The following is a 60,948-nucleotide window of genomic DNA, read 5'->3' as shown; positions in this document are numbered from 1 at the left end:
TACAGATGTGAATTACATCACAATGAAAATCTGATAGGTTAAAATTAAGAACTCTGAACTATCATTCAGGCAGACAATATGAATTATGCAAAATTTTTAATTTATCTAATACACAAATACTAATAGAGGATTTTTTAAATTTTAGATAAAAATCAAAACAGCAGATGGAAAAACACCTCTCTGGTTGAAAGCGCTAGTCACTGTAAATTTTTTTTTTAGATTTTATTTCTTTATTTTTAGAGATGGGGAAAGGAGAAAGAGAGGAAGAGAGACATCCATGCCACAGAGAAACATTGACCAGCTGCCTCTCACATGTGCCCAGACCAGGACTGAACCTGCAACCCAGGCATGTGCCCCATCCGGGAGTAGAACCAGCGATCCCTTACTTTGTGGGATGACGCCCAACCCATTTAGCCACACCAGTCAGGGCTGTAGATGTCTTAAATTAGCAAGGTCTTTATCAAAGTCAGTCTGCCTCAACTTATGAAGCAGGTAAATGTCAACACTGTTAGAAAAAGTCTTTTAAAAAAAGGTAAAAGTCTTTTTCCATCCATCAAAAAATTATCATGATACATTTCTGCTAGATAAGGCATTTTATTGTTATCTGTCAGAAAATTATTGTAGTAAGAATATATCAATAATTCACCTACCTTTGGAGTTAACAGTTATATAAAAATGTGGAAAAATTAAAAATGATGACAAAGTCTACGATATGGGCAGTTCCCTTCGCTGACATGTCCTTGAGCAGGAAATGACCCAAACAACTGTCCTTGGCTGCTCTAAACATTTGTGTGGCCACTATAGTTAAAAAGTGCTCCCAAGTACACAGACACAGTCTGTGTAGGAAATGGAAGAAGCGTAAGGGATGGTGAGACCTGTATTTGGATAATCCTCACTCTATATGCGGTGCCCTTGGGCAGTTGACTCCCCACTCCCCTCAGTCACCACATCTACAAATGGGGAGAAGTACACCTAATCCACAGGAGATGGCCCCAGTTCTGAGCAGTGAAGGAAATTAGGAGATATGTACGCATGAGGTTTTATTAGGCACATGATAAAATGTGCTTCCTTAAAACATTGTATTATGTTTTCCAAATTGAATGAAGTATAATATATGCACAGGGCAGTAATTCTAACGACTTTGGGATCAGTTCCTGTTCAGTGCCCTGTGGACAGTTGTCAGTTCCACATGTTCACTGGTGACTGTTTCTGTAGGAGCCCGAGAGGCTGATGCACTGACTTTCTTACAAAACCAAATGTGAAGCAGTTGTATGGGGCTTGCAAAGAAGCCACTGCGAAATCTGAAAACATAAGGTGATTTTTGAAGCAACCCACAACCAGTAAATGACTCCGTCATAAACCTCAACAGGTTTATAAACATGGTGTTTCTATTTTGAGAAATGAAATTTTGCAAAAACAACCAGAAAAGCATTTAAAGTCCCAGAAATGGTGAGAATATTTACTTCAGAGGAAGCCAAGAGGAAGCTGGCTTGAACACTTTCCTCCCCTCCGTTCCTGATGGCCCTGCTTGATTACCGCAGTGCGTGTGTGGCCAGCCTAGAAATCAAGAAGTGTGTCCGATTTTTCTTTGTGCATCAAGCATTTATTCTGGACCTCCTATGTCCCAGGCCCCGGCCTCCATGCTGGGGAGATAAATCATATCAGCTGTGATCTCCTTGGTCCACACAGGGCTCTCAAAGTCTCGTTTGTGAACTTTTGTTTTTACTGAACATATTTCTTTTTTTTATTTGTTTCCACTTTCACCGCACCATGCTCCCTCACCCCATCCATGCCCCCCTCACCCCCTCGAGCCCACCCCCTTTGGCTTTGTCCATGTGCTGTTCATACATGTTCCTTGATGCCTCCCCCCCATTATTCCCTGTTATCCCTGTCCCTCCTCCTCTCTGATTACTGTCAGATTGTTCTTTATTTCAATGTCTCTGGCTGTATTTTGCTTGCTTGTTTGTTTTGTTGATTAGGTTCCACTTACAGGTGAGGTCACATGGTATTTGTCTCTCACCTCCTGGCTTATGTCACTTAGCATAATGCTCTCCAGGTCCATCCATGTTGTCACAAAGGGTAGCAGCTCCTTTTTTCTTTCTGCTGCATAGAATTCCATTGTGTAAATGTACCACAGTTTTTTGATCCACTCATTTGCTGATGGGCACTTAGGTTGCTTCCAGTACTTGGCTATTGTAAATTGTGCTGCTATAAACATTGGGGTGCATACGTTCTTCTGAATTGGTATTTCAGGATCCTTTGGGTATAATCCCAAGAGTGGTATTGCTGGGTCAAAAGACAGTTCCATTTTTAGTTTTCTGAGGAAATTCCACACTGTTTTCCATAGTGGCTGCACCAGTCTGCATTCCCAACAACAGCGCACTAGGGTTCTATTTTCTCCACAACCTCTCCAGCACTTGTTGTTTGTTGCTTTGTTTATGATGGCCATTCTCACTGTGTGAAGTGGTATCTCATTGTGGTTTTAATTTGCATGTCTCTGATGGCTAGTGATGCTGAGCATCTTTTCATATCTGTATGTCCTCCTTGGAGAAGTGTCTGTTCAGGGCCTTTGCCCATTTTTTAATTGGATTGTTTGTTTTCCTGGAGTGGAATTGTATGAGTTCTTTATATATTTTGGAGATCAGACCCTTGTCTGAGGTATCATCTACACATATGTTTTCCAATACAGTTGGTTCCCTTTTGATTTTAATGCTATTTTCTTTAGCTGTGCAGAAGCTTTTTATTTTCAATTAGCAATAATCGCGCCTCGGATAAACCTCATTGGCTACGATACTGCCACTGCACAAAGCTAGAAGAAGCTTTTTATTTTGATGAAGTTTCATTTGTTTATTCTTTCCTTTATGTCTCTTACTCTAGGGGACATATTGCTGAAAATATTGCTGCATGGCATATCTGAGATTTTCCTGCCGTTGTTCTCCTCTAGGACTTTTATTTAAGACACAACTTATATTTAAGTCTTTTATCCATCTTGAATTTATTTCTGTGTACGGTGTAAGTTGGTAGTCGAATTTCATTTTTTTGCGTGTAGCTGTCCAGATCTCCCAACACCATTTGTTCATATCAATAGATGCAGAAAAAGCATTTGATAAAGTACAGTAGCCATTTATGATAAAACACTCAGCTAAGTGGGAATAGAGGGAGCATTCATCAACATGATAAAGGCCATATATGAAAAACATACAGCCAACATCATACTCAACAGGCAAAAACTAAAAGCTTTCCCACTAAGATCAGGGACAAGACAAGGGTGTCCACTTTCACCACTTCTATTCAATATAGTATTGGATAGCCACAGAGATCAGACAAGAGAAATAAAAGGCATCCAAGTCGGAAAGGAGGAAGTAAAACTGTCACTGTTTGCAAATGATATGATAGTGTACAAAGAAAACCCTATAGATTCCACCCAAAAACTGCTTGACCTAATAAATGAATTTGGCAAAAAGCAGGGTTCAAAGTCAATATTCAGAAATAAAAGGCATTTTTATGCACAAACAATGAAATATCAGAATCAGAAATCAAGAAAAAAAATCCCATTTGCCATAGCAACAAGAAAAATAAAGTACCTAGGAATAAACCTAACCAAGGAGGTGAAAGGCCTGTACTCAGAGAACTACACAACAGTGAAGAAAGAAATTAAGGAAGACACAAACAAATGGAAGCATGTACCGTGCTCAGGGATTGCAAGTATCAACATCATCAAGATGTCCATACTAGCAAAGCAATCTATAGATGCAATGCAATCCCTATTAAAGGACCAATCACATATTTCACAGATATATAACAAACATTTCAAAAATTTATATGGAACCATAAATGACCCTGAATAGCCACAGCAATTTTGAGGAAGAAGAACAAAGTAGGAGGGATCACAATACCTGATATCAAACTATATTACAAGGCCACTGTAATCAAAACAGTATGGTACTGGCATAAGAACAGACACACTGACCAATGGAACAGAATAGAGAGCCCAGAAATAATCCCAAGTCTTTATGGTCAATTAACATTTGACAAAGGGAGCAGAAGCACAAAATGGAGTAACAATAGCCTCTTGAACTTTTAAAAAAATTTATTTAATCTTTATTGTATTTTTTTTTTGACATTACCATTCAGTCCCCTTATACTCCCTACCCCGGGCAATCACACACTGTTGTCCATATCCATGAGTCCTTTTCCTTTTTGCTCAATCTTTCTTGCACCCTGTGTTCCCAAGGTTCTGTCCTTCCTTCTTGCTGCCATCCAAAGTGACAGCTTTCCTTCATTTTCAGGTGCCCAGTGCTTCTTTTATCAATGATCTCAGATGTTCATCGGGGTGGGAGATGACTGCATGTTGCAACTGCTGCGCCTTGTCTCACTCACCCCGAGCACCTGGTATGCCCATAGTCCCAGCGCTGCCCGTAGAAATCCTTGTCCAGGACCAGCACAAATGCCACCTCCTCCATGCCGCCTTCCCTTATCACCCACGTTGGGAATGACTTGTCCTTCCTTTCTGATCCAATAGTTCTTTGTACCTCATTTTAGCACTGATCTAATACCTGCCTTTGTTATGACTGTTGGGGTCAGTGGGGTCCCCGATAGACTGGGGCGACAGGGTGAGGTTGGACAGCACTCTGTGAGCCCAGGGCCTGTGGCCAGTTCCTCTCTAGCCCTGCAGCCTAACCCTGTGGCATATATACCAAATACAAAAAATAAAAATAAAAAATAAAAAATAAAGCTGGATTGGATTTTCTTTTCCCTCAATTTTAGCTGTCCAGAATTAGCTTGATCAAACTCCTCTGTGGATGGCACTGCCATCCTGGGCCCATGCATTGCTCTTACGTTGTATTTATTTCTATTTTTGGGTCTCCTTTCCTTCCCATGCCCATTCCCTCCCACCCACCCATCCCTCCTCTGCCATAGACACACCTCTTGTTTATTAAAGTGCAACCTCCTAATCTACCCAAACAACTGTAAGGTCATTTACACACTGGTGTGAGCTCAAATGGGACTTGGTCTTGTTTTGGATTGAATTTGCCTTGGACTAAGAGAATGGAGCACTTCATTGGCATTTCAGGCACCAGCAGGCAGCCAGGAAGTGCTTTGGGTGGAGCAGGTGACCCCAGGAATCACAATGGGGAACAGTCAGCGTCTGGGTCTGGACCCGGGGCTTGAGGCTTCCACTCCCTTTCCAGAGTCCCTCAGCCTCAGAGCCTCGCTCCCTCAACCGCTGGGCTCTGTACCCTCTGGTAGACCAGGAGGCCCTAGAAAGTTCTCTCTTCTATCTGTGCTCCTTGACATATGTCCACTGCTGTTTGCCAACACTCATTTCCGTTTCTCCCGCGTCTTCGGGTTTGCAGCCCTGAGGGACCACAGCGTTGGTGAAACGCCCGGCTCCTGGCCTTGGGCGAGGAAACTGCGTGAATGCTGAGACCAGCGGTTCTCAGACGTTTTCGTCTCAAGGCCCCTTCATTCTCTTAAAAACCATCATGGCCCTCAAAGAGCTATTATTTATGTAGGTAGTATCAAAGAGCTATTATTTAAATTTACCATATTAGAAATGAAAACTAAGAACATTGATAAATATTTAATTAATTTAAAAATAGTACTAAAACCTCTACATATTAGCATACCATTAAAAAAACTAACCTCACCAGCTCTCAGAAAGGACCGCTGGAGCCCCCGAGGGTCCTCAGACACCGCTTTGAGAACTGCCTGCCGTCTTAGATCATCCATTTCTCTGTGGCAAAGCCGTTCCCAGTTCTTCCTTAGGGTCGGGGTGTTAAGCAGACTCAGGTTTGAAAAACTTGGGAATCTTTGTGTTGTCGAGGGCCATCCCACCTGTCATCCGGGGAAACACCCCCACGCATTCTAGTGATGCTGCTTATGCTGAAGGCATTGAGGGCTTCCGGGCGCTGGCCATGGTTTGGGGTGGGGGGGGGCGGGGACGGTGCGCGCGGGGGCCGAGGCAGCCTGGAGAAGTGCTGGCGGTTCAGTTGAATACCAGTGGTGGTCTCGGGTCTTTGACCTTGGAGGAAACAACCCAAGGCCATTTAGAGTGGTATCTGGTTAATAACATGGATGGTCAGTTGGGTAACACTACAGTTTGGATTTTTAAAAAGTAACACTGCTTCAAATTTAAGTTGCAGAACTAGTAACTATTCCCCTAATCCTGCGCATATAGTCACGTATGTGCAAAATGACGTTGGTACACGTTGAACAATCAAAGCACCATTTGAACAGCAAAAATTAGAAACAATCTAAATGTCTACTACCGCGGGCGTCCATAGAATAAAATAGTCACAGCTGAAAAAAGAATGAGAAAGTTCTGTGTGTATTAACAATACATTAACTCCGGGGTTTAAAAACTAAGTATTGTAAAGAGCAAGAGGCAGAACAGTATATACAGCCTGCTGTCATCTGTGGGAAAAACACCGTATTGTGTATGCGTCTGCTCATGTATGCATAAGGCAGACGATGAACTGGAAATTGTTGCCCCCAGGGTGGGAACTAGCTGGCTGGGGTAAAGGGCAGAAGAGCATCTTTTCAAGATTATTCTTCTGTACCTTTTAAATTCTGAATTATATGAATGTTACCTAATAAAACAAATACTTTTAGGAGCCTCAAACTACAAACAATTATATCCTCTTCTCCTTCCAAAGTGAAAAATAAAAACAATTCCTAACTCTTATAGTTCCCAAAAGTGTTCTTAGTATTCCTGGAGCAGTAGTGCGATTATTAGAAGAAATGTACAGTGTGTGAGCGGACGTGTGCGAAGGGGACACTAGAAGGACACAATAAGATGTACTTGTGGAAAGCACCAGTTATTTTTGTAATTGTGCCTTTTCTTCTGCTCACTCTTGCCTCACTGCGCAAATAGGGAAACTGAGTCCAGGCAGGCTAAGTGAGTCATCCATGCCATCTGGGCTCTCGTTAGGCAGGGGATTTCCCGACTGCTCCTGCAGATCCCTTTGGGAGGATGTGGCGGTGGGTGGGGGTTTCGGGGAACAGGGGGTGACAGATCCTCTTTTGTTTGGTCTCAAACACACCTCTCTCCTTGCCTCCCACCTGAAGTATGGGCTGAAGGCCGCGGAAGGGTAAAAGGCTTGGGTCTGTACCTTCCTCGCTCTCTGTCCCGGGCCACCCACACACCCAGGCAAGGAACCTCCTCCAGGGTCCTCCAGAACACTGTGGATCTGGTAGACACAACTCCTTTCTCCAAAATTGGCATTACCCAGTTCAACTTTCTCACATTGTGACACAATTTGGTTGGTTCAGAGTGACTGGGCTGATTCAAGTCAACTTCTTTAGAGGTTAAAGATTTGCCAACAATTAGGGATTTGGAAAGTCTGTGGCGAAGGCTCGCTATGATCCGACAGAGGTTGAGAGGGCCCGGTCAGGGTGCTCTAAAGGAGTCTTTGGCATTCATTCATTCACTGACTCACTCGTTCATCAACACACATATTTCAAACCTATTCATGGCACGAGGCACTGTTCTAGGCACTGGGGACGGAGTGATGACCAGGTCAGATAGGCACTGTTCTTGTGGAGCTTGCGTTCTTGTGAAGAGAGCCTGACACGAATCAAGTAAACCGCCCAATGACCGAGGTAAGTTCATATGCTAATAGATCAGAGAGTGATGTGGCCGAGGGGCTGGGGAGCTGACTCTGGATCATGTGCTTGGGGAAGGCCTCTTTGAAGATGCCTTTTTAAAGAGAGGAATGCTATCTCAATGCCTTTTGAGGCTCTCCCCTCCAGTGGTGAGATTCTAACATTCTCCCCATCCAATAGGTTTCGGTGAAGGACTAAAGAGATGGAGGAAAATAGGGGTTCCAGTTTCCTGGGGTCCTGTGTTTGCCAACTGCTGCAAAAACACATCTGAGAAGCTCTGTTTCCAGCTAAAGGGGACCACCTGTCCCAGGAACCTCAGTATCTGGGACAAGAACCTCCTGAGTGGACCTCTAGTCAGAATGAATTGGACCATCTGCAGGTTGCAGGACTCCAGAGCCAGCAATGCCTCCCTGAACAACACCACACTATTGCACTGCTTGGGTAAGACCCCTGAAGGTAGGTAAAGTGGCTATTTTATTAAATCATAGTTTGAGCATTTAGGTCTTAAACAACCCTGTGATGTAGGGATCTGTGCTGTGTCCATCTTATGGATGAAGGAAACAAGGCTCAGAATGATTACCTGATTGTCCTAAGATCACACAGTTAGGAAGAGCCTGAGATTCATGTCACCGGACTCTGAATCTCGGGCTCTTTCAGGATGTCATCCTCCTTGCTTATTCCCCTCACCCAGTAGCCTTCCTCTGCCTTCCCAGGATATGCCCTTGCCTTTCTGCCCCTGGATAGACACCCTCATGCTGTCTGCCCTTCTGGCTGTAAACAGGAGTGCTCTACCCTAGCCAGCATCCCCTAGCTGGTGGCCCAGGGTCCCCTCTCATTGCTCCAGACTTATGCGTGGCACCTCACTCCATGCCACCCTGCTCTCCCAAACATTAAGCCCTGTGTCTTGGTACCTCACCTTGGGTGTCAGTGCTGTGGGCACTGGGATGATCTGGTTTCCAAGTTCCCTTCCTACCCCTTGCCCGGAAGGTGGGCTGGAGCTGTCAAAGAGAAACTTGGTGAGGTCAGCAGACTTACTAAGAAGGGGGACAGGGAAAGAGGCAGGGAGGAAGTGAGCTGTTAGGTGCCTGACACAATTCCATCTGGCCTTAGTGCCCCAGGAGGCTGTAATTCGTGCTGCTCTCACTCCTGAATGCTATTTAACATCAGATTGCCCCAATAATCCCGGATGTATGACATCTGTCCAGAAGGTGTCCAGCCATGTAATATGAAAAATAGAGACATTTGTTGAAGAAGATACAAGAGACAAGAAACATTGTACGTAAGACAATGACACCTCAGTCCCCTTCAAAGTAGGCACCTTGGGACCTCACACAGTTCTCCCAATTGCCATCAGCTGCCCTGTCGTATTTTCCTGAATCTCATTGACAGTCTGAAATCTCTTCCCTTTCAAAGGTGATTTTAGTTTTGGGAAAAGCTACAAGTTGCAGGGCTCCAAATCTGGGTTGTAGAGGGAGGGGCTTAGTCACCTGGGTGATTTGATGTTTCACCAAAAAAACTCTGCGTGAGATGCGATGCATTAGTGGGCGTATTGTCGTGATGGAGCAGCTGACCACCAGTTGCCCATAGCCGCAACCTTCCTAATCATCTGAATAGTTTCCGCAGAGGAATGGCCAAGCTTAACGCAAAATTTGATGCAGATTCATTGCTCTACTCACTGAGTCATTTCGAATGTGACAGGCCACCCAGTACACACGCTCACTCAACAGTGTCTACCACCCCCATTGACTAGCACAGTGACGTCACCACTGTTCACACAGGAGCATTCCAATCCACTCTCCTTGGCTGCCAGGTTACATCGATGTTAAGCAAACCATTCTCATTATATTAGCAATGGTTGGACTTTTTTCAGACAGACCTTGTATCCTTCGACCTCACCTTGGCGGCAATCTTTGCTTTTGGGTGTCTGAGTAGCCAGCTCCCCGAGACATGTGTTTGGAGAGGCGCTGCCTGCAAGTGGGGGTTGAATCATGCAGCTCGACTTCATGGGGGAGGAAATAGGAAGAGACCTGATTGCAAGGAAAGGGAGCTTTGGGGGTGTAGTTGAAAACATAGACTCAAGTCCTGGATCCAGCATTTACCTGGGACACCTGTGTTACCCTGAGTTTCCTCATCTGTACAGCAGGAGAGTTTGGCTAGATATGTTTTAAGATTCCTTCTAACTCTAAAAATCCAGGGATAGGCATGGCTGGAGAGGGGTCGGGCTAGGGGTCTCCACTCCTTGAAGCAGGAGAAGTTTTTTCAGAGTGTGAATAATAGACGTCCCACCTCCTCCCCAGAGCACGGACAGGCTCTCACACCTGCCACTTCCTTCTAGTTCCAGCCCAACTAACTGATGTCCTGACCCCTTCCCCGCTCCTCACATGCCCTTCCCAGGGTACCAAACAGCAGCAGCATCCTGGTTTTCCTTTTTCTGGACATCCTGTTATAGAAGGTAACCTTTAACCCTTTGTGAGAATGGTAGAACTCGAGAGCAAAATGATCACACAAAAACAGCCCAGTGTCACGCGCATAAACGTACAATTTTAAGTCAGAGAGAGGTGGTTTCAAGCCTGAACTCTGTCACTTTCTACCTCCACCATCCTGAGCTGGTTTCTTTGCTGTAAGATGGGAATAATAATTGTTCTTATCTCACTGCCTATTTGTGAAGATTAAATGAGATAATAAATGTGCCTGGCATATATTAAATCAGCAATGAAGACCCATGGAGGTCCTGGAGAGCTCATTTGCGTGTGTGTTGGCTTAGTCAGTCTGGGCTGCTGTAACAAATCGCTGTAAAGTGGGCGGCTTATAAACGACAGAAATTTACTTCTCACAGTTCTGGATGCTGGTAAGTTCAAGGTTAAGGCACTGGTGCATTCAGCGTCTGGTGAGAGCCCACTTCCTGGTTCGTAGACCACAGCCGTCTTCTGTTTCCTTACGGGTGGCAGGCAGGGAGGGGGCTCTCCGGGGTCTCTTTTGTAAGGATGCTAATCTGTTCATGAGGGCTCCACTCTCATGACTTAATCAGCTCCCAAAGGCCCCACCTCCTAAAGCCATCACATTGGGGGTTAGGTTTTAACATACGGATTTTGGCAGGGCACAAACATTCATATATAGCCTGTGTGTAAAAATTACCCTCAAATCTCCTTTGCTTTTCTCCTTTCTACAGGGAACATCACCACCCTGACGCCGGGGACTACACCTGAAGAACTTAACAGGTGGATGAGGGAAAGGCTAGAACTATAGAGGAATAGTGAGGATTTTGGAGAGGGGGTCTTCTTGGGCCAAATGTGGAGATTGGTGTGAATGGGACCATGGCCATGGAGACTGAGGCAGAGAAGTGAGGCTCAAGATGGAGGCAGGAGATGGAAGCCCAGAGCTGGGAGAATTTCTACAGCAGCGGGGGCCACGGGGTGATTTTGTGGGTGGTCACCACCAAGGCTAGGCACGGCAGCTGGGTGGGAGTCCTCAGTTCTCTTATTTGCTCTCCTCAGCTTCAGCACAGCAGCCACAGCTATTTCTGGCTCCATTGGTGTCGTGGCCATCATCTTGCTCCTAGTGGGTCTCTTGTCCATGACCCTGAAGAAATGGAGGCACGAGAGTGAGTTAAACAAGTTGGCCCTGGAACTGAAAATGTAGAAAGGGGAGAAACTGGGGGTGGCAATGGGGGTGTCTTTTCTTGGGGGAAGCTTTGGGAAAGGGGAAGTGTGGGTAAGCTACGGGGTCTGTTCCCTGGGGTTGCCATGGATTCTGGATGGAGCAATAAGATTTATTTATGACACAAGTTCCTTATGGTGGAAGCCATATATAAGTACTCTGCATATACACTTGTTTATAGTATGCATCAGCTAAAAGAAATATTGATGTCAAATAATCTCATCTAAATAACAACCAAAATTACGAAGTGTACTAATACTCTCCCTGTCTCTTCCTGGGCATTTAGCTCAGCCTCAGAGATACGATGGATTGAACATGGTGGATTTTGAATTTCAAAGTTTAGCCCTAAGTTCAGCAATCAATCAAGTAAAGATGGTTGCTGCCCCAGCTCAGGCTGACTCTGAGTTTATTAACTTTTCTAGGACTTTTTAAGAAACAACTGAGGCATCGGACCAACTTTCTCCACAAATCCTCGGTAAGGAAAGAGTTGAGTTATGCCTGGAGGGGCTCCCAGTCACCTCCACCATGACTTCATGCTCTTTCCTAGACAGACCCCATACAGGTGTGGTGGGCTGAGGCAGAGAACAACTCCAAAAGGAATGTTTTTGAAAATCGGGGAGGATCTGGGGCTTGTTCAGCAAGAACCCAATAGTCCGCTTGCTGTCGGTAGAGAGCCCAGTAGAGGGCATTGTCTCTGGTCTTTGGCGCCCGGCCTTCTGACTCTAATGGAGGTCCTGTCTCTACAGGAGCCTTCCTGCCATGTTGATGCCATATATTCCAACGTGATCAACCTGGCCCCCTGGAAAGAGGATGACTTTGCTGTCTACGCCAACATGCCCCCTTTTGATCACCCCAGGAGGACATCACCACACCAAGTGGAATACGCCTCCATTGTATTCTACTGAGGGCCAGCTGATGAGATGCTCCAGTGTGGAGAGTCAGACCTGTGCCCGGCTGGATCCTGATACAGCTTTGGCTTTAGATGTGTATGTGTGTGTGTGTATGTTTTAAAAAGTATATAAAGCATATTCTGATAAAGGTAAATGTGTATTTCTTTTTATTTATTGGAAGCAAAGTACAATCTAAGGGAAAGGAGTGACAAGGGACATGCACCGCCCAACTCCCCATCGCCCCAGATTCCGGAGACAGACTGGCCCGCAAAGGAGCCCTTTCTAGCTCTCGCCTCCCCGAGGCTGGGGCTGAGGAAGGAGTTCATATTTAGGGCACAGCTGCTGGATTTTGCCTCTCCTGTTCTGTCCTGTCAGGAATTAATACCCTGCAAGGGTTAATGATGAGTCGCGTTCATGTCTGTGGAGATGTGAATGGCTGACTACCTTGGATGTCTGGACAATATACCAAGGGTGGAGCGGGGTGCTGCTTACTGAGGGAGTGAGACTTGATGAGCTCCCACAAAAGATGAGCTCCCACCTGGGAAAGGAGCTGGGGAAGGAGCACCTAGTGGGAAGTGGGCTGCATATCACCACTGACTGGGGACAGCTCCCGTGGGGACCTTGGAAGACGTCTTATTCCTTCTTCCCTTCATTTAAAAACATTTATTAAACACCACATGATCTAGACTCTGGGACTATAACGGTGAACCCAACAGGCAAATCCTTGTCCTCAGGGGAGGGGCAGACAGGAAATAAACAAACAAACAGGCACATAATCAGACAGCCATATGGTGGCATGTGCCATAGAGAAAATAAAACGAGTTCTAGAAGGTAGGGCCCACCAGGTGGGAGCAAGTTGCTATGAGATGGTCAGGGAAGGCCTCACTGACATTTGACCTATAGGAAATGAGAAAGTGAGACCTGAGGATAAATGAGGAAGAGTGTTCAGGAAAAAGGAACAGCAAGTGCAAAGGCCCAGAGGTGGAGTGAGCCTTACATGGTCCAAGAACAGCGAGGAGATGAGTGTGTCTGGAGTGGAGGGGCAGCATAGAGAAATGAGATCTAGGCAGCAAGTCAGCTCCAGAGCTTGGGAATCAGTGACCCAGGGCAGCATTTCCCACAGCATCGTCCATGGAACGCTAGTGCCGAGCGCCCAGTCCTTTGGGGATTCTGCCTCTGCCTGAGGCACCCTCCACACACTCCCGCTGTTCTTACCTGTTGACCCGCAGATTCCCTCTCACTCACTGAAGCCAGATTCCTGGTCTCCACCCTAATCCTGTCATCATCCAGGCGATTTCAGTGGCAACGTAGACTGACAGTCCTCCCTCCCTCGGGACTCATGTTCCCAAAGTGTATTCTTCTAGTTATGGGAGATATTAATGGGGATTGGGGTGAAGAGTAGATGATATCTATGACCAGATGAGTTTGGGAAATAAAGAACAAGCAAAGAGTAATGGAAAAAAAAAAAAAAAGAACCTTTCACTTAAAACCAAAGCTGACAGAAGCCACTACCAATAAGAAAACATACCCTATAGCTCCCTCCACTTACAGGAGCTGGTGAGGGGAGGGAAATGTGCGAAGGGCACACGACCGTTTCCCAGCCTCTGCCACCTTTTCCATGGTGCTGAACAGCACATCCCAACACAGAGAGCCCTTTGTGTTAGCGGAAATGCGTGGCGACCGTGTGCCTTGGTCTGCTGGGGACTTTCCTGGCGCGCATCTGTTATGCCAGCAAAATTACTACTAGGTCCCCTTTCACTCTTGCAAGCCTCATAGTTTGAATCATAAGTTATGTGGTCACCTGTTAACAAGGCTTTGAAAGTGCAAAAGTAGGTCCAAGAGATCAAGTAAGGATGGGAAAGTGAAGCTGTTTTGTACAATAATAGCGGGGGAGGAAGTTGGGTGGGGGAGGAGGAGGCTGGAAGAATCCGAGTTAGGAAGTCACCAGAGGAAAGGGGTTTAAATTCACACAGGAGACTTCCACTGCTCCAAACCTCAGTAATGCCGGGGCAGGTATTTAGGGAAAGGGGAAATCCTGCAAAGGGGACTGAAATCCGCATCTCGGTCAGCAGACAGCAGAAGAAGGGGGAAGTGGTAAGAGGTGCGCTATGAGTGAGCTGGACAATCCAGGGCGAGGCTGAACTCAGAACCAGAAGTGACTACAAGAGCACAGGCCCTCTGGAAATTCTCGGAAACTCCAGGGAGGGCGCCAGAGTTTCCAAATAACCTATAATCGGGAGATTGAGCCAATTGCGTTTCAATCTTTGGAGTGTGTGTGTGTGTGTGTGTGTGTGTTTCAGTCTTAACGGACAGGTTGACTTTAGCATAAATCTGGGTTGTAAAATTTAAACACGTTCCTTTACTGCAAGAGTTCTCAGAGCCTTGAATATGTAATGCACTTTGGGGAAAGACATGTGTTCTTCAAACTCTCTCTTCTCCACAGAACATCTCATAGGACAGGGAGCATTCCTTGTAACACCCAATGGGAGCAGCTTGTTTAAGGGGCACCTGCCCAGGCAGCACTGCCCCAGGGGGCCTCAGCCGCCAGGCTAACTCTGCTTCTCCCCACGGAGGGTACAGAGTGGCCATTAGACTTCCACGTGGTCAAATGGGGTGGCTGGGATCAGCCTAAAGCCAGGACACCCCCACTACTGGCCTTGATATGTGAGTTGAAAAGCAGCCCCGAATTCTTAGGGAGGCAGCAAAAGACATCTCTGTAGGGCAGCAGCTCTCAACTGGGAGCAATTTTACTCCCCCTCTCGGGGGACAGTTGCAAATATCTGGAGACACCTTTGATTGCCACAGCAGGGCAGAGCTACTGGCCTCTAGTGGGTGGAGGCCAGAGATGCAGTTACATATCCTGCAGTGCACCGAACAACGGCCCGCCCCCCATTAGAAACCCCGCATACAATGTCAAAGTGTTGCTGTTGAGAAACCGCGCCCCAGGGCCTTCCTGGAGCTCCTGGGAGCCTGTCCTGGTGCTGGCTCCTATAGGTATCTCAAAGATGTTGCCCAGGCTCTCTGTGCCCAAGCTTGGGACCCATGGTGACTCCAACAACAGGAAAATGAGCACTACCTAATTATTAAGAAATCTCAGCCACTAGAAGAATGGATGACCAACCATCCTGATTTGCCTGAGACTGTCCCGGTCACCACTGAGAGTTCCAGGTTCCAGGAAACCCCTCGGGTCCGGGCTACTGGCCTCTGGGACTCTCCAATACTGAATTAGCTTTTGTGGTTTTGGAGCAAGGAACTGCCTTCTCAGTGAAGATGGGAGAATTCTGGACATTTCCAGCTAAAGCCTAGCGGAAGGTGAGTTGTAGGCTGCAGAGAGGCCCATGTCCTGGGCACTAGGACAGATTCCTGCAGCTCATCCTCAAAAGAAGCTGTTCACACCCCTAGCAGGGGCGGTGGGGGGAGCGGGTAGCTGTCTTCCTCTCCTTGCCAGCCACCTGCCCCCACGGCTCCACTTGCATCATACCCGGTGCATTTTGCTGAAGGAGGGAATGGGTGCTACTCTTTTGGAAGATTCTTGGGAAATTCTGTTCGTTGGGCTGGGGAGTTTCTCAACGTTTGGCCATATGGCAGTTATTTCTCCTGGGAAAACATAATTCTGCAAGGCTCTGAACATCCCCAAAGAAAACGTATGTGTTTCAACAAAGGCAGGAATTTGGAACATGCAACGTTTTGCAAAGTCCTGAGAGAAATCTCTGTGTAACTGGAAATGAGGTTCACTTCCTGTCTTACTGTCTCTATCGGAAGGTAGAAAAAGCTAGCTGCTCCGTGCCCAGCAGGAAGGAGTGCTTTTTCGCTGACATTATTTAGCATTACTGGCCCACGGTGATACTAAAAAGCAGAGGGTCTTTATCTGGGTCTATTATTTTAAATCCTCTGCAGACAATGCACCCCTGCGAGGCCTGCTTCCAGGATGCATGGCTCCCACTGCCGCCTGCCCTCCCCCTTCTCCGCGCTCCAGTCAGTTGTCAGTCTTGGCCCTTGACTTACAGCGTAAAACCTCTGTCAAATTAACGAATGCCCCTGAGGCCAGGTTTTCTCACCAGTGAAATGAAAATATGATCACAACCTCGCAGGTAGGTGTTGTCCAATGAAGTTATACCAAAGTATTCTGCACACTACACTATAGAAAATGTAAAGAATCCTTATCACTGATGGCGTCAGTGATAAGGAACTATTTCTCCCTGATTAATTGGAGGGACTGGATCGGCAGGACTATTTTGCCCTCGTTAGAAGAAAATGGCCATTATCAGTTACCACCATTTTTTGAGGACCTGCTTCAAGTATCATTTGGCAACAGTGTTGGCCCCTAGTTTTTCACTTCCTTAGGAACCGATGATCCAGGTGGGGCGTGGAAACAGAAGCAGAACAGTGGAGGGAAATTTGTGTGCCACGTAGGCTGGCCCCCATGGAGGAGAGGACACACTCAGTGTGCTAAGGTCCCAACTTACAGAAATGATGAGTTTGGAGGGGTGGACCTTGTCCCCAAAGGATTCTCGTTTTTATAGGAGGTTGCATTCCGGCCTTTGTAAAAGTAGTTTACTCCCTTAATATACTCTGCAAATGTGTTTCTGGGCATGGATGTTAAAAACTCGGTTTACTGTATTCACTGATGTCTCCTGGATACACTCCAGCTAGGGCAATCTCGACTAGGCAAGCAAAGTGTAGAAACAGCCAGAAGGGCCAACGAGTTACACGGATGTTCCTTGAGGCTTAATATCTGCCTCTTTGTCATGTCCCTGGGGTCCCCTTGGCAGGCTCTACCTGTCGCTCTGATCCTGGAGCACCTCGGGGCTCTTGCCTGGCTCTTTCCCTCCGACTTCACTCCCAAAGGCTTCAGCAGCATCTGCTTGCTGCTGCCTTTGAGGTCCACACCCTCCCACTGCTGACAGACACGTGCATCTACCTGCTTCCTGGGCTGTGCCTTTTGTGTGTATAATAATGACACTAACGATGATAATGACACACTGTGCCATCTTTACAACGTGTAAACACTTATATAGTCTTTACACGCATATTGTGAGCAGCTCACATATGTTAACTCATATAATCCTCACAAAAGCCCTTGAGAAAGCCATTATTAACTTCATCTCCAAGAAGCTCAGTCATAAAGAGGTTAGGTAACAGCGACAAGACGGCAGAACCCGTCTGGCTTCACTGTCTCGGTCCTTAACCACTGGGTGCCCTGGCCCCTGTGCTCTCTCACTCACACATTGGGAACAGAAGGCGCCCTGCTGCCCCTTCAGGACTCCCCATCTCACTCGGTCACCCACTTGCCCAGCTACAAATCTATGAGTCACCTTGGAGTTCTCTGCCACTCCAAGCAGCAGTTCAATCACCAAATCCTATTACTTCTACCTCCTACACATTTTAAAAATCTGTTTAATTGCCTCTTTCTCTTCTCCAACCTATTCTCCACATTACAAACTCTGGTCTTGTCTCCTTTTAATCGATCGATGCACCATCGATGGGTTCTTGTTGTCCATTGGATAAATTCAAATTTCTTAACAAGCCTACAAGACCTTCTTTGATCCTGCCCACACCTACCTCTCCAGCCTGTCACTCCCTGCCTCCCCCTCCCCCTTCCCCTTTCCCTTGGCTGGTTCTCAGTGTTTCAAAGGCACAGGGCTCTTTCTACCCACACTGAGCCTCCACTCGTGCCCTTTCCGCTGCCTGTTGCCTCCCTAGGTCAGGGACGAGGCCTTCTCCGGCCAAAGACTGTGACCAGCCCCTGTGCCGCATGTTCCCTGGCTGCCTTTCTCTTTCCACAATGGAGCATTTATCACACCTTTGTGTCATTTCCCATCTGAAGTCCATGATCCCAACTGTGTGAGGATAGCGGCCGTGTCTGTCTCTTCACCTCTGTATCCCAAGTGCTCAGCAAGGTGCATCGCAGACCATCAAGAAATAACTGTAGAATGAATGAATGAATGAATGAATGAATGAGTGGCAGAACCATTTGGAGGGAATAGCATAGTGGCCATAGTGGCAAAACCCTCAATATCTTATGAATACTTTTTAAATATCAATTTAATTGAGATAGAATTCACATAACATACAATTCACTCATTCAGTATAAAATTCCATGTTTTTTAGTATATTCACACAGGTGTGCCGCTGTCACCACATTCGATTTTAGAACATTTCCATTTCCCCAGAAGAAACCCTGCAGTCATTCTTCATTTCTCCCTCTGTTATTTTGTAAAGATAACAAACCTAACAACGGTGGACTGTTTCATAGTTAACAGAGTACTTCCTGTGTGCTCACTGATTCATAAACAATTCTGTGGGGTGGGCATCTTAATGCGCCTGTCACTGAGCTTAAACTTCAGTGTGTAGAGTGAAGTCTTTAATCAATAAAGAATTTAATCTGCCCTGACTGGTGTGACTCAGTGGGTTGGGCATCATCCACAAAGCGAAGGGTGGCTGGTTTCATTCCCGGTCAGGGCACCTGCCTGCGTTATGGGCCCCGTCCCAGGTTGGGGGAGCCCAAGAGGCAACCGACTGAAGTTTCTCTTGCACATCAAAGTTTCTCTCCCTCGCTTCCTCTCTCTCTAAAAATAAATAAACAAAATCTTAAAAATAAAGAAATAAAAATAAAGAATTTAATCTGAAAGGAAGGGGAGGGTTGGTGGAAGCTGCCGGGGGGTGAGAATCTCCTATCTATAGACTGGCAACTCTGGAAGGGCATGAGGCCGGGTGCTCCTGTGTGTCTCCGTGTGAACTCAGGGCGCAGCACTGTACCTGAAGGCATGGCATGTCGGCTGCCTACAGAACTCATAACTGGCGCAGAAGTCAATTAGGGGATAGAGAGGTAGAAAAACCATTGCATCAAAGCAACTGGCTTTTAAGTAAAATGATAGACACACTTCTTTTACATAGGTGGGTACAGGAGAGTTGTCAGCCAACAATTAACACAGTAAGGATGAAGGGATTTGTGGTCTCTCCTACGGTGGTTGCACCGGAGGGGTTTGGAAAAGAGAAGTTACCTTGATGTTCTAAAGGTGTGGTATTGTAGATGCAAGAGACAGGCTCAATCAAGGTGAAGACTGACTTTTGTCAGGAAAGATTGTAGCCTAGGATATGACTGCCCACCATAAAATGCTTTTAATTAAAAAGCTTTTAATTTCAAAAAAAAAAAGCAAATGGCTTTTGAATTTGAACCCTGATTCTGCTACTTACCACAGCTCTATGAATGTGAGCAAGTTAGCCTTCTCGATGATCAGTTTCTTTCTTATAAAACCTTATCCGCAATATCCTCCCTGTAAGGTGTGAGAATGAAATGAATTAGTATATGTGAACCAACTGGTTCCCTTTCTGGTGCTCGATAAATAGTAAAATATTTTGGTACTAATAATAAGCAGACTTGAAAATGTAAATTAATACAGTGGTGGGAATAAAAACGTGTAATTACTGGAAAGTGGTAACTCGTGGCTGTCCAGCTTGTAGTGAAATGGACGGGCTCGAGTGCCGCTCACGGGGCACGTTCTGAGGGCAGAAGGTCCGTGGGATGCAGAAGCTGTGCAGACACACAGCTTTGACGTAGACACCTACTCCCCGAACTTAGTCCCAAGGAAACGGTCTGAAGTAAGCCCCCCCAAACCAGGGTGCTCGTTCTCATCCATCAGGGTGCTGTCTCCAACAGTAAACACATGGGAAACAACTGAATGATGTAAGGGCTGTTTGGAAATTTAGGGTCATATCAGCAAAACAGGAACTTAGGCAGCCATTAGAGATACCGCGAAACCTGTTTGGGCACAGAGGGACCCACACTTGCAGAGGCCCTAAGCTGGGAGGGGCCTGGAAGGGTGTGAAGAGCGAAAAGCTAGCTGGGTGCCTGAGATGCAGCTAGAAGGGTAGCTGGCTGCCAGGTGGTGGGAGCTTTATAGATTATTTGTTCAGGATCTTGGATTTCATCCTAAGTGCAATGGGAAGCTACTGGAGAGTTTTAAGCAGAGAGTGAGATAACCAGAATTGTGGGTTTTAAAAGCTTGTTTGGAAATCTTTTTTTTTTTAAACTCCAAGTATGCAGGTAAAGCATTATGCAAAAATGTATTGGGGTGATTGGATAGTGAGCAGGGTTTTTTCTGCCCTTTTCAAAAATTCCTAATCCTGTTGACACACCATTTTCCGATGTGATTCTCCGGCAGAGAGGAGCTGTGTCCTTTGGGAGACATTGTGTCCTGCAGATGTTGGAGACCTTGTGCAAGGGGAAAAGGGCTTGGGGGGGATGTGGTCTTAGGGACACGTGTGGGGGGTGGGAGGTGAAACTGTGTCATCCATCTCGATCAGCTGCTCTTTCTCCATCAGGTGATAAACTATCAAAAATAGCTTCCTGCTGATGTTACAGCCACGATAAATTTGTTTATCACTGTTTTGATCTCCCCTTGAACCCTGTCTTTGAGGCTGGAGTCTGTCAGCTGGAAGCAGAGAGAGGAGGGCAGTGTCACCCAGGGCTTGGCAGAGGAGCCTTGGGAGGGAGGGTGTTAGACGAGCACCAGCGCAAATCCCTTCCCAGCGGCCTGCGGGCAGGAGCAGGCTACGTACATGCCTTTGTGAGCAAATCGCTCATCTTCAGCAAGTGCTTGTAATTAGTCAGAGTGTGAGATGCGGGCCTACCCCTCCGCTGTTAGAGAGCACTTCAACTTACTTACTCACGTACTCATGCCGCAGAACGTTTGCTGAGCACCTATTAGGTACAGATGGAGTTCTGGCAGCCAGGGACACAGCGAAGAAAACACAGACCGTCAATAATTCTTACTTCACCTTTTAGAGCAGAGTCATAGATGATCTAATCAGAACCTCTTACAATTCTGTGTGACAAAAGTGTAGTCCAGAGAGGTTGAACGCCTCTGATCTTCAGGTCCCTGAGGTCCAAGTCTGCTTGGCTTTCCATGGTTGCAACCCCCTCCTGATGAGAGTACACATTGATGACCCAAAACATGTCATGTTCAAAGATTCTTAACAACTACCTGATGTCGTTGAGCACCGGAGTGGCATCATGGAAGCTTCTGGTCCCAGAGTGGTCCATGCAGATGAGCAGAGCAGCGTAAATGTTATACAACATCTACACAGGACTCGTCTATGAGAATAACCAGAGCCGCGAGTGAAGAACATTGGCTCCGTTCCCATAGGTTAACTGCGGCTGGAGTTAATTCCGCAGGGGCTGTGGCAGAGCTAGGAGCAGAGAGAAGCATGTACTGATGCTGGCAGGGCGAACCTGGAGGGTGCAGACAGCCCGGGGAGGAAGTCTCTCTGTATAGCTGCAACAGCCATTCCAGGGCGGCCTAGTTCAATGTTTAAGGCAAAGAAGTTGTCCTTGAAGAATTATCCTCATCTGTTGCCACATGTCCCATACACACTGTCACAGTCTATGGCCACATCACACACAGATTGAGAGATGAGCCAAGTTGGAAGGGACTTTTGCTGATATCTAGAAACCTACTTCTTCATTTTATGGAGGAAGGACACGAATGCCCTGATGAGAAAGTGATTTGTCTGAGCTCACGCAGCAAACTTGTGCCAGAGCTGGGCCTTGAACCCAGGCATCTTGACTCCCCCTCCAGGGCTCTCCCACTGTACCAGGTGGTGTTCACGGTGTTGAAATGTGAGCTCACATGGAGAGAAAGAGACTACTAATCTCTTCCATCTAGTAAACTGTCTGCATGGAGGAACAGGGTAGGAACTTACTAAAAGAGGGGCGTTATCTGTGGCTTCACCCTGCTCTACTCAGCTAAGCTGGATCATTATCTTCTGAGCAGCAGCCCCCACCCTGCTGGAAATGATGAAACATTTGTGACTGACCTCCAGTGACGGAGAAGCTTCTGGGTGGGGCTGGGGGTTGGTGAGGAGATGTGTCCCTCAGGACACAGCTGAAAAACAGGCTGGAATCAGACCTTGCTCGTGGTCCGGGAAGTGAGTATTGTCTGGGTAGGTAGGATTTTAAATGATTTTGAGCAATGCGTGTCTGTTTGTGAACGTACATCTGTGGAGTTTTCAGAGGGGATTCTCCAGGTATGTGTTGACATTGCGGGATGTAGAATTCAATTGCAGGTTGCTCTTTCTGACATTAATTTCTTGCTCCTGGGGCAGAGATCGGTCTGCAGTCGCAGCAGCAGCCGTCAGGGCTCTGGCTAGGAGATGCATGGACTTTGGATGCAGGCAGAACTGGATCCAGAGAACTCTGCTGAACTGTCGCAAGCCTCAGTTTCCTCATCTGGAGAATGGGCATAAACCACCCACCTCGCAGTGTAGCTGTGAGGATGACAGACAATGCCCACGTAGTGCCCAGTACAGTGCTCCAATAGTAGCTATTAACTGATTACTTTTTTTTTTTTAAACTGGAAACCAGATCCCTGAGAATATCTCCCTGCAGGTGTTTTTCCTTAAGATTCATTCTGAGCTGTAAAGGGCTGGTATATGTGGAGGGAAGGGGACCAGCCTGCCGATTAAAAAATGTCACGAATGGGAGGCAGAAAATGCATGCTGTCCCCCGAAAAAGCCATGGAACGGGGCCTTGACACCCAGCAAGGGAGGAACAATGCCACCAGGTTCCCAGGCCTCACTTGGCCCTCTTGACAAATTCTGGGAGGAAGACATTTAACTTCCCTACTAACAGAGGAGGAAACAGAGACGCAGGGACATTAAGTGGCTCCTCCAAGATTAAACAGCATTTGTTATATGATTTAATTGCAGTGTGTACAGAATGTTAGGAAAGGCTTATGGAGTGTAAAACATGGGCAAGACCCGGTTCCAGCCACCAAAGCGCTCACAGACGGCATAATCTGTAGAAGGTGCTTAGCTTCTCTGAAATATCACTGGGCAGTCAGTGAAACGGAGAACAATTTGGGCCTTCTGGTTCAACTGGGGCTCTGTGGGACCCGGCAAAAGGAATCCATGCATACTGCTTAAGCCGCCGGCAATTCTTTGTATACTTGCTGATTTCATCTTGGAACTAAGGTACATTCAAGTTTCATTCATTGCAAGTAATGGCTTGTAAAAATGCCCCCAAATGCCAGGGTTCATTGATCTCTGGTACTTTCCTCCTAAAAAACTATCATTGCCTGCACTTAGAAATATATGTTACTAGAGATGAAGCCTGTCTGGTTGAAACTCAAAGCTGCTATTTGTGGTTAATTTGAGTATCATCCTTTATATCCATTTTAGGAGGATGGAATTCTAGAATGACAAAATGTCAGAAATTAGGTTTATTTAGACCCCCTGCCTTGGTTTTTAGACGGGGAAACAGGCTCAGAAAAAGGAAGTGACATGCACGAAGTGGCTGAGTTTTCTAAGTTGCTAAGCTGGAATGTGGATCTAGGTTCCCATTTCAAATTCTCCCAGATGTGCCCCAGCCACCTGTGGGGAGCTCCCTGCCATGGTGAGCAGCAGTGAAGGGAAGCCAGAGAGGATTTCTCTGGTACCAGGACAAAGGTGACACCCTGACCCTCTGTCACCCCTGTCCCCGTGGTATTTGGCAGACCGTACTCCTCCTTTCTCGTGGCTGGATATTTTGATATTTTCTGTCCCCTAGTGGGTGGGCACTGTTTGGTACTAGCGAGTTCCCAGGACCGTATGGTTTTGCACACTGGAAATGAAAATCCTGAATGAGCCCAGTTTTCACACAGGGCCCTGTGGAAATGGATGTGTATGTATAGCTAAGCCATTGTGGGTTGGACTCTGTGTCCTGGTCTGAGGGTCACCACCTGCTGAGCACCTGTACAGTTGGTCCTTGAACAACACAGGGTGTAGGGATGCCGACCACCATGCCCCAGCAGTCCAAAATCCAAGTGTAACTTTTGAGTCCCCCCAGATTTAACAACTAACAGCCTACTGTTGACTGGACGCCTTACTGATAACACAAACAGTTGATTAACACAGCGATTTTCAAATTTTCATCTCATGGCACATATAAACTAATTACTAAAATTCTGCAGCATCCCAAAAGTATACATGTTTTGATGATCTGAAAAAAAAAATACAAAATTTTTCAATTCATTCACACTGGACAGCTATTATTGTGGTGGCTGTTGTCATTTTTTATTTGAAAAATGGAAAAAGAGGTCCATGCCCCTGACTAAATAAATAGTCAGGTATTGCATGTTTCAAAAATTCCTGCAGCACACTAGTTGAAAACTCACTTGACTGACACGTATTTTGTATGTTGTATGTTGTATGTATAATATTCTGTGTTCTTACAGTAAAGTGAGGGAAAAGAAAATGTTGAGAAAATCATGAGAAAGAGAAAATACGTTTACAATATTTATGTAAAAAGTCCATCTATAAGTGGACCCACACAGTTCGAACCTGTGTTTTTCAAGAGTCCAGTCTATGTGCCAGGCTCTCCACTAAGCTTCTCAGTCAGGAGTGCGGAGTGCGGTGTGGCAAAGGCCCTGGCCCAGACAGCCTGGGTTTGACTCCTGTCTCCTCCACGGGGATTAGAGCCCAGCTTTCCCATGTGTCAAATGAGGGCAACAATAGTATCTACCTCATACGGTTGTTGTCCCAAGGATTAAATGAGATACTTTATGCACAATGTTTTGCGTGATATTGGCACATAGTAAGCATTCAACATGTCTGAGTTAAAAAAAAAATGAAACAAGTGCCATCCTCACTTTTCAGATAAAACATTGAGGCCCTAAGAGAGAAAGCAAATCGCAGGTAGCAAGGCCACCAGTCTGTCTGGTCACGGAGTCCCTGCCGCTCACCATTTTCCTGCACATACATACTTGTGAGGTTGCCTTGCGTGTACTCAGCTTTCTCCCATTGGGTCTTACTCACAGGGGTGTGGAATCTGTATCGAGCTTTGTGGAAGGCTATCAGTCCCGTTAACGCCGTCCCCACTGTCAGGGGTAGGAGACACTGCGAGCTGGACGCCGTTCCCCTCCTCACCATCCATCCATTACCTATCTATTCTTCAAATGAAATCCCTCTTGGTGGCCCCTCTCTGAGTATTCTCCTGGGTGGAATCTCTTTTTCCTCTGGAATATCACATATTCTGACAATTCATCATGCTTTGTCGTGGCATCTCTTCTGCTTTCTTATTTTTTTCACACATTAATGTCTTGGTTTTCTAAGTAAAATACAAGCTCTTGAAAGTTGGTGTGCAGACGGTGTTCTCTCCTTCTTCAGGTCTATCAGAGTATTTCACACCGGATCGTGTATATAGGCCCCTCAATAAATATCTGATTGATTGAAATGCAGACATTTGTCTGATTATCCCAATGTTCCATTGACATGGTGAGATACAATTTAGATGAAAATAAATTTTTGTATAGATAAATTTGGTATTGTGCTCATTGAAGCCATACGGAATTTCTGAGCTTGGTTTAATACTCTTAAAATATTATTTTCTCCCTGATTGGAAAAAAGATACATGTTAATTGCACAAAACTTTGACAATAACAGATAGTATAAAGAATTAAATAAGACATCATCCACAATCTCAATACCCAGTTTTGTTAACATTTAGGCATATTTCCTTCCATTCTTCCCTTCTGAACAAAGTACATTTAAATAAAACCCCCAATTTCCATAAGTTTATATTCATGAATAAATCTATATTTTATATGCAAAATTATTGTCAATGAACTATCCTAGGATTTGGTGAGTTGAATCAGGTTATTACTAAAATAACATACTAGACAAAATGTTTAATGATGCGGAGTTTTAGTTCTCTACAAATTTTATTCTTTTTATGTTTACTTTTTACAGAGTTTTGATCATACTGTTTGTAGCGAAATATAACTATGTTGTATGTTTTCACAGAAAAGACTCTTCCCCAGATTAATTCTTCCCAAACATAATTTTAAATGCCTGTATAATGTTTCATTCTCTACCTTCACCCAAATTTATTTAATTGTTGGCGTTCCATTAGATCGTTGCCCGTTTTCCACTTTTGCGGCCAACAGCCGGTATGGCTGCCTTGCGGGGACAGCTTTGCTCCCTTTCCAGGTTGTTTGTGATTTGTCTGTTCCATGCCATTTATCATTTTTTTTTGTTAAAAAGTATAAAGTCCTTGCACATAATTTTTCTAGTTTTTCTTTCTGTTTGCCTTTAAATCCTATTTTAACGTATCAAGTTTTAATGTTTTAGAGCCCAGTCCACTTCGCCTGTGTTACTTTGTGATTTCTTCCATTGCACAGAAGCCGAGAAAGTTCTCTCCCACCTGGGAATTTAATTCCTAATATTATTGAATGTGCGAATATCCAATCCTATTTCCTTCTAATTTTAATATCTCAATTTAAAAATATTTACTTCCTTAACTGCTTTGAAATGTATTTCATTATATTGTATCTAGAACTAAGTTATTTTCTCTTTCCTTATAGGTAGTTAATTCGTTATCTTATGTGCAAGATTTTTTAAATTTAATTTTTTATTATTTTATTGTTGTTCAAGTACAATTGTCTCCATTTTCACTCCACCACCCCCCGCCTCCATCCCACCCATCTCTGCCTCCCACCCTTGAACCCACTCACTCCCCACTTTGGCTTTGTCCATGTGTTCTTGATACATGTTCCTTGATGGCATCACCCTATTATCCCCTATTATCCCTCTCCCCCCTCCTCTCTGGTCACTGTCAGTTTGTTCTTTATTTCAGTGACTCTGGTTATATTTTGCTTCCTTATTTGTTTTGTTGATTATGTTCACCTTATAGGTGAGATCATATGGTAGTTGTCCCTCACCACCTGGCTTATTTCACTTAGCATAATGCTCTCCAGTTCCATCCATGCTGTTGCAAAGGGTAGGAGCTCCTTCTTTCTTTCTGCCATGTAGAACTCCATTGTGTAAATGCACCATAGTTTTTTGATCCACTCATTTACTGATGGGCACTTAGGCTGTTTCCAGCACTTGGCTGTTGTGGATTGTGCTGCTGTGAACATTGGGGTGCACGTGCACCAGATTTCTTAAGTAACCCTTCCTCCCTCCCCCTGCTGTGGGCCACTTTCCCGGTATGCTGGTCGTGCACACAGCACGCGGCTTTCAAACCTACGCCACTCTTAGAGCGGTAGTCAGGGGTCCGGCTCACAACAATGCCTTTCGAATGTGTTTTAACTCTTCTTGACTGTTATTATTTTTCCCCAGATAAATTTTAGAAAAATTTTAAGTTATCACAAATTCTCACTGTAATGTTGATTGGAATTAAATGAAACCAAGAGATTAACTTCAATTTGATTTTTTTTTTTAGTTTTCTAGTTTCCCACTCTGAAACATGTCTTTCTATTAGTTTACGTCTTTTAGATTTTTCAGTAAATTCTTCTTATTTTCTTCAAAATAACTTTCTTATGCTTAGAATTATTCCTAGATGTATCTATTGTGATGGCTGCTAAGGCTCACAGTTCCCCTTCAACTCTGCTTTTAGCCGGCTATTGCTACAACAGCAGAGGGAACAGCTGGGGATTTTAGAACATTTATCCTGCTCTCAGGGCCTTCCTGAGCAGTCTCATTAGCTTCACTAGTTCTTCAACGGATTCTTTTGGGGTTTCTAGCTATAAAATCACATATTTTCCAAATAAGGACGCGTTTGACTTCTCCTTGCCCAAAACCACACTTTCATTTCTTTCATGCGTCCGTTATGAGCTCAGGCTGCACGGCTGGCCCACCCGGGGGCAAAGCCCCACTAACTCCTCTCATTATCTTGAGCAAGTTACTTAAGTTCTCTGTGTCTTAGTTTTGTCTTCTGTAGAATAGAAATAATAATGCATCTACCTTCTAGGGTGGTTGTGAGGACTGGATGCATTAGTTTATAGATAAATGCCTACCACACAAAACATGCTCGATAAATAGTCAATATCCTCGTTATTATAGGTTGAAGGTTGGTTGGAGGAACTTCAAGCTTTCAGGAAATTAGAATTTCTAGGACTAATTTTGCAAAATGATTACAGGAGAGATCCTTGTTCTCAAATAACTGCTAAAATATTTTACCACTTGCTGAGATGTCAATTATTCATATAGAAGAGATATTCTTTATTAGAGTAAGAAATGATCCTCATATTTTTATTTTATTAACTTAAAATTAAGAAATGATTATTCAATTTTATCAAATGTTTTTTGGCATCTACTGAGATCATTATTTTTAAATTTTAATTTATTGGTGCTGTATTTATATTATTTCTTAAAAGGCAGTTCCTTATAATGACTGAGTGTTAGGCTTTTAAGTCAGATGGGCTTGAGTTTGAAACCTGACTCTTTCAGAGCGCGGGCCAAGACCGAGGTGCTTAACCTCTCTAAGCCTTGGTGTCCTCGCGTAAGAAAAGGTGATGTCTGTTCTTGTAGAACAAGAGGACAAAAGCACAGGGTAAACACTCACCATTCATTTTCCTCATTGTGGCAATTGAATCCTGGGCGTCTCTGGAGCAACTTCTTGGTGTTATTATGTATTTAGCTCTGCATTCATAAGTGAGAGGAGGCTGGAGAGTTTTCGACCTTTTCCTGTGCCCTGGATTCTTATACAGCATAAGAATCACATGTTCCTTGGAAGTTTCAAATAACTCATCTGTAAACCTAGTTGTACCAACACAGATTTTCAGCAGATAATTCTGATAATGCTTTCAATTTCTAAATAATAATGGCTGTCATTTATTGGAGGCTTATCAGTATGTGACAAAGGCTATAATGATTAGTTCACTCACCTCATCTTATTTCCTCCTCAGAGGTAGGTGTCATTTATATTCTCCTGAGAATCTGTTGTTATTGGTTCCACCGTACAGATAAGAAAATTGGGGCTTTGAGAGGATAAATAGTTAGATCGAGCTCTTGCAGAAAACGAGCTGGGATGTGAACCTAAGCTGTCTGACTCCAAGTTACCTGCCTTAGCAGCAAGATATCACGCTGCTTCCCAAGCTTCTTTCTTGTTATTTTGATCTGCTTTTAAGTTTTTTGTGCTTTATGGAATCCATTTTGCTAATTTATAGTTTTCTAGGAAATCATTAACTTTACAGAGGTTTCATTTTTAAAAACCCTTAGTAGTCTCACAATTTTTGAGCTCTGTTTCTATGGTTATATTTACTCATTATAAGTTTGGTTTACTTATGGTTCCTCCTCTTCTTGATTGTTCAAAACTGCATGTTAAATTAGGAGAGAAAAGTCTAGTAATGTGGAGGAAGCTGTGTAAAAGTATACATTGGAAACAAAGTGTTTTTTTCATTTAAAATATTTTGTTCCCATCCACATTTGTTTCCCTTTTCCCCTCCTCTATCCAAGTCTTTAAAGAACAGAATGCTTAGAGCTAGAAAGAGCATGAGGGGTACTTGGCCGGCCCCTAATTCAGCGGGGCCTGGAAAGGACCCCTACCTGTCCCAGGTCACACAGTTAGCAAGTAAGAGAGCTAGGAGAAGCCAGGCTCTCGTCTCCTTGCCTCATTCTCTTCTGCCATATCATACACCATGTTATAGCTCAAATTATTAATTTTTAAAACAAGAACTTAATGAAGATTGCAAAGTAATCTTCATAAAAGCTTTACAAAATTTTAAAGCTACTTAATTTTAAAAGAGTGATAAAGTCAGCTTAACAATATTGATTGCGATTACTTCAATCCAAGCGATTTTTAAAGAAATCATCCTCTATTGTGCTCTTGTTTGGAATCACTCTTTCGAGAATGAATCTGTCCAAAGAGAGCATGGCATCAGGCAGGAAAAGGCGTGTCTCCAGTGTTTCACCTCTGACGTTACGCTGCATTACTGGGAAGGCCGTGAGAGAGCTCCCGTATCAGTAGAAAGGGAAACAATGAAATGGAATCCCGCCATAACTGGGGGTCTCCGGATTTCCACCCAGGTCCAACGAGAACAGAAGGAATGCTCTTAGCACTCTGCTGAAGTGTGGATTTGTCTGGCCGGGTGTGCATTAGTTTGGGTCTGGGCGTCAAAACCCAGCAACATGAAGGAGGGCAGGACAGCCCCATATTGGTGATGAAACAAAGCATACCAACCTCTCACATGGTCCAGGGGAGTTTTCGCAACTTAATTCCCTTCAATGGCTCATTTCAGAGGTATTCGGTACATGTGTGTGCAAACGAGCAGATGTTTCTGCCGACTGTCTGATCAGCTATCTGTAATTAGACCCCAAGGAACAAACTGCTCGTTGTGGTTAGGGGCCATTAGCCACTGAAATTATGCCATCTGTCATAATTTTCTTACCTCATCCTGCCTGGATCTTATCTTCAGACTATACTCAAAACAAATGCCTGAGTTTCCTAGAATAGAAAGAACAACCCAGTTTTAATAGCTCTCCTCTAGTCGCCATTTTGGTGAAGTGTTTTGAGGTTGAATGACACTTAATAATTATTGAGTGTTGCACCCATGCTTGGCATTGGATAAAGGTCTTTACAAACGGCATAACTTGCCAAACCCACACGAGAACGCTGTGAGGTAGACACTATCCTTCTCCTCATATTCCAGCACAGAAAGTGAGGCACTGAGAAGTTCAACAACTCACATCCAGAGGGGAAGAGAATTTGGATCCCTGTTCCACCCTGTTAACTCTTATGCTACCTAGTGACGCAGGGACTGTGCATCGTTTGGCTACCCAGATGCTCATAATATATTTTTAAGGGAAAATGTAACATTTATTCAATGTCTGCTGCATAGCGAGGACTTCCCCAAAACTCTTAATTTCCAGTCAAGAATTTTATAAGTGAAAACCACACACAGAGCTTACGTAATTTGCTCACGTTCATAGCGTTAGTGAGTAGTGGGGTAGAAATCGACCTGGTGGTTGCTAGGGTCTGGGAGGGGCTCATAGTAGAGTAAAATGATAGAATGGAGTCTAGGCGGTCTACTTTTGTACAAGGAGCCAAAACACGATATTGGCTTTAAAATAACAAAACATTTATTTAAGGCAGTGACTCTCAATTGGGGGCAACAGCACATGCCTCGGCGGGGGCATTTAGAAATATGTGGGGTCATATTTGGTCATGTCGGTTGCTACTCTGATTTGTTACATCGGTGGTCTCGTAAGATGCCAAGTGTCCAGCGGCCGGCCAAACAACTCCAGGCAACAAGGAACCGTCGGGCTCCAAATATCAGAGACTGTTAAGAAAAACCAGCAAAGAGGAATAGTAGGAATTTAAAACAATTATATAAAAGTCAAGGATGGCAAATTCAAATGCCCTCAGGGGTGAGCCAGGGGCTGAAGAATTCATGTCCCCAGGTCTTTAAAACGCATCACCAAACAAAACCACCCAGGCACCAGACTCCAGAGGGCTGTGGGCCCCCAGATTGCTTTTTTTAATGGAGGTTTTTCTGATCTCAAACCATGTTTATGATACATTAAGTGAAGAGAAGAAGCTGTTAATTGGTATGGTCCCATGTTTTAAAATAATTGTGTATGTTATTCACATTTATACACACATTCACAAATTATATTTATGAATATATACAGCAACTTCACAGAATAAAATTTGAGGGGATTTTATAAAATGCTTTATTTGTATTCTTGATTCTTCTGCAAATATCTAGTCACTGTTTAATTTTTAATAAATAAAAGCTAAGAGGAGCCTTAAAAAGTTACAGCTGTGAGTGTGGTATCAGAACACAGCTGTGGTAGCTTTCTGGCCATCCCCTTTGATGGGAGAGAGAGAGAAATTTCTGTAAATAAGGGCAAATGAGACATTCAACATGAAATAAATCGATACTAAGGCATTAGAGTAGAATGTCTTAAAAACGGAACATTGTTGATTTTGCACACACTGGCCTATCTTCCGGCTGTTTTCCATGATTTTTGTCTTTTGCGATGCAGAAAGCTCTCCCTGTCAAGTCATCTTCCTTTTGCAGCTGCCCCAGAAATGAGTCCAGTACTGAAATTTGCTTGGGAAGTTAGTAGGTGTACTAAGACATATCTTTGCTCTTTTTTCAATCAAGTAACCAAACCCTTCAAGACCATTCATCTCTGTGTTCCCTTCCCAGCATCTTAGCTCTGCAGTTTGGATTCCGTGCACAGTCACTGAGCTTTCTTTCTCGAGTTCACTGATCGTTGGGGAAGGTTGGATTTTCTATTTATTTGTCTATAGAATTCGGGCAGGTAGGAGATGGGTAACTCCCTGAAGCCGTTTGTAGCTGCGTGTGAGGACAGTGTCCGGCTTCCCTGTGGCCCCTTCCCACCAGTACCACAGTGAGCTAATGGCCGTCCTCCTGCAGACGGAACACAGAAGCCGTGGTGCTCACCTTCGGGTGCTTCTCGCCAGCACAGTGGTGGGTGCTGGGACAAAGCAGAGGGACGGCTTGGACTCAGACACAATGTGGCATTCTCCCACCTAGAACATTCTTACTCCCCCTCCCACACTCCACACCCACCTCACATGTGATATCTAAAAATAAACCAGTCATGTCTGCATTCTGAGCCCATCCTTATAAATCAAACTAAACAGAACTCTTTGGGAGTGATAACACTGGGTGTGCTTGGCTCACCTGACTTTCAAAGCAAAGGCTAGATAGAGTTAGGTTCCTTTGGGGGAAGTGTCTAGAATGTATTATGTGTAATAATAAATTATTATTTATTAATGGATAAATTGGCCAGTTTGCTCCCAACTTTTGACCTCCCACAGAAAAGTCATTCTGAAAGCTAGCCTGTTGGTCTGTGAAGGGTGTGGGGGAGATGGTGGTATTTCTCTCTGGAAACTTCCAGCTGGCCACCACCCACAGCCCCGGCGAACCGGTGGTGGCAAACCCACACACTCTCTCCCCATCACTGCCTTCCTGCCCTCAGAACTCGTAGTACCAATTTCAATGTTAGAAAGCCCCAGTGTGACAACTACAAATGAAAAATGTCAGGACTTAACAAACAGCCCTTAGCACTTGGCAACCCCGGCTGGGAAAAGAAACCTTGATGGCAGAATTTTAAGGTTCACAGTCTACAGTTAGGGTTCCGGCCAAGATGGAGGCTAGGTAGTAACCCTTCACCTCCTTGCACAACCAAAAGGAGGATAACAACCAGTCTAAAAACAATAAACAACCAGAAGTGCCAGAAAATCAAACTCTGACAACCAAGGAATCAGAGAAAAAGTCAACCAGAACAATCAGACCGGTAAGAACCTGAGACGAGGTGGCGGACCGCTCGGGCGGGGCGGGCTGAACGGAAAACTGAGACTCTGAGCTGACTGTGGACCACTGCGGTTGCTGCAGTGGGAGAAACTCCCAGTCTCACATGAGAGTTCATTGGAAAGTGGGGCTAGAGATGAGCAGGGGAGCCGCACTGTTCACTCTCCGGCCCCTCCCCGACAGGCAGCTGCAGTGCAGCAAGGAGGGTTGCCTTGCCAGGTAAATACCTAAGGCCCAGCCTCCTTACAACTTAACAGGTGAGCCAAGACAGAGAAATACGGCCTAAATGAAAGAACAGAGCAAAACCTCAGAAAGAGAACTAAGCGATGAGGAGATAGCCAACCTATCTGATGGAGAATTTAAAGCCTTGGTAATCAAAATGCTCACAGAACAGATTGAGCTTGGCCAAAAAATGAAAAAACAAATGAAAGGTACCCAAAATGAAATAAAGCAAAATATTCAGGGGATCAATAGTAACAGGAAGGAAACCAGGACTCAAAGCAATGATTTGGAACAAAAGGGAAACATAAACATCCAACCAGAACAGAATGAAGAAACAAGAATTCAAAAAAGTGAAGAGAGACTTACAAACCTCCTGGACAGCCTGAAACCTTCCAATATCCGAATTACAGGGGTGCCAGAAGGAGAAGAGGAAGAACAAGAAATTGAAAACTTATTTGAACAAATAATGAAGGAGAACTTCCCCAGTCTGACAAAGGAAATATAAACTTCCAGGAAGTCCAGGAAGCCCAGAGAGTCCCAAAGAAGTTGGACCCAAAGAGGAACACACCCAGGCACATCATCATTAAATTACTCAATATTAAAGATAAAGAGAGAATCTTAAAAGCAGCAAGAGAAAAAGACACAGTTACCTACAAAGGAGTTCCCATAAGACTATCAGCTGATTTCTCAAAACAAACCTTGCAGGCAAGAAGGGGCTGGAAAGAAGTATTTGAAGTCATGAACGGCAAGGACCTACATCCAAGATGACTCTATCCAGCAAAGGTTTCATTTAGATTGGAAGGGCAGATAAGTGCTTCCCAGATAAGGTCAAGTTAAAGGAGTTCATCATCACCAAACCATTATTATATGAAATGTTAAAGGGACTTATCTAAGAAAAAGAAGATAAAAAATATTAACAATAAAATGATAACAAAGTCACAACTATCAACAAGTGAACCTAAAATAAAAGAAAAACAATGGAAACAAAAACTAAGCAAACAACTAGAACAAGAACAGAATCAGAGAAATGGACATCACATGGATGGATTTCAGTGGGGAGGGGGAAGGGAGGAATAGGGGGGAAAAGGTACAGGGAAAAAGAAGCATAATTAGTAGGCATAAAATAGATGGGGAGAGATAAAAATGGTGTAGGAAACAGAGAACTCAAAGAACTTATATGTACAACCCATAGACATGAACTAGGGGGGGCAATGCTGGAGGGTTGGGGGGTGCAGGACAGAGGGGGGATAAAGGGGAAGAAATTGGGAAAACTGTAATAGCATAATCAATAAATAGTACTTAAAAAAAAGATTCACAGTGTGTATCAGGACAGTGGGTAGTGACATGCCCCACCTCCATGCTCTGTAAATAGCATTTCAAAAGCTTTGAATTATCCCCTTTGTCTTAGAGTAAAGCCATGTTCAGCTCATGTTGATGGAATGCATAAGCTAACTTTTTATTTAAATGTGTTCTTAGGGGTGTAACAGCAGCCACCGTCTTGTTCCCAGAGCCCAATGAAGCCATATAGGGTGTGTGTGCACGTGTGTGTATTTGAGGTTTAGACTTCTTCAAAGACTCTCTCCCAATGGATTTGCTCCAGTTGGACCCGTTTGTACTTCTCTCCTCGGGGGGGAGAGAGGATGGTTGGGCATGCAGGCCCGGCCTCTTGCCAGTTGTGAGACCTCAGTCATGTCCCTCGGATCTTCAAGCCTCACCGTGCTCATTACACAAGGAGGGGAAAGATGCCTGGGTCACAGGAGTGTGTGAATTGGGTAGGGTGGTGGGTGTGCCAGGGGCTCAGCAACGGATGCTACTGCTTATTTTGTAGATTCAAAAGCTGGCATCAGGGGACAAGAAGCAAATGACCCCCGAGCACTGAACTTGCACCAGGAGAACTGGGTGTGAGGCCAGGAGTTCTGACCAGCTGCCTTGCCTCCTGCAGGTCTGGGTGGTCCTGCTGGCGCCGCTACTTGGAAACGAGGTGCCGAGGGTGGTTCCTCTCAAGTCTCTCCCTGCTGCGCCGGGAAGAGCTGAGCCCCATTCACAACCTTGGCTGCCCTGCAAGAAGCTCATCATGCTGACAGAGTGAGTGAGGTGCCAGTCAGGGTAACTGGCATAGCTGGCTTCCAAGCATGCATACCACCTTCTCTTGGCTTCTCATGCCTTACTGTCTAGAGAGGCAAAGGGATGTGTCCTGAGAATCACAGCAACACCAGATGGCCACCTCTGGCTCGTGGCAGAGATGGGTTTGCAGCTGTAGCAGCATCTCTGTAACTTCTAACTCTGACCCCATTCCTTTCCCAACAGAAACATGAAGCTCTGGCATGGCTTAGTGATCGCAATGGTGTCCCTTGTCCTCCAGGCCTGCCTCCTCGTAGCCATCAACTGCCTGCTCAGCAGGCACATGGGTAACTGGTTCAGCATCCTCTCCCCTCCTAGTGACTCTCAGGGACCATTCCCAAGCTTGTAGCAGGACCAGCTCCCTTTGGAGCCTCTGAACATCACTTGAAAACCGTGAGGATCCACTGGCCAGATGGCCCCTCACCATGTAATCCCCACTGTGACCCAAACTATTTCTGGCTGGGAATGACAGCCCAGAGTCCTTCCACTACCCACACCTTCTGCCTAGAGATGAACTTCTATGATGCTTGTGAGGGTGGCCTCATTTAACCTGGGCCTAACTAATTTTCTTCAACACTGTGAAAGGACTGAGCCTGAATAAATGGCTTTGAATTGCAACAGAAGGGAATGTGGTTAGACTAAGAGATCACCTTAAACTCTTGACCTGCTTTACAATGGAAAGTGGAGAAGCTGTGTCTTGGGAGGACATTACAATTAGGAAAATAAAATATTCCTTTGGCTAAGACAGGAGATTGGACAGGATAATGTCTTGAAGGTTTTTTTCTAGTAAAGGATTTTTAGGCTTCTCTCATTCATTCCATACAGCGGGGAACAAAACAAAACTCCCTGCCCTCCAGTAACCTACCTTCCGTGAGGGTACAGACAGCACACAAAATAAGTAAAATACATGGGTTAGATGACAGTGAGTGCTAGGGAGTAAAACAAGCAAGGCAAGGCTATATGAATTGAATGGTGGTTAGCATCTCTGAGACGCTGACATCTGAGCATAAACTTGAGGGAAATGAGGAAGTGAGCTGTACCTGCAAAAGCCCTGAGACAGGCGAGGGTTTGGCCCATTACAGCAGCAGCAAAGAGGCTGGGGTGGTGGGAGTGGGGGAGCAGGTGTGAGAGAAGGAAACAAGGCCAGAGAGGAAGGAGGAGTGAGGCCATGGAGGGTCTTTAAAGTTGGGGCTCTGGCTTTTTCTCCATGTGAGGTGAGGGGTGTGGCATGGAGGAGTGCTGAGATTTGAAAAGATCCTTCTGAACGTTTTTCCCTAACGAGGGTTATGTTCAGAAATGGGATGTGCCTGACCCAGGGAGCTTTCCCTTTTGATTCTTGCCCTGTTTCCTCCAGCCAAAAAGAACGAACAGTTACTAAAAAGAGCCAGGCTCCAGGCCCCCAGGCCCAGCCCCTCCCAGCACCACTCACCTGCTTCCCAGAAGATGGAGACTCGGGCAGAGAGGAGCACCCCAGTGTCTGAGCCCCATTACAGGCGTGAGTAGTAGGGTGGGGACGAAATGGTCACAAAGTGTATTCTGCTCTGTCTGGACCCCCAAGAGAGCCTCCCTGCGGCAGCCCAACTCTGTCCCTGCCAGCCCAAACCCACCCCAGGTTCCTCACCCCCAGCCTACCAAAGGCCTCACCACCCAGCCTTTTCTGGAAAGCAGTTCATCCCATCCTGTGGGGCAGACCTTGTTGGGTTTGTGTGGGTCTAAGATCTTGCCTAGGTTTGGCCACGTGTGAGTGACTGCAGAGGGGGCTTGGGGACTGTTTCTGCTCCTGTCTTTGTAATTCTAAGTCATCTTTTTTTTCACTTGGCCAGTTAGTGGTGGGGCCAAGATTTTGACTAACTGCCTAACTCTAGCTATGGCTGGTAATATCCTACGCATCATGGCAGCTGGTCAGTGTCATTGGCCGGCCCTGGAAGCTGACTCAGCCATATTCCCAGAGGCCCCTTCTCTACAATCTTAGATCCTCATGTGTATCTGGGTGTTTTAATAAATATGAGTGTTGGCAATGGTTCAAATGTGTGTCCGCCTGTGGCAAGTGGGCCGACAGGCTCACCATCCTCTTGTTTTCTATCTCAGGGCTTGGGAGACCTGCCAGGTCACTATTCACACAGTGGAAATTGTTTTTTCTGCAAGACAATTACCCCTGGAGGTGCGCTCACCAGAGATTATACTTTTTCCATTGGTTTATCTCTTGATTGATTTGGGCTTGCTCCATCCTTCTAATTTGATCTTTTGAGTTGGAGAGATCTGATTGTCAGGCTTCCTCAGCACTGAGACGAGGCCTCAGGGCATGTGGGGACCAGGAGGTGCTACCGAGAAGCGTTCAGTGTTTCAGCAGTTTCAGAGAGGTACTGGCCTCATCGTGACCCCTGACCCAGCCTGGCCAGAGTCAGAGCAGGGGGCTCAGAGATCATCGTCCAATCTTCTTGTTGTCCAGGAGACAAAACCAGGAAACAAAAAAGGATGTAACCTGCCTAGAGTTAGTGACAGGTTAGACTAGAACCTGTGCCCATGACTTCTGAGGCCAGAGCGGTTTGCTTTGGGCCACACTGTCTCAGCATGCCCCTGTTTCTCCCACACGAGCACAGGCAAGCCTAGTTAGTTTTAGACGGAGCCGGACGGAGCAGCAGTGCCTAGACTCTTGACCACGTCCCTGCCTGTTTTTGGTGGCTCTCCCACCACCCTCTCTATTCCATGCCTTCTTCCCCCTTTGGGAGCTCTGTATCTCTTTTCCCTGCTCCTCTTAGCGTTGCTGGCTCTGCCTCTCTCTTTGTCTCATCCTCCCTTCCATTGTCTCTTTTCTTTCCTAACACCCTCCAGCTTTCTTTAGAAGAACACTTTCTGTTCCTCCCTAGATGGCAGTGACACGTCCTCAGATAGCTCCGACACCTCGGACAGCGCCAGCAGCTCGCCTCCCACCTGCCAGGTAATGGGCACTCCTAGTGATCCCAGCCCTTCATAGGCAGCCGGGGGTCCGAGAACTCAGGCCACCCTGGCTAGCTGGGTGGGAGCAAGGGAAAAGGGGATTCTTGCGTCACTGCAGCGTCCTCAGGCGAGGGTGGTTAGGCTTTCCTCACAGCCCTATATCCACATGGATCATCCACAGTGGGTTTGAGTAGGCCATAAAAATGGAAGTGCTGATGGGAAGCCTCCTTCCCCCCAAATCCTGGTCACTGGGCCACCACTCTGAGTCCTGACCTCATTGAATTGATTCTCCACATCTTTCTTCCTTAAACCCGTTCATCTCCTGCGGACAGGAAGAACAAAGTCGCTGGCAATCTTCCCCCTGCCCTGGCCCTGCTCTCGGACATGGCTGCCTGGGGCCCAGGTTCCTTCTCATCCAGCCTAGGGCAAGCCTCTTTGGATGAGAGTTCAGTCCTGGGGTCCTACGTCCTCCAAACGGGGTAGGAATCTTGACCTACACTCCTCTGCTCTTCTTCCATAAGGCCACCAAGGATGTGAATTACACACAAGTGGTCTTTTCAGCCACTGGAGGACGAAGAAACAAATCTGCGCTGGACTATGAGAACATAAAGGAAGCGACGGATTATGTCAATGTTAGTGCAAGAAGCCACAAGCACAATCTCTAGACTCCTGTGAACCCTGCTGTCTCCGAGCCAGTGGAGTATTCTGGAGTGGCCTTGTAAATTCTAGGCTTTAAAAAAAAATTCTTACCTGAGGGTGCGTTTATTGATGTTTATTGATTTTAGAGAGAAGGGAAGGGGGTGGAGGGGAGGAGGAGAGAGAGAGAGAGAGACATTGACATTGATGTGAGAGAGAAATTTCCATTGGTTGCCTCCCACACGCACCCCAATCGGGAATCGAGCCCACCAACTTTTGCTGTATGTGACGATGCTCCAACCCACTGACCCACTGGCCAGAACTAGGTTTGTTTTTTGTTTTTTCTTAAATGGAGTAAAGTTCTCTACAAATTCTTGTATTCAATTTGCAGGAGGATTACTTTTTGTTTTTTAACAAGGCATAGGAAAACAATAGACTTGTATCTCAGCAAGAAAGGTTCGGATGAAACGTTAGGAAGAACTCAAGGATAAGTACGAAAACATCAGAACATATCAGTAGATAAAGTGGCGACGTCTCCATAGAAAATTTTTTAAAAATATTTTAATCAGCTATAGTGGAGTCCTGTTTGGCAATCTTACAATCAAATTACTCTTTCAGCTGTTTGATTATTGGCAATAAACAACTTCCTTAAACATTTTAAATAAAATAGCAGTCATCAGTTTCTCTTTTCCTCTTGCCCAGCCCGGCATGTGTCTGCTGAGTTACCTGCTTTGCCCACCGAACTTCAAGTGGCCCCACTAGCTTAGAAAGCCCACCGTCACTCAGCCTTTGAACCCGCTGTTCCTCATCAACGGAAGCGGACTAACAGAGCCTGGTGAATGCCGACCAGCATCGCAATCTGTTATTACAAGGAAAATCTTTCCAAGTTTAATCCAATACAATTCAAATCTATTCCCATTTGTTGTTTCTTTTTTAACCAATTACGGATAAAAGGACACTGTGTGAACTCGATTAGGAAGAGTTTATCTCAAATCAGCAGATGCACGCTATTTAGCTGTAAGATCCTAGACATGGTCCTTTCCGATAATGAGCAAAGTGAGGGTGTCCACCCACCCATGTCCTTCACCGCCTGATAGTGCTCTAGGGGTTCTAAGCACTTCGATACAACACTTAACAAAAATAAGGGCTATCATTATGGGAAAGGAGGAGGAAATTTGCCATCGTTGCAGATATCTTAGTTCTAGAAAACTTCAGGGAATTAAAATGTTTCAAAACTGATTACACGCAGTATGCAGTGACTAGAGAAACATACAATATACTATCTTGAACAGCTAATGAAGACAGAGAGTGGGAAAAAAAGTGCTCACTGTAGCTAAGCACCTCAAAACGTGGAAACCCGAGGATTACTCTGCCAAGTTCAAACCCCTGTCCAGTGGCTCTCGGATCTCAGAGACGGCTTGTGAACTTGCTCCATCTGCGGGCTGTGCGTCACTTTCTAGACTGGTACTGGGAACAGTGGGAGGATTTCACATTCCTGCGTTCCCCTTCCCCAAGAAGATCTGAAAAAATGGTTCTGGGGCTGGAAAGTATTGCCAATCTACATGTCCCTCTACCTTTAGCCTGCCATTGTTCTTCTCCTGCTAGATTTGAATTTTTGTGTGCCTCCCACCCTCGCAACTCATATGTTGAAATCCTAACCCCCAACATGATGGTAGCAGGAGGTGGAGCCTTTGGCAGGTGATTAGATCATGAGGGCGGTGCCCTATGAAAGAGACCCACAGAGCTCCACAGCCCCTCCCATCCTGTGAGGATTCCAGAACTCTGGGGCCTAGGAAAGGGCCCTCGCTAACCACTCAGAAACCCTGATTTTGCGCTTCTGCCTCCACAACTGTGAGAAACAAACTTCTGTTGTTTGCAAGCCACCCAGTCTGTGGTATTTTGTTATGGTATTTATCTTATGGACTAAGACATCTCCTCAGAAACTTTCTCAATGGGGAAAAGGAGATTCTATTGACCAGAGAGGTAGAAAGAAAACTAAGTATGGACAACAACACTGTCTTTGCATCCAGCAGTGAAACTCTACTTCTTTTTTATCTCTTTTAAAAAGAAAACAAATAAGCAGAGGACTGTAGAGGTTCCGACACGTCACAGCACACCCGAGAGACTGCACAGGGACACTGCCGAGACACTTCCCCACTAGGAGAAGGGTAGGCTGCAGCCTCGCAGTAGAGCGCCTGGTCCCGCAGAATTCTGGGTAGGCCCTGGGGGTGGGGAGGGGCACACGTCAACAGAAGGCTGGAGCAGCCGGGTGGGCGGGTCAACCCATGCAAGACCTGGTTGTGGAGACTTAGTTATCATGTGCCAAATAACACGTGACAGAGGGGAATTAACACAGAGCAGTGAAACCAGGGCCTGTCAATGTTAGGCCAACTGGGTACAACAGTGTTAGAATTAGGTGGACTTAATGCAAGAAAACACCCCAGAAAGACGTGACTTCTGACCTTAGTTTAGGGAGAAGGGTAGACATCTGCTGGTGGAAGAAGAGGCAGAAGAAAAGTGAGCAGGCCTGACTGGACGCAGGCTCCCTGAACTGCAGGGAACAGGGTCCGTGCTGGGCTCAGAGACAGTGGAGATGCCCTGTGTCTAGCAGTTGCTGTCAGAGAGGACAGAGACCTGAGCATCACCAACCGTCTGATTAAGGTCTCTAATGAACTCTGCTATGACTGGCTTCAAAGGTATGACATTTTATAGCAAATAAGTATGTCACGGAGGTTAACAATAGCACCCACCCTGATTGCTTATAAAGGGAAGGCATTTTTGGAGAGCCTTGTTTAAGAATTGAGTAGAAAGTGGGACTCCAAGCTACTTACAGAGGTTCGACTGACTGTCGAACAAAGAGAAGGGCTCGTTTTATGTCCTAAGGAGTGTGGGCCAATAAGCTGGTGACTGGAGCCAGCTAACAATTTGAACTTCTCCGTAAAGTCATTGCTAGCCATACTTCTAGAAATAACACAGCTTTTTGCTTGTGATGCTACTGTGAGTTTGGAAGGTTAGCTGCTTAAATCTGTATGAGAGGTCACCTGTATGAGCAATCACCTTTCAAGGGTGATTGAATGTCATGGACATTCTCCCATGTTGAATGTCATCGGAACCTCCAGGGAACAACCATGCTGCCCCACACGGGGTCCCTCTGTGGGCGAGAACTGGATGAACACTTTTCCAGAACTGTCTTATAACGAGGGACAGAGAAACTGATTTGCTACTGGCAACCAGTTGCTGGTTGATCTCATGATAATAATGAACTGGGATTATAGAGTGGACCAGAATGAATTTGACTTGTCTTCCATGAATTCTTATTCTAAAGGAGCAAGCGCCCAAACGCTCACCATAAAAGTTCAGCAGAATTCTACAAGGGACACTGTCCTATTGGCCAACAAGGTCCACGTGGATGAAGAGGCATTTTATGCCCAGCATCAGGGGATGTTTTGCTCGTGGGATCAGGACAGATTTCTGGGTCCAGATGGACTTGCAAGAGGTCTTCTAACTCAAGCCCCCAGCCTCTAAACCAAACACATTACAATAACTCCATCTTATCTGGGTTTTTTGTTTTTGAGGGGCCACTAGCTCCCTCAAATATTCACCCTTTCAGGTAGGAATTTCTACATTCAGTCTTTTACCTGCAGGAGAAACCTTTGTTCTTTGCCCTTCCTTACCAAATACATCCTCTGTGAGCTTAGTGAGAAAGAAGCATGTACCCAGGTATCTCAGGAGAACTGGGTCAAATGAGAGACCAAGGCTCTAGAACTTTAGGGAAAGTTAGTATGGCCTTAGAGCTAAGAGGCTGGTGACTTTCCCAGCCTGCCCCTCGAGTCATTACTGCTTCAGACCCACTTTCAGCTCCACACTGCCACTGTGTGGCTCCAGGGAAAATCGCAGAATACTCTTGTTTATTTTTTTTCTTCTTAAACTGGGTGAAGGGGTTCCAGGAAGATGGATCTCCACCCCTGCTCTGCTCAAGATCAAAATTTTACTTCAGTTTGCCTATGCCATTATGACTGTCCCTGGGAAACAAAGATGCCTAGAAATGTCCTGTTCGTTAAGGAGTTTTATTGGTCATTTGCAACCGCATCTCTGGGCTCCTGACCCAACAGTGAGAGGTGCTGCAGCCTGGGCTGAGTCTACAGCCTATTAAAAGACCTATTTACATAAAAAGCACAAACAGAGCCACATGGAAAAGTACTGGCCTGTACTGGACAACATAAAAAGCCATTCTGAGAAGTCCCCACAGTCAACCAATTAACCTTCTCCGGCCACCCTCTGCCCTGCCTGGCCCCTCACCCCCCACTGCTATGTGGGTCCCAAGGGACTGAAGCGCTGTGTTTCACAGAGAGTTGGCTGTCTGCAGCCAGCTGTCAAAGTGAGATTGACCCAGAGAGCACAGGACCCCTTGCTTCCCACAGAGGCCCACCTCCCTGAACCCCTTCCCAAAAGGCCCACGAGAACTTCTCACACACACTGCAAAAGCTGTCAATCACAGATCCAGACAAGACCCTGCCATTTCCTCAGAGCTTCCTGGGATAGGCTCCTGAGGCCCCTGCCCAGTGTCCAGCTGCTCCTCACTGGCCTCATCATTGGACAGCCCCAGCTTTCTGTAAAAGATCAAATGCAGCCTTTCTATGGGAGGAGGAGTGTGGGCCCCAAGCCACCACCACAGGTAAATGCAAATGCAAAACTGGAAATGTAATAGCGGTATTATTTGCCGCAGAAGGCAAGAGTAGAGAGACGTAGAAGGTGCTCTGGCCAGCCTTGATTCCACATCTCTCTTCCCCTCTGAACTGTAGAGTCTCCTGGACCCAGGGCCCTAGAAGTTACCCATCAGATGCAGCCCGAAGCCAGGCTATCATTATCTTCCCTAACATCAGTAGGATGTTCTATTGTCTACAGTCCTCCAAGTCCCTCCAACAAGGTGGCACTGTTATTTCTTTTTAACAAATAAGGAAACTGTTGCTCAGACAGATTGGATAACTTACCCGGGTTCACACAGGTAGAAAAGGGGTGAGATCAGGGCTCAAACCCATATCTTTGGGGTACAAGACTGGTGTCCCTTCTATTTCCCATCCATCACGATGAGCAAAGGTTTACTTAGTACCTGCTAGGGTACTAAGGTGCTAGGGTACTGGGGTGCTAGGGTCAGGAACTGTGGTCCGGAGTGGCTCATGTAAGCAGGAGCAATTCCGACAGCTCAGGCTGGCATGGGAAGCACCTACGCCCAGATCCACCGGAGCAGATGGACAGGGAAGAAGTGGTTGGATGTCAGGGACTCACATGGGCAACAGAGCACAGGGAAGAGACTGTGGGTCCTCTCCCTTGAGCCTTGGTCCCACTGGGCCCTGGGCCCCGCCCTCCAGTTCTCTAGCGCTGAAGGGCTACAACGCTTGGTTCACTCACAGCACTCAGCTTAGTTCTTTTCTTTTAAAGAAACCTAAGGAGGTTCTGAGAGCTGAGTGGCCTCTTAAAAGTGTATCCGCAAAGTCACAGTCATTTCTCAAAGCCTCCCTGGGAGCAGAGGGCAGACTGAACCTGCTGCCAGGAGCTGCTCTGGGGAGTTCCTAGTTAGACTAACAGCCTCCTGCCTAGTACAGAGTTCACGGATTTCCGAACGACCTGTGCACCCACAGTCCTGCCTGACCCTCACAACTCCGAGAGCCAGCATTTCACCTGCGTTCGTCATCCGTGGTGACATGCTGATGAGACCAGGACCCAGTTCCTGACTTCAGTGATGCTCTTCCCACCATGAAGCTCATCTCCGAGATTATAATTGGAATTAGGGTGAACATAGATGCCCTGGAGATAAGTCAGGGCAAAGCCCCAGATTCTGCCTGTCTATCCCTGCATCAGCATCACAGAATTGAGGGCAAAAATGCACAGTGTGGCCTTGGAAGGACCCTCAGTCACCAGAATTTAGTCAAAGAGTGTAAAGGTCATTGTCATGAAAATCCAAACGATTCTTCTGGAGCCTGTTGGTTAGAGCGCCCTTTGTACATGTCTGTTGTGATATCATTTCCAGTCTTGCAAAGTCAGGAAAGATCGGAGCTGAGAAAGACCTGAGAGTACATCTTCGTTCCACGAGTGAGGCGACTGAGGCCCAGGGACGGGGTGGCTGGCCCACGATGGTACAGCTACCTGCAGGCAGAGGCGGTGTTACATCCCAGGCTCCTGACTTGAGCGCAGTGTGTGCACAACTCGTGTGGAAGCTCCAAAGAGCCTTAAGTAAATCCAGGGCCATGACCCCATCACACTTCCTCAAGAGACTTGTCGTGTGGTCTGTGCAGCCCCATGGGAAGGAGCTGTCTGGACACCTTGCAGGGTGAGGGGGAGCAACCTGCCCTGCTGCCTCTGAGTCTTCCTCCATTCTTAATTCTACTGTGGCCCTTTTCCTCTCCTCCCTCTCTCCCCTCACCCTCAGGGAGTCAGACCACTGAAAATATATGACACTCTGTCCCCGCCCTAAAAAAGGGGGTGGTGTGGGGAAAAGAGAAACTTGAATTTGCAGAGTTAATGCTTGTTACCTGGTGTTGTGCTAAATACTATATCTCTCTCCAGTAAACACACAGGCATAGCAGGTGAAGCCCCCTGACCCATTCACTTTTCTTCATTAAACGATCCTCCCTCTACCAAAAAATAAAATGAAAAATAAAAAACATCCAGGATCCAAATAGGGTCCTTCTTGCAGTTTTTCACTTCTGCCCTCTCCTGGTTGGGCCGACTGTGCTTAGTTAGGTTAGGTTGGGGACACATAGCCAAGGTCGGAGACCAGCCTCTGAGCTGCCACCTGTGGAGCCCCAGACAGGGCTGACCTAGTCCTGCCCCAGATCCAGGGCACCACATCTGCCACGTGGGTGTGTTCCCAGACATCCTGTGAATGTGGCAGGATCGGGGAGCAGATGATCTCATGATCCCTGACTCTCAGCATGAGAGATGGGGAGCGAATGCAGGCAGGCCTGACACCAAGTGTGGCCATTCTGGCCTTTTCATGCTGCCTAAACTGGGCTCCCCTAATTCCAGCCCAGACTTCCCAGCATTTGCAGCCAGTGCTGAGATGAGCCGAGACCCTCCTACAGCCCCATGGGCAGTGCCAGACTCCAAGGAGTGTTCCCTAGAAGATGCCTGCCTCAGTGACGCCTTCCCTGTCCACCTGCTCTGAGTCCTTTGGTGACTCTTCAGGCCCAGGCCTCCCACTGAGGCTGGGGCTGAGGCTGTGGGTGGGCGGGCAGCTGGAGCGGGTCAGCAGCAGTGTGGTGCGGCGACTGGAGAAGCTGCCATTGGACAGCTGCCTGCGCATCCGGGGCTGCGGGCCCCCACAGCAGGCCAGATGGCGTAGGGTGTGCGGCCACAGGTGGCTGTTGAAGCCCATGTAGATCCAGGGGTTGCAGCAGCTGCTGAGGTTGCCCAAAAGCATGGTAATAGTGAAAACCACATTGGTTGAATCTGCCAAGAGAAAAGCACAGGAAGCCTTAGAAGAACAGCTGGAAGGGATCTGAGAGGGAATTGGGTCTCCCTTGAACAGAGGAGAAAATGAGTCCTAGAAAGGTGAAGGGGCTCACTTGGGTTCCTCCATTAGGGAGAACCACAGCTAAGACTCAAACCTGGGACTCCCAACTCCGGAGTCTTAACTCGCTGACTTTTTTTGTAACCACAGGGTTTGCTCTAAGATGACTTTAGAGGTAGACAGGACTGGTCCAAATAGGAGACACTGTCTTTGTTTCAAACCTAGACCTTGAATTTTCTAATGGATGTAGACCTAGGGTAAGGCAACTTCTATAAAACAGGGAGAATAACCATGACTCTAGGCCACGTTCCGGTATCCCCATCCCCACCCCCATTTATGTCATACACATGGGTGCACATTGGCTTCTAGATTCTGCCCCTCCTTGACCCCTCCGGGGCTGTCCCACTCATTCTGCCATAGACACCTACTGCGTCCTGGCAGAAACTCAGCTGACAGTTGGGGGCAGGGGGAAGGAGACAGCAGGCTGTAACACAGGGACTCAGGAAACCAGGAGGCCAGTGTGCTGTGGAGGTGACCTGGGTATACTGGAGAGCTAGTTAAAAGGGCCCCAAAGGGCTTCCACTTTTCTAAGGGAGCGTGGGGTTGAGGGACAGGCTGATCATGGGGATGGACACAGCAGACAGGCAGAAAAGGGCACACTGGGAGGCACTATAACCCTTTCCTCATCCTCCTGTTCTCCCTTCCCGCTCTTTTCCACTTGCTCCACACCCCTTCCCCACCACACACACTTGCCTTCATCAGGGGCGTTCCTGTCCCACACAGTCCACATCTGGACACTGAAAAAGGGTGCCCAGCAGATGATGTAGGCCAGCACAATGATGAAGGTCATCTTCACAGTTCGGATCTTGGCCCGTGAGATAGTGCTGATACTGCTGACCCGGGATGGCAGTCCCCTCGTGGCTGCAGCTGGGGTGGGAGGCGAGGCCCTGTCCCAAGTCTTCCAGGCCCCTTCTTCTTCCCTCCAGGTCTGTGTCTTGACTTTTAGGTTCTTACAGATCTCGTAGCAAATGAGGCTGTAGCAGGCTGTGAGCATGGCCACAGGCAGGATGAAGATGGCCAAGGCAGTCCAGGTGATGTAGGCCCGTGACCCCCAAGGGAAGCGAAAGTCTGCCCAGCAGTCCAACACCCCTGAACCCTGGATCACTTCCCGCAAAGAAAAAATGAAGAGTTGAGGAAGGCTGAGGATGGCGGCCAATAGCCAGGGAGCGGCGATGAGTGGATAGGTAGACTGGCTGGGCTGCTGGAGGCTCCGCAGGGGGTGGCACACGGCCAGGTAGCGGTCCAGTGTCATGGCGAGCAGCATGTAGGTGGAGGCGAACATGCTGAGTGCCTGCAGGTACTTGACAGCCCGACAGAGAAGGTCTGGGCCCTGGAAGCGGTAGGTGATGTCCCACAGCAGCTGGGGCAGCACCTGGAAGAGCGCCACCGCCAGGTCGGTCAGGGCCAGGTGCAGCACAAACAGGTGCATGCGCGCACACTTGCGGCCCTGCTGGCCCAGTGTTAGCAGCACAGTCAGGTTGCCCCCTGTCGTCAGCAGCAGGACAGTGGCCAGGACTGCGATCTCCACCTTGGCCAGCTCCTCATCCCGGCCCAGCCAGGGCGTGGTGGCATTGGGGGCAGAGAGGGTGGCCCCAGGGATGGGGTTGGCAGCCCAATGAGGCCCAGAATCCATGGGGGAAGTTTGCTGGGAGGGAAGGGAAGAGGGAGAGAGTGGGTGGAGAGTGGGTGGCCAGGAGAATTTCAGGGATGAACTGGAGCGGGAGGCCAAGGTTTAGTAGAGAGAAAGGAGAAAGGCAGGGTGACAGGGTACAGGCTGCCAGTGGGTGGAAATAGTTGAGGACAGGGAGGGATAGAGAGAAGGAGGGAGAATGAGATAAGGAAGATAATGACCCCAAAGAGGAGCAAAGAGAAGGTGCCAGGGAGACAGGGTGTCGGGAAGGGCAGAATGAATGAGGCTGTGCAGAGTGAGGCTTCTCAAAGGAAAAGAAGGCTTGTGGGGGTGGTGGGGTGGCTGCTCCAGTCCCAAATCCACCCCAAATTCACTTTCTCCAAACTTTTCTGGAAGCAGAAAGCAGATGTCCCTAAGCCTGCTTGGAGGCACAGTCGGGGCCATCCGTGTAGCCCTGCCAGCAAGGGGCGACAGTGGCAGCTGGAGTGCAGAGGCTCGGCAGGGCCGGCAGGTTTTATGAGCTGGCAGCGGAGCCCAGAGGCCAGCGCCGGTTGGCTCTTGCAGAGGAGGGCGGAGTGAGACTCAGGCCCCCGGCGAGGGAGGGGGTTATCGAGGGAGGGTAAGGGGACAGGGACTGAGGGGCGCAGGACCAGGGACTAGGAGCGAGAGAAGCAGACGAAGAAAGCAGCGCTCAGCAGCCGACCGGACCCACGGACCTGCAAACTGACAAACCCATCTACCGTGTACCCTGGAGCCTCAGACTGACTCCCGAGACAGGTGCGCACCCGGGGATGGGGTGGCCGTCACCCACCCACTGCGACCTTGCGGATGACAGCGCTGTTGGGCGCGCTGCCTGCCCCAGGCTCCTCTAGGCCAGCAAAGGGTCCAAAGTCTGCAGAGGAGGCACGCGGGCGAGGCAGCGCCCCACACGGAGCCCCCACCCCCACCAGGGAGGACGGCTGACCAAAGACCTTAGTGGGAGACTTGGAGCCAGGCAGGGAGGAAGAAAAAGTGAGGACATGTGTGGGGAGAGGGGTGGTTGTGACAGAGGTGGGGTAGAAGCAGCTAGACCTGGGGCCCCACTGCTCTTGATGGGAGGTGCCGACTGGAGAAATTCCGCACTGTGTCTGCAGGAGAAGGCTTAACCCCTGGCCTCCCAGACGCTCTCCCAGCAATATCCTAAACGCAGTTAGCATCCTGCGAGGTGGAAGACGGAGGCCGGAGTTCTGTGCTCTTTCACGAAGATCACAACTAGAAAGCAGTAGTTGCAGGACTAGGCCCAGGGCAGCCTGCTCTTCCAATTGCAGACTTAACTGACATCCAGGACGCGGGGCTCCGCTGCCCAAGGCAAACATGAACCCCTGCAGCGGAAAACTTCAGCTCAGCAGAGGCCGCCTGTGGTGTAGTGTGGGGTGTGTGGTGCTGGCTGTGGAGTTCACTTATTTTCCCTTCATAGACAAGGTGGGTGGTTGGGACTCTCTCCAGAGCAGATTAGGAGTTCATCAGAAGTGACAACAGCATGGTCCACCTCCCTCAGGAGGGGCAGGGTCCATCATTGTCCCGAGGCCCTCTTGTCCTGCCTTTTAATCAAATCAGCCCCCTTTAGTGTCGCTCACTCACCCACACACCCAGGTAGCATCGCTTTTTGAAGGGCCCCCTCCTGAGTACCTACCACTTCACTCCCACCGCATGCCGCTGCCACAGTCCAAACACTCACCATTTCTCACCTGAGCACCGTAGCATCCTTCTTTGGTACTCTGCAGCCCAGCTGCACCTTCTCAAGGACTTTGCTCGTCATATATTCTTATTTTAAGTCTCTACTAATTCATTCCCATCTGCAGGCAACCAAAATCTAGTGTTGTCCATTAAAAAAAATTATAGGCCTCTCCTCCAGCCGTCACAGTCTCTTTCCCTTCACAACAAAACATCTCCAAAGGGCTGGCCACACTTGTCTCCATTTTATAGTGATAAATAATTCATCATTTATTTCAAATTATATTTAAATTATGTACATTTAAACATGTTTTTAAAACATTACATATTGCACAAATGACATCATGCTATATATATCATTCTGAAGCTTGATTTAAAAAAACAATCTGCCTTGGCTGGTGTGGCTTAATGGATTGAGTATTAGCCTACGAAGCAGGGGGTCACTGGTTTGATTCCCAGTCAGGGCACATGCTGGGGTTGTGGGCCAGGTCCCAGCTGGGGTGCGCGAGAGGCAACCACACGTTGATGTTTCTCCCCCTCTCTTTCTCCCTCCCTTCCCCTCTCTAAAAATATAAATAAATAATATCTTTAAAAAATGTATTGGGGTAACACTGGTGAATGACATTACATAAATTTCAGGTGTGCATCTTTACAATGGAACATCTGTATACTCCATTGTGCACTGACCCCCCGAAGTCTAGTCCCCTTTCGTCACCGTGTAGTGGACCCCCTTTACCCTCTTCGTCCCCTCTCTGTCCCCCTTCCCTCTGGTAACCACCATTCTGTTGGCTGTATCTGTGAGTCTGGCTTTTGCTTGTTTTGTTTTGTTTGTTTATTTATTGCTTTTTGTTTTATATCTCACACATAAGCTAACTCATATGGTTTTCATCCTTTTCTGTCTGACTTATTTTATTCAGCATAATACTCTCAAGATCCATCCATGTTGTGGCAAATGGTAATGTTTCATTGTAATTGGTAGTGGTAATATTTCATAAAAACATTAATTTTTTATGTCTGAGCATAATTCCATCGTACACATGTACTGTGTCTTCTTTATCCAAACATCCATTGGTGGACGCTTAGGTTGTTTACAAGTCTCGGCTATTATAAACGATGATGCAATAAACATAGGGGTGCACAGATCTTTATAAATATGTGTTTTCAAATTTTGGGGCGTAGATACCCAGAAGAGGGATTGCTGGGTCACATGGTATCTCTATTCTTAATTTTTGAGAAAGCTCCACACCGGTTTCCATAGTCACTGCACCAGTGAACACTCACAAGGGTCTGTTCGACAGCGCACAGGGCTCCCTTTTCTTCACATCCGCACTAACTCCTGCTATTTCTTGTCCTTTTGATAATAGCCATTCTAACAGGTGTGAGGCGATCTCTCGTTGTGGCTCTGATTTGCATTTACCTAACGATTCATGATGTTGAGCATCTTTCCATGTACCTGCTGGACACCCGCACGTCTTCTTTGGAAAACTCAGATCTTCCGCCGATTTTTTAATTAGATGGTACCTTTTTGCTACTTTTTTCCCATTTAGTAGATTGCCTTTTCATTTTGTTGATGGTTTCATTTGCTCTTCAGAAGCTTTTTAGTTGAATTTTGTTCCACTTGTTTATTTTTCCTTTGGTTGCCAGATTCAAAAAACCATTGTCAAGACCTATGTCGAGGAGTTGACGACCTCTGCTTCCTTCTGGGAGCTTTGTGGATTCAGGTTTCACATTCAAGTCTTTAATCCAGTTTGAGTTCATTTTGTGTTTGGTGTAAAATAGTGTCCAATTTCATCCTTTGACATACGGCTGTCCAATTTTTCCAGCACCATTTATTGAACCAACTGTCCTTTCCACATTGTATATTCTTGACTCCTTTGTTATAAATTAATTGGCCATATATACATGGGTTTATTTCTGGGAATACTGCTACTTCTTAGTTTTTTGGTTTTAAGCATTATTTACTGGCTTTCCCTTTGGTAGAGGAGTATATAGTGTCCTTTCAACACAGATCCACTACTCATATGCCTACTTCCTGTACCCCCAGCCCCATCATCCCAATATAGTTATGGGAATCGTGACCTGTGGGTCCCCCATCTGAGGCTGACTTTGTATGAACTGCAAGTTGAATCTTAAAGATTTTGTAAAGCCTCCTGCCAAAAATATTTAAAAATGTAAAAAGACATAATTCATAATCAAATAGTTTAATCTAATTCTTTACCAAAGGACTTGCTTCCATGGATCTGAATGTTGGTTTCTATATTATTAACTAGTAGACTCAGAGGCAGAGAAATTGAAATTGTTATAAGTTGAAATTGTTAGATGCCACTTCAATTAAAAAGAAAGAAGGATTCTATTTTTATATATTCAACTTCAATATAATGTTTTCAGGAACAGACCTATCACGAAAACTAAAATTTGTCTCTCATGATATATACTTATCAATATCTCTTCCCTTAACAATCTTCCACTTTGACCAAAAGGGGGAACTCAAAATCATTCCTGCATTAGTGTTGGCCAGTGGACAGTGGGGATGTGTGCCCCTCTTGTGCCACACAATAACCAGGGCAGAAAAAGTGGATGAGGGCATTTTTCTTCTGCAGCCTCTGGATGTCTTATCTGCAGAGGCCTCTTCTTGGCTGGAACTCAGAGCCCTCTCAGAATGCTGAGTTACTTGCCAGAACTAACATTTCACAGAGGTGCCTGGTCCCTCTCAACACACCTGTCATCCACTAGGTACTGGCCTTTCTGCCTGCCTGGGCAACCCTTAATTCACAGTCCCATAAATGTCTAGATAGGGGAAGCGTTCTGGGGAAGATGGGCCATTACAGGGACTAATGCATCTTTTACAGCCAGCAGCAGGTCTTGGTGTCGCCACCATCTTCTGTTAAGTTGGTTTAATGCTGAGATGGATGGAGAGCTGACTGGTAACAGGAGTGGGTGTGGAGGGTGAAGAGTTAGCCTAGTCAGCGTTGATTTCAGGGCCTCCCAGAAAGTCTTCACTTTGTTTTTCTTGCCATAAAAATATCTTGTATAGTCTATCTTAGCCTCTTAGCCTCTTGTACATTCTACAGTTGTAGAATGTTGGAGTTGAGAGGGACTTAGCTTTTGGTTCAGACCAAGAGGTTAAGAAGTAATGGGAAGAAACTCTGAGATCACTGAGTCCCATTGTTTCATTCCCCCCCCCAAAAAAAAATCCATCCTGAAAGACAAATATACAAGTGAGGTTCTCAACATCATATGACATCGGAAGTGAGAATGTGACAAGGACCCAATTCTATCTGTGTGCTCTTTTTGCCCTGTCATGCATTGGTCCCTCATGGCAGTCCCTCATTCACACTGGCTGCATATGAGAATCTCCTGAACCAATTGTAAAACACCCCAGCCTCCCCACTGGAGATTCTGATCACTGCCGTAGAGCAAAAGTTTCAGTTCTGCAGCTAATAAAGCCAACTCAGTGCTTGGCACATAACAGAAGCACAAGAAACTTCTGTTTAATGTTAATTCAGAATTTAATGAGCACTGATGAGTAAACTAATCATCTCCACTGGGTAACATTGCTTTATTTTTTTAACTTTATTGTAGAAATGTTTAAACATTCACAAAAGTAGACTTCCAGCCAAGACAGAGGCATAGGTAGGTATACTTTGCCTCCTCACAGAACCAAAAGAAGGACAACAAAATTAAAAACAAAAACAACCAGAACTGCCAGAAAATCAAACTGTATGGAAGTCTGACAACCAAGGAGTTAAAGAAGAAACATTCATTCAGACTCATAGATGGGACAGAGATGGGCAGCCAGGGCACAGAGGACCTGTGGCAAGGCAATGGCTGGAGGACTAGGTGGTCCCACATTTGCATGCAGATAAACTGGGAAGAACAACTGGGGAGAGAGACAGCCCATGCAACCCAGGGTTCTAGTGCAGGAAAAGAACACCTAAAAACCTCTGGTTGTAAAAACCTCCAGAGGTGGGGGTTTCGGTGGTGGGTGAAGCTCCCAGCCTCACAGGAGAGTTCCTTGGAGAGACACACAGGATCCTAGAACGTACACAAACCCACCCACCCAGGAATCAGCACCAGAAGGGCCCAATTTGCTTATGGGTAGTGGGGGAAGTGACTGAGAGCCAAGCAAGCAACATCGTTCCCTCTTGGACCCCTCCCCCACATACAGTGCCTCAACACGGCAACATGGGCTGCCCTGCCCTGGTGAATACCTAAGGCTCCGCCCTTTACTACATAGCAGGTGCACCAAGACAAAGAAATATGGCCCAAATGAATGAACAGGTCAAAACTCCAAAAATAGAACTAAGTGACAAAGAGATAACCCACCTATCAGATGCAGAGTTCAAAACACTAGTAATCAGGATGCTCACAGAGTTGGTTGAGTACGGTCACAAAATAGAGGAAAAAGTGAAGTCTATGCAAAGTCAAATAAAGAAAAATATACAGGGAACCAACAGTGAAGGGAAGGAAACCAGGACTCAAATCAATGATTTGGAGCAGAAGGAAGAAATAAACATTCAAGTGGCAGACAGGGAGGGGAGCTCACTAATCAATATTGCTGATGTGTACAGGGAGGCAGCATGAAATGACTAAGGTGTGTACTCTTCATCCCTGACAATAATATCTCCGGCTCTCACCATAGTTCTTGGTACATAGCGGGTTTGTTGGAAGGATGGATGTAAAAACTGGAAATAGCACTGAACCTAAAGTTGGGAAACCAAGTTGTCCTCCTGGTACTGTTAGTAACACAGTGTGTCCCTGATGAAGTCACTTCATCACTCTGGGCTCAGTTTCTTCTTATGTAAACCAAGGTGGTTGCATTGGTTGATGTCGAAGGTCCCTGCAATGCCTCTTTTCCAGTTCTGTGCTGGCATAACTCCTTCTCTTTTCTCCTCTGAATATTTTTTAAAAATCACTTCAGGATGAAACCAATCAATCAACATTCTACCAGATGCTGGGGGGTAGGAAACAGGAAATAGAACCTTTTTAGGGAAGATGAAATACAGCGGAATTAATTTAAGAACAATTAGACCCACTGTGCATCCATTTACTAGGTCCCTACCAAACTTCAAAGGTACTGCTTCTCAGTTTGTCGTCTATAGCGCTCCAGCACCATGGTCTCCGGGAGCACCTGCATGGAAACAAAAGGCAGATTCCTGACCTCCGCCCCCCACCACCCCCGTTCTAGACGGTGAGAACCATGGAGTTACATTTTAAATCAAATCTCCCCACCAACTTTCGAGAATCACTACAACATAGGAAGTACAAAGGAGCACAGTCTGTGTTTAGGCAGCTTACGGTCTAGGTGGGGATGATAAAAAAGCCGGAAGGTGATCTAATCACTGTGTGTTTTAGAAAGATTATTCTGGCAGCAGGGCACGGGCTGGACTTGAGAGGGAAGCTGGAGGCAGGGGTGTACTCAGAGGTGTCGCAGTAAACCTAGAGGGAGATAAGGGCTGGAGGTGCTGAAAAGGGAGGAACAGGTGCCGTGTGTCAACTCCCATCATAGATGTGTTTTTTCATTGCAGGCAGTCACCAATTCCTTTTGGAAGTTGGAAGGCTATAGGTGACTGATGAAAGGTATAAAGGAGTCCGAAAAAAATGAGTCCGAAATAAAACAGTCCAGTTATGCTAGTAGTGGTCTGAAGCCCTGGAAAGATAATGGTCTGCCCTCTCCGATATCATTCAGAATAAAACAGCCCTCAAGGCTCATAGGACTGCTGAAGTTTTTAAAGTTTTTTCTAAATTTTCCACTTGCAATGTTGTGGATAAATTCACTGGATTGACCTTTTCTTATCGTTTTGCTTCTTCCGCTTTGCTGGGCCCTGAGTGCAGGCTTAGTCTTCCTATGAGGTGATCAGAACCAGCGGGGGTGGAGGTGGAAATAAGGCAGGGGCACTTTGGGAGGGGCTGGTGGCGGTTCCCCATGGGGTGAGGAACATGGACTGGACGGTGAGAAGGAGGGGAGTCAGTGGGGAGGTGAAACTGACAGGCCGAGGAACTGCATGCAACTCCTGGATCAGGCTGAACTCGGCACAAACTGTCCTAGAATCTAGGTGAGTGAGCTGGATAACAACCGTGGATATTTGTCCAGAGTGGGGACAGGCTGTCTTTGTCCTTGTGTCCCACTGCAGGCAGCATCAGGTACACGGGGCTCTGGGACCTCAGAAGAACACACCCCTTGACTTAGGGAGAAGGGTGAGAAAATGCCACTGGCTAAAATGGAGCCAAATGATGAACTGAGAATGGGTAAACTGAGCCATCCATGGGTCCTGCTCTTAGGGGGTCTGCGTGAAGCCGGTGAGCCTGAATGGGAGCACCAAATGCAGATCAATATCTAAAAGGCCCTAATTTGTCCTATAGTTAAAAAACAACAAGAATCCTGTCTATTTTTTTCTGTTCATTTTATTTTTTTAAACCAGCATTCTAAAACATTTAATCACGGGGTCCTTTAAAAGCATAACTGACTGACTGAATCTGTCCCTGACACGTTTTGTTTCCTTAGTAGAGCATTGAAAAAAATTTTTTTGAAGTAGTTGCCAACATTAAAAAACCAGGTGATTTCACCTAAAAATCCAAATTACCAACTTCTCTAAAAAAATCAGATCTGATCACTTCAGGACCTCATTCCCATATGGCCACGGTCTGTTGGAGCTGAGCAGCAGTCATTTTGGGGAGGGACCTGCCCTCTCCACTGGGCCAGGGCCCCGGGACTCACGCCACTGAGCATCAGTTGCCATTTATCCTCACACCTGTGCTATTTTTTCTTATAGTAAAGAGGCTTAAAAGCCTATTCATACTCAAGTTGCTATTGAAATTGTTCCTCTACTCGGCCTGCTTCCTTCCTTTATGTTACATACACAGTCCCTGTCAAATGCAAGTTGCAAGTCCTGTTATCACTTCCATTAACATCACACGTGACCGGATGAAGGGAGGAGGGGCCAAATCGTGTTCTCCATCATTCCCACCCCACATACTGGTATAGAAATAGGAGAACTAGTACTTCAGCAAGCCCTGGGTCCGGGTGATTCCAAGGTGGCCATGAAGTCACCTGCCAAGACAACTTCAGGAAAGCACACTTGGAATATAGCTAACATGAAGACAGTTGTCTTTTGAGATGGTGTTCTGTGGCTAACAAAAGAATAGGTGTCTAGAAAGAGGCATGTCAATGAGAAAAGTCCACTCAAGGGTATTCTAGGTGCAAAAAGGTCCCAGGGATTCTTCCTCGGCCTCTTCTGCAGCCTTAGAACAATCTCCTTCGCAGTCACTCCCTTCCTTTGGGCTGGTACGTGCTCACCAAGCAACAAGCTGGCTAGAAATTCTATTCCAGGAAACGTGTGTCATGGAAAACAGCTGGAAGTATTCTGGTCACTGGACAGCCATGCTCATTCATTCATTGCTCATTTGTAAAATGGCCTTCTGGCGTGCATATTTCTCGCGAGGAGTGGTTAGTACAGGTCTGCATCCCCCAGGACCTGAATTATAAAACTCAACTCCTCACCTTGCAAAGCTGAGGACCAGAACTTCAATGAGTGGCGTCCTTACCGAGGGACAGAGAGGCCTGCCAGCCGGTCACCTTTTCACTGCTGCCTCTTCCACTCCAGCTCCGGGGCTGCAGCCTGAGAGAGACCAGTGTGCCCAGGTCTCCTGGGCGGCAGGAGGTGTCCTGATTCCGTTTGCTCTCGAGCTCCCATTGTCCACGAGAGCTGCTGCTGGTCTCTGACCCTGATCAGGGCCTCGTGCTGTGCCTGACACGGAGGAGCTTCTGTAAGTGGGGAAAGAATTTTGAACAGAAATTTGCCAGCAGAAGCCAGATGACCCCCCATGGGAGATGCTTGAGAGGATTCTTGCTCTGCTTGGGAGGCTGTACTTTTTTGTGTTGTTTAAGGATTTTTATTTGTTTTTAGAAAGAGAAGAAGGGAGGGAGAAAGAGAGGGAGAGAAATAACCATGTGTGAGATAAATGTCAGTCGGTTGCCACAACCCAGGCATGTGCCCTGATCCCAGGAGTCAAACCAGTGACCTTTCAGTGTGCAGGATGATGCCCAACCCCCTGAGCCATGCCAGTCATGGCGAGAGGCTGTACTCTTTGATGTTGGAAGTCTCTTTGTCTCAGATTCTACACTCGGCTTCCCAGGCTGGCTGCAGCAGAGCAAGGAGAAGCTACAAGAGTGCTGGCAGTCGGCACAGGGCCATGTAAGGTGGGTCTCTGAAGTGAAAGGGCACTATTGCCCAGCAGGCATCCATCAGCTGCCTGGTAACCGGAGGTGCTCTCCTGGGATCCCTGGATGCCCAGCAGAGGGAGAGGACGTGGGGGAGGAGAGAAGAAACACACAGAGAGCTCAGCTTTCCTCTGAGGAGAGCGAGGCAGATAGGACGGGGCTCTGCTGTGTGGGAAGAGGAGACCTGGCCTCCTCAGGGAAGACAGGCAGGGTGGATGTGCATGAGCCAGTCCTGCCCCAGCGTTAGAAAATGTTGTGCATCCTTTACCTAAGGAGCGTTTTAGGGTCTAGTGTTGTGTCCTGTCCACACCCACTGGTGGTGAGTGAATGGAGAGGATGCAGCAGAACCCCCATGCTGTGTGTGCCCCACTCTCGACGGGCACCCAGTGTCTCAGAGGAGAACTCTGCTGGGTGAACCTAGTCCTGCTGATTCCCTTGACTACCACGGCATTACGATTGCTTTTGCATTTTGCAGGAAGAATATTATAATAAACCCTACCACCTAGATTTAACAGTATTTTCCAGTTTCTATATTTACCTCTTTTTTAATGCAAATCCCAGACGTCATGCAATATGAAGCTTTGGAAAATCAGGACGTCGTCTCACACAACTGTGATAATCTGCATTGTCCCACATAACCATGTACTGTTATCGCACCTGACAAAATGAGCAATAACCCCTTCACGTCTTCTAACACCCAGTCTATATTCAAATTTCCCCAATTGTCCCGGTAATGAATTTGTACGGTTGGTTTGTTGGCAGCAAAGCTTCTTAAACAGTGTTCCCAACAGCCTTGGGCTTCTGCACAAAAGTCTTAGAAGACAGCAAGGGTGAGGCCCGGCTGCCCGCCCCCTTCCCCACTGCTTCAGCTAGAGCAGGTTTTATTATTAGGAACAAAAGAGTTTTTCTGTTAAGAAAAAAAAAAAGACTTGAAAATCATTTCCACTAGGCATTACTTCTGTTATATTTTCAAAGAGAATGCCTGGCGCTGTAACTGCCTTAAATCAAAGGGCTACCTCTGCAGCAGTGGGATTGGAGGGGCAGTGGGTAGGGGTGGGAGGGGGGCGGGGCAGGGAGATTAGCGAGTTGGATGGCTAAACCGAAGAGATTTCATTCTCACTGGGCATGAGCCTGGACTCACACAATGGGCCTTCCCAGTACCTGGAGTACTGTGGGTCTGCTTGGTAGCCTTCCCCCTGGATGCTCACACTCTGCTTCCTGGGTGCCTGGATCCCATCTGCCCTCATCCTTGCTCATTTGTGGGGCAGTGAGGCACACTCTGAGGTCAATGAATTTTGAAACCCTCCCCTGCTCAGTGTGTATTTTCCACTTTCCTAGGGGCACTCTCAAGAACCTGACCTCAGAGGAATGGTCTTCCAGAATTCTGATCATTACAGTTTGCTGTGACCAAAATGAGAGCGGCACAGAGCGTCAATAATACAGACTTATGAGCGGCAAGCAAGAGCTCTTCCATCACAGACGCAGCACATCAGTAATCTGAGCCAGCCACGGGCTGCAGCTGCTGTTGCACCAGCCCACGAGACAAGCCTGACAACAAGAGAAGTAGGTCCTAGGAAATTCTGACCTTCTCAAGGAACCTCAACATGCACAGTTTTCCATAAGAGCTCCACACCTCTCTCCTTCTGCAGGACATGTGCCCAGATTAAGATTCCAAAATATTCAATTTGCTTTTGAGGTTCTTTTATATTCTTCTTTTTCTTTTCTACCCACCCTCCACCTTCACCCCTCTCCCCTCTGGCAACCATCAGTTTGTTCTCTGTATCTATAGGTCTGTTTCTGTTTTGTTTATTCATTTGTTTTGGGGTTTTTTTTAGACTCTACAAATAAGCAAAATCATATGATATTTGTCTTTCTCTGCCTGGCTTATTTCACTCAGCATAATACTCTCCAGTTGCAAATGGCAAGATTTCATTCTTTTTTTATTGCTGAATAATATTCCATTATATATATACACACACATATATATCACATACTCTTTTTATCAACAAACATTATTAATATTGATGCCTTTTATTTTGTGTTTTTGTACAGAGAACTTTCAAATAATTGTAACTGTAGTGAATGTTTCTGTCTGATCAATATTAAAATCTCAATAGCGTTCACTGTGGTCAAATCAGAATTAAACCAAAATTACCATAGGCCAGCACATACAATCACCCCTCTGGTGGCTGAAAAACTGGCTCGAAGACATGGAGGGTACATGTTGATGAGGGAGGGCCATGCTTGCAGAAAGCTGGATCTTTTTGATCAGTTTTACTCCTTTTTTACTTCGTCACCAATCTCCACTCTGAGCTTGAACATGGGAATCTGCTGACCATCCTTGAACTCCAAGAAGACCTCCTGAAGATGCCTGGGCATTCTGGATGAGCTGACCTAGAGATGGCCAGCTGACCTGGATCCAGAGACAGGTGTCTTCAGCTGGGCATCAGCAATGTCCACGAAGTTGTACTTGTCAGTGGGTTGGAGATAGTAAAGGTTGAGAGGAGCACCCAGAGCTCCCAGGGCCTCGGGGTGGCTATGCAGATGCTCTAATGCCAACCACTAATAAGAAGTCCTAGAAAAAGTTTTTTGTATAAAGTAATACAGGAGGGCACAGCCCCTACGGTCGTCACACTGGTAAGGTTTTTCCCAGAGGCACTGGCATCCTGCTTCCTAGAGACTTTTGCCACTTTGTA

At 46.5% G+C, this 60,948-nt stretch overlaps 2 protein-coding genes and 1 pseudogene across 4 annotated transcripts; 1 reads left to right on the top strand and 2 right to left on the bottom strand.

Moving 5' to 3' along the window:
- Positions 1-2,734: 2,734 nt before the first annotated feature.
- Positions 2,735-2,811, bottom strand: LOC112318390 (U4 spliceosomal RNA; annotated as a pseudogene).
- A 19,175-nt stretch (positions 2,812-21,986) lies between these two features.
- RHEX (regulator of hemoglobinization and erythroid cell expansion) lies at positions 21,987-39,752 on the top strand. 3 transcript variants are annotated; one of them, XM_045183470.2, is made up of 6 exons: positions 21,987-22,085; positions 35,367-35,509; positions 35,732-35,832; positions 36,900-37,040; positions 38,413-38,483; positions 39,004-39,752. In XM_045183470.2, the coding sequence occupies exons 2-6, from the start codon at positions 35,499-35,501 to the stop codon at positions 39,145-39,147; spliced, it is 468 nt and encodes a 155-aa protein (XP_045039405.2). In that variant the 5' UTR covers positions 21,987-22,085; positions 35,367-35,498; the 3' UTR covers positions 39,148-39,752. The 3 variants fall into 3 exon arrangements, with proteins under 3 accessions (XP_045039405.2, XP_024428609.2, XP_045039415.2); XM_024572841.3 differs by having other exon boundaries at positions 21,994-22,100; XM_045183480.2 differs by lacking the exon at positions 39,004-39,752 and adding an exon at positions 38,815-38,978 and having other exon boundaries at positions 21,994-22,100.
- Positions 39,753-46,235: 6,483 nt separating this feature from the next.
- Positions 46,236-48,365, bottom strand: AVPR1B (arginine vasopressin receptor 1B). Its single transcript, XM_024571637.2, has 2 exons — positions 47,382-48,365; positions 46,236-46,567 (listed from the first exon to the last, which is right to left on the bottom strand). The coding sequence occupies exons 1-2, from the start codon at positions 48,319-48,321 to the stop codon at positions 46,236-46,238; spliced, it is 1,272 nt and encodes a 423-aa protein (XP_024427405.1). The 5' UTR covers positions 48,322-48,365.
- Between the last annotated feature and the right edge of the window lie 12,583 nt (positions 48,366-60,948).

This window comes from Desmodus rotundus, chromosome 12, assembly GCF_022682495.2.
Source record: "Desmodus rotundus isolate HL8 chromosome 12, HLdesRot8A.1, whole genome shotgun sequence".
NCBI classification, from domain to species: Eukaryota; Metazoa; Chordata; class Mammalia; order Chiroptera; family Phyllostomidae; genus Desmodus; species Desmodus rotundus.
The sequence above is the reverse complement of the archived record's forward strand: the minus strand, read 5'-3'. Positions and strand labels throughout refer to the sequence as shown.

What these genes read in the sequence shown, in the direction of transcription:
- AVPR1B (XM_024571637.2), bottom strand. Translation starts at nt 48,321, where the DNA reads ATGGATTCTGGGCCTCATTGGGCTGCCAACCCCATCCCTGGGGCCACC. An exon ending in CAGGAACGCCCCTGATGAAG is followed by an intron (nt 46,568 to 47,381) that starts GCAAGTGTGTGT and finishes TTCTCTTGGCAG; the next exon opens with ATTCAACCAATGTGGTTTTC.
- RHEX (XM_045183470.2), top strand. An exon ending in CCTGCTCAGCAGGCACATGG is followed by an intron (nt 35,833 to 36,899) that starts GTAACTGGTTCA and finishes TGTTTCCTCCAG; the next exon opens with CCAAAAAGAACGAACAGTTA. An exon ending in GTCTGAGCCCCATTACAGGC is followed by an intron (nt 37,041 to 38,412) that starts GTGAGTAGTAGG and finishes GTTCCTCCCTAG; the next exon opens with ATGGCAGTGACACGTCCTCA.